The sequence below is a fragment of the Lycium ferocissimum genome, chromosome 5, assembly GCF_029784015.1.
Source record: "Lycium ferocissimum isolate CSIRO_LF1 chromosome 5, AGI_CSIRO_Lferr_CH_V1, whole genome shotgun sequence".
Classification (NCBI taxonomy): Eukaryota; Viridiplantae; Streptophyta; class Magnoliopsida; order Solanales; family Solanaceae; genus Lycium; species Lycium ferocissimum.
The window spans coordinates 73,827,754-73,886,557 of NC_081346.1; the positions used below are offsets into that span (position 1 = coordinate 73,827,754).

At 34.5% G+C, this 58,804-nt stretch overlaps 4 protein-coding genes across 10 annotated transcripts; 2 read left to right on the forward strand and 2 right to left on the reverse strand.

The window, feature by feature from the left end:
* Positions 1–7,547: 7,547 nt before the first annotated feature.
* LOC132057414 (serine/threonine-protein kinase CTR1-like) lies at positions 7,548–29,827 on the forward strand. 5 transcript variants are annotated; one of them, XR_009415141.1, is made up of 17 exons: positions 7,548–8,157; positions 17,626–17,927; positions 18,010–18,154; positions 18,409–18,512; positions 19,901–20,109; positions 21,287–21,694; positions 21,835–21,875; positions 22,231–22,299; positions 22,453–22,553; positions 22,638–22,722; positions 22,796–22,894; positions 23,202–23,270; positions 23,369–23,500; positions 24,473–24,567; positions 24,658–24,859; positions 25,739–25,896; positions 27,045–29,827. XR_009415141.1 is itself a non-coding variant. In XM_059450010.1 (16 exons), exons 1-15 carry the CDS (start codon positions 7,627–7,629, stop codon positions 24,770–24,772), a joined length of 2,505 nt encoding a protein of 834 aa, XP_059305993.1. In that variant the 5' UTR covers positions 7,548–7,626; the 3' UTR covers positions 24,773–24,774; positions 25,169–25,427. The 5 variants fall into 5 exon arrangements, 3 of the variants coding, with proteins under 3 accessions (XP_059305993.1, XP_059305994.1, XP_059305992.1); XR_009415140.1 differs by lacking the exons at positions 25,739–25,896; positions 27,045–29,827 and adding an exon at positions 25,169–25,427; XM_059450010.1 differs by lacking the exons at positions 25,739–25,896; positions 27,045–29,827 and adding an exon at positions 25,169–25,427 and having other exon boundaries at positions 24,658–24,774.
* Positions 29,828–32,808: 2,981 nt separating this feature from the next.
* On the reverse strand, positions 32,809–35,178 carry LOC132057415 (heat stress transcription factor A-3). Of its 2 annotated transcripts, none has more exons than XM_059450012.1 (2): positions 34,559–35,119; positions 32,809–33,839 (listed from the first exon to the last, which is right to left on the reverse strand). In XM_059450012.1, the coding sequence occupies exons 1-2, from the start codon at positions 34,898–34,900 to the stop codon at positions 32,904–32,906; spliced, it is 1,278 nt and encodes a 425-aa protein (XP_059305995.1). In that variant the 5' UTR covers positions 34,901–35,119; the 3' UTR covers positions 32,809–32,903. The 2 variants fall into 2 exon arrangements, 1 of the variants encoding a protein (XP_059305995.1); XR_009415143.1 differs by having other exon boundaries at positions 33,701–33,839; positions 34,082–35,178.
* Positions 35,179–45,794: 10,616 nt separating this feature from the next.
* Positions 45,795–54,025, forward strand: LOC132057416 (polyadenylation and cleavage factor homolog 4). Of its 2 annotated transcripts, none has more exons than XM_059450013.1 (7): positions 45,795–46,570; positions 48,312–48,413; positions 48,795–49,049; positions 49,755–49,874; positions 49,978–50,382; positions 50,796–52,669; positions 53,277–54,025. In XM_059450013.1, the coding sequence occupies exons 1-6, from the start codon at positions 46,223–46,225 to the stop codon at positions 52,656–52,658; spliced, it is 3,093 nt and encodes a 1,030-aa protein (XP_059305996.1). In that variant the 5' UTR covers positions 45,795–46,222; the 3' UTR covers positions 52,659–52,669; positions 53,277–54,025. The 2 variants fall into 2 exon arrangements, with proteins under 2 accessions (XP_059305996.1, XP_059305997.1); XM_059450014.1 differs by having other exon boundaries at positions 45,796–46,570; positions 49,755–49,871.
* Positions 54,026–56,549: 2,524 nt separating this feature from the next.
* Positions 56,550–57,738, reverse strand: LOC132057417 (putative phytosulfokines 6). The gene is made up of 3 exons (XM_059450015.1): positions 57,552–57,738; positions 57,380–57,450; positions 56,550–56,863 (listed from the first exon to the last, which is right to left on the reverse strand). Exons 1-3 carry the CDS (start codon positions 57,646–57,648, stop codon positions 56,753–56,755), a joined length of 279 nt encoding a protein of 92 aa, XP_059305998.1. The 5' UTR covers positions 57,649–57,738; the 3' UTR covers positions 56,550–56,752.
* Between the last annotated feature and the right edge of the window lie 1,066 nt (positions 57,739–58,804).

The following is a 58,804-nucleotide window of genomic DNA, read 5'->3' on the forward strand; positions in this document are numbered from 1 at the left end:
TCCATAGTACAATATCATCCCTCGAGCACACATATGAAGTAACATATCCTTACTCATAACATTGGGCCTTAACCAAATTTGTGATCAACAAACGAGGCTCAAGTTGTGATGCCTCGAATAGTTTTGTCGGTTGTCACTCATATATGCTCGTAGCTTGCGAGACAAAGTCATGGCATATATACCACGACCTTATGAGCTATGCCTCACGGGTGCGAAAGGTCATGATGCCAAAGACACATGTGACATTCAATGTTACTCCTTTCGTTCCAAAATACTTGTAATGTTTCTCGATACTCGGTTTGACTAATCTTCATAGCTAATTGGATTTGATTAATTCAATAATTTAAAATTAAAATCTAAATATTATAAGTTAGAATTCTTCTAATGTCAATATGAGGAAAAACTACATCTTAAAATCTTATTGGTCAAAGTTCATATCGTTTGAACCTCAAAAATAAGAATTGACAAATATTTTGGGCTGGAGGCCGGAGGGACTAGTGCTCGACTATCAAAGAATTCATGGGAATTGCATTGGAAATTTGTACCATCCAAATTAGACCAGTGAGAGTACTCATCATATATAATGCACAAATGGATATTCAAAGTTGATATCAACGATCATATAGACACTTTAACTCTGTCAATGACCAAATAAACACATCTTCTTGGCAATTTTATATCGTCTGACCCTCTTATTCTAACAAATTACATGCGTGAAATGCACTCACCACTAATACGTCAGACATACAAATCAATGAATGACATGAAGGAACTTCATATTGCTACGCAAAACAGTTTCACTTGTAGCAAACAACCACCACGTTTTCCCAAGAATTTGGCTCCGCATCCGACTTTCTTTTGTTCATTTGTTTTCATTTGTCACTATCCATCCAACAACTATCCTACGACCGACCAAACGCCATGCAAGGCTGAGGGCGTATATAACTTTTTCGTGTGAAATACTACTAAAAATAATCGAAAATTGTGATGGGATAGATATGATTCATTCATTTTTAATTGTGATGGGATAGATATGATTCATTCCCTTTTAATCAAAAAGTTCGAGTTCGAAATACGGGAAACGACACTTTTCCTTCATTAGGGGCTACACAACGTGAATCAAATTAGTACACTACCGTAAATTCACTAATTTCCAATGTGAAACCAATTGATGCATGACATGTGTTTGCATATTCACTTCTATCAATTAACCATGGTTACTTAATGTATATTATTAATTCACTAAATCAATTAATCATAGTAAGTTGAATTAGTTTGGTATAAATACTTGGTGCAAGTAAATATTTACTATCTCTACATTACTAATCTTTATATTACAAAATTTTGCACTACAATCCCTGCAAAATACAATACATGAATCATCATAGCAAGTAATTGAACCAACTGAGCCCTAACTAAAAAATAAAAATAGTACTATAACACGTTTCGAAGTGTAAAAAAATATTTTTACCTTTATCACCACATGTCTTTTACCTACCACCGCGTGTCAAAAAACCCAAAATTTCTTCTCACCTCTTGTAACCGTTCCTTTGAATCCAACACAAAAAGCCATCGGTTTTCCAAAATGAGGAAAAAAGCAAAAAACATATAAAAGTCCGTCCAAACTTTCCAACAAACTCCTCTGAATCCTTCATAACAAATCAAAATCCACCGTTTCACCTTAATTATCACCTAAACTATGAAATTCCTCGCAGCAAAGACTGATCCTTCTAATTTTTACATAATTCAAGATGCATATATTTGTTTTTGTAATTACACTCACGTCCATAATCCATATAAATCTACTCAGTCCGTCCCAATTTATATAGCGGTGTTTGATTGGACACGAAATTTAAGAAAAAAAAAAAAGACTTTTAAAGCTCGTGGTCTAAAATAAGTTTTAAAGATTTGTGTCACTGTAAATTGTATCATTGAGGATAAAATTAGAAATTTAAAGTTAAATTGTTCTTAAAGAAGAAAATATAATATTCTTTTTTAGATAGACAAATATGATGCATAAATTGTGAGGGGGAGAGTAACTTTTACTGTAGCATATCAGGAGACTACGTGTGATTAGGCATTAAGTTTAAGACCTTAATTAAATGTTTACTGTATTAAAGGTAAGAGAATAAAATATTGAAGCAGTAGTTGAAAAGCTTGTTTGATTCATACATTAAAATCTTAATAGTTGAATTTATATGAATTTGAAGAGTTGTAAAAATGTACATAGTAATATTGTTAGTAAGGCGACGCCAAATATTTTGAAAATCTTAAAATAGAAAGAATGTCTTATAAATTAAAAGAGAATGAACGTTTCGTTAAATCTCTCTCTTTTTTCTTTTTGAACTACACTAATATCCATCTAATTTGATGTTTTATTATCAAACTCAACGCATTTTAGAGCTCGTTTGGATTGGCTTATAAGTTGCTTGTAAAATTTGTTTTAAGTGTTTGGTAGTAAAACTGTTTTGCGTACGGATATTTTTGGGGTCAAATTTTCAAATTTGTGATCTTTAAATTTTGCCCTCATATTTGTATTTTAAGTTGTGCCGCTTGACTTGAAAAGGTGGGCAAATACATAAAGTTACGGGTTCGAACCCCCGCTCAAGCATAAAATTAAAAAAATAATTTGTGGTGCTATGCTTGGATCCGGCATACAATCTTTGGAAAAGCTAAAGTTATGCGGATCATAACTAAAAATCTCCCCCATAAAATAATTTTTCCTAAGACATAGTTTAGTTATGCCTTATGGGGCGAATTTTAGTTAAGGCATAACAAAATTATGCCCATGAAAGAACTTTTTCCTTAATGCATAGACTTTGCCTTATAAGGCAAAGTTTAAGTTATGCCTTAAGAAAAACTTTCGCATTATGGGCATACTTTTAGTTATGTCTTTAGGGGCATACTTTTTAGTTAAGGCATAACTAAAAGTTTACCTTGAAAAGTAAATATATATATATATATATATATATATATATATATATATATATAAAATAAAGTACGCCTACCCGGACTTTTACTTTAAAAATCTTGCTCTTTTACTTAAACACAACTAAAGTACGCACCTCCTACATTTTTACTTAAACACAACTAAAAGTTCTTTTCAAGGGAAACTTTTTAGTAATGCCTTAGCTAAAAGTGTGTCATCAAAACATAACTAAAAGTATGCCCGTAAGGCGTAAGTTTTCCTTAAGGTATAACAAAGTTTGCCTTATAAGGCAAAATTTAATGGGCAAACTTTTATCTTGGACCGGCATAACTTTGAAAGGAATTATCAAAGTTATGCCGGACCGAATTTATGCTGGTGCCCAGCTTAAGGCATAAGTATGCGGTCGGCATTCTTCTTCACAAGTGTATCTTGGGGGCATAGCGAAATTTAACTAAATTTTTGGCGTGTGGGTTCGAACCTGGAATCTATGGGTTTTTTGCCGAAGGGCAAAATTTAAAGATTTCAAATATGAGGGCAAAATTTAAAGACCACCCCGAACGAAGAGACGGTGCGAATATATTTTGTGCATAAAATAAGCCCAAAAAAATAATTGGGCCCAGCTTTAAATCTAAAATTTAAGCCAAAAAAAAGTTAGCCTACCCAATTTTTTTTCTTATAAACTCGTTTTTAGAACATAAACTTTATTTTAAACCTATCCATTATTTATGATTTCACATTTTGCTTATTGTCCGACTACAGAAAAGATTAAACATATAGGCATTTGCTAATGTATTAATTTCTTTAAAATCTAAAATTTAAATGAGTATTGCATTATAGTTAATACTATTAAGTACAATTTAAGATATCTTTCAAGAAATTAATCATTACAATATAATTCACAAGATGATTAACACATTCATTTTAAAACTTGCGCTCTAGTTTCCTCATGTGAATAGTAGAGGTTTTAATGAGAGATAATGAAGGACATTTGGAGCATTTTAATATTATTTTATCAATATATTAAAGTGCCTCATTTAGTCCTAATTACTCCTACACTTTGTGGCCATAAAGTTGGCAGAAGTGATCTACTTTTCCTCACGTTTTTTGTGCCTTTAATTGGCCATTACTTTTGTTTTTAATTATCTCATTATTCATATGAGTTATGGATGAATGTGGTCTTATTTTCTTTTGTAACCTCCTACTCATAATTCTCCCATATTCTCCATATTTATACCATCTTAATACCCCATTATTCTACTCTTTCATCCAATTCAATTCAAGGATGAATTTTTCAACTATAAATAGTTGTCATCTTTATTTTGTGGAGGTAGAGAAAATATATACTTTGGAGAGTTCTTAAAAAAGTGAGGAAAATAAAGAGAGTTTATTAGTTGAAGGAAGATGTTCTTCTTTTTGGTGGAGTTTTGGACTCAACATCTTGTCCAGAGTTTGTTGAGTTATACGACGTGATCGAGGCTGTTGTATCTGGAGGGACAAGTCGAAAGATTACTACTTTGGACCGGAGATTCTTTGATGGGCTTGAATCTCGCTTAAAGAGAGCGAGATATCCGCCTCGGTAGAAGATATTTTTACTTCTTAATTTTATTTTTCGATTGTAATTGTAATTTCATTGTATTATCACCAACAAATAACAACAACAACAACAACATACCCAGTGAAATCTCACATAATGGGGTCTTGGGAGGGTAGAGTGTACGCGGACTTTACCCCTACCTTGAGAGGTAGAGAAGTTGTTTCCTGTAAACCCTCGGCACAAGAACAGACAATGCAGAACAATATAACATTTATTTTATGGAGTTTTTACCTATAGGCCTGTATTATGTTGTAGGTTCTCTTCATTCATAAGCTTCACAATTGTTGAGCAATGATTTTCAATTCTATTGCTTCATATTTCATTTTGTTTGCGACATTTAATCCTTACTCGATGCTCCACAATTTCGTAATATGATTCGAAGTAGACTTCATCTTACCTGCATAACTTATATTTAAACCAAGCGAACCATAATATTACACAAAAATAAAAGAAAATTAGTACTATAATACATTATGAAAATATTAAAACACTTTTGCCTTTATCATCACATGTCTTTTATCTATTAGCGCGTGTCAAAAAACCCAAAATTTCTTCTCACCTCCTGTAACCGTTCCTTAGAATTCAACACAAAAAGCCATTGTTTTTTCCAAAATTAGGAAAAGGCAAAAGAACAAATAAAAGTCAGTCCAAAATTATCAACAAACTCCTTTGAATTCTTCGCGACAAAACAAATTCCACCGTTTCACCTACAAACAATCATATTAAAGTACTCCTCACAACAAATACCAATCCTCCTAATTTTTACATAATTCAAGACACATCCATTTGTTTTTAAAATTACACTTAGGTCCATCTAATATTTTTTAAAGTTCATTATACTAGGTGTTTACACTAAACTAATTGATGCATAACACGTGTAGAAACATACAAAATTATCACTTAATCATGATTAATTAATATATATTTTCACTTCATTAAAGCATATAACTATGATAAGTTGTATTAGTCTAGTATAAACACACGAAGTTGAGGATCCCTTTTGCTGCAACATTTCACAAAATTGATTTGACTAGATATTAAGTTTAAGACACTAATTTAACATTTTTATTATATTAAAGGTAAGAGAAAAAAATATTGAAGCCCCAAGATGAAAAGCTAGTTTGTTAATAAATTAAAATTGTAATTGTTGATTTAGTGTGAATTTGACCAGATGTGAAACTTGTACATAATGATATTATCAGTAAAACGATATCAAATATTTTGAAACATTCTAATTTGGAAAAGGAGTCTTGTAATTAAAAGGGAACGAGTGTTTCATTAAAGCCATTTTTCAAAACTACACCAGTATTCATCTAATATAATGTTTTATAATGAAACTCAACGAATGCTATTTATTAGAATCGCTCAATAGAAAAAGATCAATTCGTTCGGCTTTTGTTGATGTATCAATTTTCTTAAAATCTACTAAAATTTAATTGGTTATTGCATTAACAAACTATTACAATCTAAGATATCTTCCAAGAAATTAATCATAATATGGTGGTTTTGACGGTAGATAACACTAAACAAGATTAGTATCGAGGCATACTTGACCTTTTTTTTTTTTTTTTCCATTTTCTGATATAACCTATAATTCTTTGAGTTTAAGTTAGCATATAATAACAATAACATACCAGTGTAATCTCACAAGTGGTGTTATTTTTACATATAGCAGGTTATATTTACTTAGTATAGTAAATAACGATGTTATTCTTAAGATTATAGATTCTAGTTTTATGGAGTCTTACCAATAAGGCTATAAATATACTTCTTGTGACCTGAAAAGAATTATTTATTCTGACGATGTCTATCAGACCAAAAATGGAAAAGAAAGAAAGGCTAACACGGGAACTAAGTGACCGTTTGGCCATGAATACTTTTTTACTTCTTTTCCAGAGTTGAATTCAGGAAGTCAAGTTGAATTCTAGAATTTCTTGGAATTTCGAAAAACACCTTTTTTTTTTTTTTTAACTCCAAATCATTTAGATTGCCGATGATGTCTCGACATTAGATAATGATGGCATGTAATAATCACCGGAGGAGATCGAACTCTCGCCAAAGCTACTTCCACTTGATTGTCTTTGCCACTCAGTCGAACCGAGAAATGTCAGTCTATCGATCCGATTAATTAGCAGCTGTTGCATCATAGTACGTTGATCAATCAATTCCCAATCACCTCGAGGAAGTAAATCAGCATTAGGAACTTGACTTAACAAGGTATAATTTGATCTTCTGCTAGTCATTTCCATTTTTATCAATTCAACAAAACCCTAGAATGAAGAGTTTCGTGTTGTGAAAATTACATATAAATGACAGTTTCTACATTTTTGTGAATTGGTAAAAAAATGGGAATTACAAAGGGGATCATTTGAAATAAGATAAAGTAGAGGGGGGGTTAATATAATTAAATCAAACTTATGACTTAAAGCCCAAAATTCCAATAATATAAAAACATCCCCTTCTTATTTCTCTCTCTGCTCATTTACACACAAGTACTAAGAGCCCGCTTGGATTGGCTTATAAGTTGGTCAAGAGCATTTAGACTTATAAATTCATTTTTAATTTATTTTGAGTGTCCTTATAAAAATAAAAAATAATTTAAATTAAGTTAAAAAGTAAAGGTTAAAATAAGTCAAATCAAGATCCAGTTACTCATAAGCCATTTTTAACTTACTTTTTTTGTAAAAATAAAAAGCTTAAATTTTGATTTGATCAACAACTTTTTTTTGGCTGACTTTTTTATCCCTTATATTTTCTATTAATTTCAATATTACCCTTATTTCTAAAAATCCTTTAAGCACTTTTATTCAAACACAAAATTACTTATTTATAAAATAACTTTCAGTATTTAAAAAATACTTTAAACACCCATACTTAAAAGTCACTTTTTTTCTGTTAATCCAAACTGGCTCTAAGAACAAGAAGAAAAGAAGAAAAACAGGGGGGAAAAAAAAACGCTGGTGAGAGAAAAAACAAAAAAGTCTTTACACACACATATATATAGAGTGAGAGAGAGTTGAAGAAAATGAACCCCCATAGTTTTTATTTTTATTCTATATATATAAACAACTGTGTATGAACATTTTTCTAGGGTTTTGTTGAAATGGAAATGACAAGTAGACGATCAAATTATACTTTATTGAGTCAAGTACCCGATGATAATTTCGTTCCTAGAGGTGGTGATTGGGAATTAAATGATCAACGTAATTTGATTCAACAACAACAACAACAACCAATTAATCGGATCGGTGGTGGGTCGGCATTTCAAGGTTTGCAAAGACAATCAAGTGGTAGTAGTTTCGCTGAGAGTTCAATATCCGGTGATTATTACGTACCATCATTATCTAATGCTAATGAAACGGCGTCGTTTGGGTGTTTAAATAAGCCATTGGAAGGAGGAGCTAATGATAATAATAATAGTAATTTGTGTGGTGGTTTGGGTTTGGGTTCGAGTTCGAAGAGTTGGGCACAACAAACTGAAGAGAGTTATCAGTTGCAATTAGCGTTGGCTTTAAGGCTTTCTTCTGAAGCTACTTGTGCTGATGATCCTAATTTCTTGGATCCCGTGCCGGACGTGGCGTCCCGGGGTTCCGTTTCAGCTGCTTCAGTCGAGACTCTTTCGCATCGATTTTGGGTATGTTTCTTCTCTCATCTTTGTAATTTTTGTTTTTTTTACGTTTGGTACATTTCTTTTTAGCTAAGGGTCTATCGGAAACAGACTAGGTAGGGTTAAGGTTTGCGGGCATCCTACCCTCCCACAGACCCCACTCGGGGGACTACACTGCGTATGGTTGTTTGGGTTATTATTGCTTTTTGTGTTTGGTGTTTTTTTTATTTTTTTATTTTTTATCTCTCATGTCTATATTTTTGTTTGTAATTTTTGTTTTTTTTTTTACGTTTGCTAAGGGTCTATCGGAAACAGACTAGGTAGGGGTAAGGTTTGCGGGCATTCTACTCTCCCCCAGACCTCACGCGGGGGACTACACTGCGTATGGTTGTTTGGGTTATTATTGCATTTTTGTGTTTGGTTTTTTTTTTTTTTTTTTTTCTCTCATGTCTATATTTTTGTTTGTGTGACGCTTCTTGTGTAATATTCTTTCCTTTTTAGTTTGTACCCAGAAAAAAAAAAATGATACATTCTGTTTTTAGAAATAATTTAACTGAAAACTTCTCCTTTTTACCCTTAATGAAATGATGAAATGAGTTACAGCCATACGAATATTTATGGCTTGTTTTAGACCAAAAGTTTCAAAAGTCTTCCTTTCTTTCATAAACTTCGTTTCTAGTCAAGCTTTATCACATAATTTGGGACGGAGGGAGTATTATTTTGTTGTAGTTACTGTTTAGAATGCTTTGTTATGCTTTCTGTAGTATTTTGTCATGGCTGGCTTCTTCATTTACGTTACTTCCTTTTTCGAACTGCTTTGAACTGTTTTTCCTTGAGCCGAGGGTCTATGGAAAACAGCCTCTCTACCTTTAAGGTAGGGGTAAGGTCTTGGTACATCCTACCCTCCCCAGAGCTCACTTGGTGAGACTACTGGGTATGTGGTTGTCTATATTTTTGTTTGTATGTCACTTGCATTAATCCCTTTATGAATTTAGCTGCAACGAATTTAGTAATTGCGGAGTTTCTTATTCTTCGATGTGCATTACTATCTGTTGCATATTTGCTTTGTATCTTGCTATTTTGCTGTCATATTTTCTGTAATGGCTTCAACTTCATTCTTTTGTTTTCCTTTCGTTTCTTTTGGGCCGAGGGTCTTTTGGAAACAACCTCTTTGCCCAACAAAGGTAGGGGTAAGGTCCGCGTACATCCTACCCTCCCCAGACCCTGGGATTGCACTGGCTTTGATGGTGTTGTTGTTGAGGGAAATGTGTGCCTATTATGCTTTAGGAATGTGTTGAACAATTGGCATTGTACACAGAAAAATCAAATAATTAGTTTAGATTACAAATGTTTCCGGCTTTCCGAGCATTGAAATAGGCGATAATTTGGTATGGAGGAAAATGCTTTCCATGGATCAACTAGGAGTGTTTGGTTGGTATAAATGACATCTATTAATTATAAAAAGTGGACTATAGGGTATTTTGGTGATTTTTGAGTGTTGAAGGTCGACAATAATGTTTAAGTGTGGAGTAAGAGGGAAAATGACTTCTGTCTAAAAGAAAGGGAAGTCGATTTCCTGTTCTGCGAGAAAGTACTTATAGGGTAAAGCATTTTTAAGATGATATTTCTTGGAAAGCGTTTTTCGTCACACCAAACACAGAATCGGCAAATGAATGTGTTTCTTCAAATGTAAGTGCATTTAAGTAGTTGTCATATATTCAAACTAGTAGATCCTTTCACAACTCCAAGAATTATGAGTATCTTCTATATTAGTGCTGAGTCCTGACATTTCTAGAATATGTCGAGACAAATGCGTCAAGTAATGTGGAGTTCAAGAATGAAATTAATGCCTAACATCTTAAGTGCGTCATGGATGTGAAAGTGTTTCATTCAGAATCTAGTTGACCGTTTGTCTGATTCTTCATTGAAAAGGAACACAAAGGTTGTCGTCCATTTTAAGGTATTGTATACCCCTTAGATCCTTCTATGGCTGTCTCTGCCCACTTGATGCATATGCAGGTTAAGTATGATTTTATATGGAGATATGCTTACCTGTACTGACATGAATTCCTTACTTCAGACACATGACCTTACTGGAAACCATGACGCCTATGAATTTTTGAGGAGAATTTGTAAACTTTTGTATAGTATATTCAAAACAAATTATGAAAACCATACTCTTTCTACATATAGTCTGTGCATATTGATGAAAATGACTCTAAGATCCAGTGTATCTAATCAACACTGTATATCCAAAAACAATATTGCGATATGGGAATTAATTCAAAATTTATGATCGCTCCATAAAATTAGTTAAAAAGAGTATTGAAGCGATAGTTGTGATTGTATATCAGTAAAGGAGGTCCACAAGTAGAATTTTAATTTTTTGAGTTTGAATTTTTGTTTAGTATGAAGAAGATAGTTTTGATCTATAGTCTATTGTCCTTTGCTACTATATGTTGTTTCTTGTACTTTGATTATCTTATTTATTTGTGGTAGCTATTGCTTCCTTTTCTCAGACTGCTCTATCATGACTTTGTCGCTTTCTTTAGTTTCATTTTCATTTTGCTTTGAATTGCTTGTGCTTATTTGACCTTTTCTTGTCGTGTTTGCTTTTGAGCCGAGGGTCTTTCGGAAACAGCCTCCCTATCTTCCGAGATAGGGGTAAGGTCTGCGCACACTTTACCCTCCCCAGATGCCACATTGTGGGATTTCACTGGGTATGTTGTTATTGTTGTTTAGTATGAAGAAGATTCATCATTAAAACTCAAAAGTTTACTATGAAGTAGATTCATCGTCAAAAAATTTAGTATGAAATAGATCACACTATACTCACCAAAAAAGATAAAAGGACTTCTACATTACACGCTTTTCACAAGGTGTTAATGACAATCTTTTGCTTATTCATCAAAAAACATGTTTTTCATGATGTGTTAATGAAATCTTTTGCTTACTGATTAAAACAAAATAAATTTGTCGAAATGGAGAATAGAAAGTGTAGATAAAAGCTTCTCTTCTGGAGAAGTGGATGAAGTTCTGGATAAGGGAAAAAGAAAGGGCTTTTATTTTGGGATCAGAATAGTAGAAGATATCTACAGAATATTATAGTGCATGAGATTGTTATTGCATCTAATACATAAATATTCATTTCTTTTTTTGGGTGTTGATTGCCTAGGTTGCATAGTGGGGAATTATCTTATACTGTGGATTAGTTCGATTCTAATGACATACTTTTCAAGATTACCATTCTTATCGCTTTTTTTTCCCCTAAACCTAGAAGGTGCATGCTCCAAATCTTATTTTATATTGATAGGTTGGCCTAATATAAATGTGTGGGAATGTCAGGGTAAAAAGAAGTATAATCTAGAAAAAAAATAAGAGTATACAAGAAAATGGCAAGAAAGACGTCTCACTGTTCGGTGCCCTAGATAACTATGCAAAGGATCTTGAGGTACTGTTTAAAACAATGTACTTTGTTTATTGGAAACCAAACTGGAAGAACATAGTAGAAATGGAACCCAATGGATCACAAAATCCAGTTCAAAAGTGTGCTCTTTTCATTTTATTCTTGGTTTAGTTCCTACTTCAAGTTCTGAACAGTCTAAATCAGAAGATCGGCACAATGTTTTTAAATTTGTTCCTAGAATTTTTTGTATTAGAAGTAAAATGATATTCCCTTGAATGGAAGTAAAAGTAAGTATTCTTCTTTATTAATAAATTGGATTACATTACCTAATATGCATGATCATTTCGACTCATGAAACAAGAATGAGAATCACCGTCCTACTTAAAACATGGGGCAAAGCTTAAAGAACTGAGCGCCCGACGAATAAAGAAAATCTAGAACAAAAATGGAAGCTTAAGCCTTCACACCCGAAGCGTAAAAAATCATCAGTTGGAAACAGAAAATAACTAAATGACTTAGTCTTGCCTTTTTCTTCCTTTATGGCGAGAGGCCTCCTTAGCTTCAGGGGGGAATTCCTATATCTTTCTTTCATCCTCTCCGTCTATGGCCTATACTGAACTTGGATAATCAGTAGAAGAATAACTGGCTAGATCATTTGCTTCACTGCGGAAGAATCCCTTCTACTTTACGTTCCAAATAAAAAGCCGTCATCCTTTTGTCGCCTGTCAGCCACATTAGATCAAGGCAAACTAATCAAGCAATAATCAGTCACGACCTCATGATTGCGAAGTAACTGAGTTCCAGATATTATTAGCCTTATTGCATAGACAAGTCAATCAAGCTGCCTTATAAAAAAATATAGACAAGTCAATCAAGCTGATAACCCCGATGTTTGGTGGTGATGCTTGGGAAATTTTGGAGTGTTCTCTGTGAAGTCTTTTATGTGAAGCTTTGGTTAGAGAGGAGTATGTTTTTCCATATACTGCCATATGGATTCTAAAGGTGCGAATCAAGGTGTGCTTTCTCGCTTGGTTAGCCACTAGAAGGGTGACTTTGACAATGGAAAATCTTAGAAAGCAGAAGGTTATTGGTGCCGCATGTGAAAGGAGGAGGCGAGGACGTTGATCATCTTCTTCTACATTGCGGCTGGCTATGATGTTATGGAGGAATATTCTTAGGTAGTTTGACACTTCGTGGCAATGCCAAACGCTGTGAGAGAGTTGATGTTCAGTTGGAAGAGTGTGAGAAGAAGGAGAAGACGAAGGTCATGGAATATTGTTCCACTTGCGCTAATATGGGTAGTTTGATGAGAGAGATATAGGAGAGCTTTGAAGGTGTAGAGTTGAGTTTCTCTCCGTTGAGGAGTAATCTCAGTTTTCTTATTTTCTTTTGGCGCGCACAGAAAGGTCCTTGTTGTATAGACAGTTGGGTGGAGTTTGTAAAGAATCATATCTTTTTGTAAAATTCTCATTTTCCGGTGTATCTTTTGTATATGGCCGTTGTGGCCATGTTTATGAATGAAACTACATTTACTTGATTAAAAAAAAAAAATAACTTCAATGTTTAACATAATAAATATATATATAAGAAAAAGATTCTGAGAATCTTCTTAATCAAGTCAGAGTCATTGTTTTTGAGTAATAGACAAGTCATTTCAAAATTGGAATTGTTGCGGAGTCTATTGAAGCGAGGTGAATTATTTGAAATGCAAGATCGAGTATTCAATTTCAAAGATTTCGAAACACTATGTGTATCCTAATGATTACATCAATAAGGAACTAGTGGGTTTAACGTCTCCACGACCACTTTAATTAGTTGTGTTCCTGACACTAGCTTACTATTTGAATGTCTAGTTTTAATTTGGCATGAACTGAAATGGAGGAGAACTTGTGAATCATTACATATCAGCTGAGAGCATGTGAGTTAGTAGCCGCCTTTTACTGTGTGAAATTAGGACGGAAGAAAAAGTGGAATATAACAATTTGTCAACTTACCTTTTAAGGAAAGTTGAATGTTTAGTTTTGACAAAATATTGAAGTGAGTAAAAATTTGAATTTTCACATATCAAGTAAGAGCATGGTGAAGTTTTAGCTCTCTTTTACCTTTTGAGACTTAAGATGGATGAAGTGGAATTATAATAAATGTTTAACTTCCTTTTTAGGACATTATAAGTTCAAAACTAAAAACGAACGCTCCAAGGGTGTGGCCTAGTGGTCGATGAAGTGGATTGAGAACCATGAGGTCTCAGGTTCAAATTCTAGCAGAGACAAAAAACACTAGGTGATTTCTTTCCATCTGTCCTAGCTTTGGTGATTGACTATCCGTACCTATCAGTCGCGGAGGTGATAGGTATCCTACAATTAGTCAAGGTGCGTGCAAGCTGGCCCGGACACCACGGTTATAAAAAAACTGGATCACATTACCTAATATGACCGTGGTGTTCGGGCCAGCTTGCACACACCTCAACTAATTTCACAGGGTACCTCCTACCTCTCACCAAGATAGGTACCGCGTAATTCTATACTTGAGCATCCTCTAGGCCCGTAAGAGGATAGGTGAGGAATCACACTCTGGATCTTTTTTGAGCTACAACTTCGCCGAGCCGACCAACATCCCTTTCCCCCGTGCATTTTTCGAACAAAGAAGACGACTATAGGATCAAATTCGCTCTTTAAGAAATTGCTCGTCCCATACCTTCTTCTTGTCTCCTGTGTGTGGAACTTGGTCTTTTTCGGTTCCAGCCTCTCTAGATATGGCTTGGACAGATGGGAAGTTTATCACTAATGTTTTTTCCTTTGCTAGGGAGTTGAACCTGAGAGCTCATGATTCTAAACCCGCTTCATTGACCACTAGGCCACCCTTGGGTGCAAAGGGTGAGTTACTTTTAAATTAAAATTGTTGCGGAATCTCTTGAAATGAGGTTAATTATTTGGAATGCAAGATCGAGCGTTCGATTTTAGCATTCCAAAACACTTCGTGTATCCTAATGATTACATCAATAAGGAGTTAGTGGGTTTGTCAGATGTCCCTATGGTTGTGTTTCCCAGCACTAGCTTACTATTTGAATAGCTAGTTTTAATTTGGCATGAACTGAATTGAGAGTAGAACTTATGATTATTGCATATCAATTGAGAGCATGTTGAGTTAATAAACGCCTTTTACTGTGTGAAATTAGCTTGGAAGAATAAGTGGGATATAACAATTTGTTAACTTACCTTTAAGGAAAGTAGAATGTCTAGTTTTGACAAAATATTGAAGTGAGTCAAAATGTTAATTTTCACATATGAAGTAAGAGCATGTTGAGTTTGTAGCTTCCTTTACCATTTGAAACTCGAGATGAATGAAAATGGAATTATAATAAATAGTTAACTTCCCTTTTTGGACACTATAAGTTAAATTGAATGCTCAGATTAGTGGTTTTATCAGAAAGATTAGAATATTCAATCTCTTTCTTCAATTCTGCATTAATAGAATACTAGACAAAATCCAGAACAATGAAGAACCATCACATATTGAAAATATAAATGTTGTTGCTATCCTACAGATGTCAAGAATCTACTAATCATAGACTTAATATCTAACCATGAATCTAGACAAAAATGTTGGTAGCTTATAATAGAAGTAGTTGGTAGCTGATTCACAGGTGTCATTGCAACAAACAAATGTAAATAATGAGGTGGAAGTTGGGACATTGAGACTTCACATCGTACATGATAAGGTAGGGGAGGACCTTCTCTACTTTATCAAAGGAAAAAGACGCGGGAGATGGTTGTATGATAGAGAAGAATGTCTCTACCCTTAATTAGAGGTCTCAGTTTTGAGTCCTTGAATAGGGAAACTTTTCGTAGGAGCACTTCTACTTTAAGTGAGCAATATGCGAGGCGAGTGCTATTAATCAGGCCAATGGGTTTTGAATACCGAATGGTTAAGCAAAAGAAAACATAAAGACACACGTGTCCTACTTTTTGATAGCGTTGGTATACGAGCTAACTTCTGTGTACCAGACTATTCCACTGAGTACATGTTATCTTCGCTTAGCACGCGTATCAAGTAATTTTGCCTTCAAGGCTTAAGGCTTAGGCATATGAGAAGAAATTACGTAGATTTTGTGTCTGCTAGGATTTGAACCCTGACCTCCCATGGTTTTCACCCTGATTATGTACTACAATTCGGTGGAGGAACTTTTTGACATCCTTACGGTAATGTGGAAAACCCTTTTGGAAATATTTCCTGAATGCTTTTCTTCCTGTATTTCAAATACTTTGTATAGTGGCCGAGACAGTTGTCGTTACTGGACGGCGAAATGGATTTTGGAATAGATTAACAACTTTATGACGGCTAGGCCTCACTTGGGTTAGAGAAGAATGTGTCATTTTGAGTGGAATAATAAATCAACGAGCAATCGGTAGCTGATACATTGCTTATGTCTTGTTTGCTAAGTTCATTAATAGTATCTCATAAGCCGATTCTCGTACATCTTCCTGATACAGATCTATTTGCCAATACTAGGCTTCTTTTTACGGAAGAAGTAGGAGAGACAGAGGGGGTAATGACCCGGGTATTGATTTAGAAGCCTCACAAAGGAGCTCTTGATGAGTTTAGCCGGTGAAAAAATTACTCGGTTGTCTCATTTTGCTCCTTTTGATACAATTTTCCTTTTCTCGGAAGTGTGTTGAACATTCCCACTGCCACTATATAAATATCTTCATTGATTATTTTGAATCTTGTCATTGTCATTAGTCAAGCAAGAACATTCATAATTTTTTTTTTTTTTTGGTCATTTCTTTTATGGTATTATGATTTTTTGGACTGTGATACGGTCTTATGATCTCTTTTATTTGTGGTTCCTTTGGAGGGAACAAGAGTAGAAGAGCGTTTGAAGGGGTGGAATATGACTGAACAAATTAGGACGTATCTTTTGTTTTTGGTTGGTTTTTAGAAGTGGACATCTTACAAATCATGTTTTGATCAAGGCAACATATCGGGTTGTTGCCGGGAAGGGTGGCCGAGTTGGTTAAGCAGGGGATCCCAAATGGGGGGTCTCAGGTTTGAAACTCACTGCATGCTTTCTTGGTACGAGCACGTCACACGGGGCTTGCCCAAAGGCGATTTGTCTCTCCTTTGTCTCTCCTGTGTGGTTTGGGGGCTATTATACTAGAGGGGTTTACCCCGTGCGCACTCGAAGGGTCGCAGCTGGGGATTCCCTTGTCATAAATAAACAATATCAGTTGTTCCTTTATACTTTCATTGGATCTGTTTATATGCGTGAACAAAATAGGGTATTTAAGCACATTTTTTATTGAAACTTTTGCATTGAAGATCATCCCAGAATGGTAGGCCTCCTGAGTGTATTGGAATTGAGATGAAGCAGTATATGAGGTTGACGCACCGTACAGACCAAAAGAAAAAAAAATCCTTCTGAGGCGTGATTCAGGGACATTGTTAAGTAGTCCAGTTTTTTCTGCCATGTTGAGTGACAATGGTCGTGTTATGATAGTCACTTGATTAGCTCTATTTGCTTCTTCAAATCATTACATGCTTCAGCTTCAATGAGCCCTTTCTAAAATATGTTTTTTCAAAATTAGCAGAAAAGCTTTTATATGAAAAAGAGAGATTCCCCAGAAAGAGAAGTTTGTGCTGGATGTAGTATTCTAGTATTGTAGGTTTAGTAACGGTTTTGGCGAGTCACTCGAATTAACCAGTGAGGCTGAGCTTTTTGGACTGCTTCTGAAATCTGAGAGATTCTACTTCTGAGGAGAGTTCTAGTGTTCCTATGCGTAAAATCTGATCTCAAAATTGAAACCCCTCCTTCTACTCTGCAAGTCCCTAAAATGGCCGAAGTGGCTGGATCACCTTTTCTTCCTACAGTGCCAATAGAAATGACTTGATAACTATTTTTATTGGTGATTTTGAATCTTTTCATTCTCACCAGTCAAGCAGAATTTACTCTGCTTATGGATCCTATTTTTCATGTTATTTGTTTTATCTTATGATCTCTTCTTTCTTTGATCGGCACAATCATGCTTTCCAGACTTCCCAGGTTTTTTGCTGAAAGCCGTTTTCTGCTTTGAATCTTTGTTCTGTATCAGGTAAATGGATGCTTGTCCTACTTTGACAAAGTGCCTGATGGATTTTACTTGATTCATGGGATGGATCCATATGTCTGGATTGTCTGCTCAGATCTACAAGAAAATGCCCGCGTTCCATCCATTGAATCATTGAGAGCTGTTGATCCCTCTGTAGTACCATCAGTTGAAGTGATTTTGGTTGATCGGCGCACCGATCCTAGCTTGAAAGAACTGCAGAATCGGATCCAAAATCTCTCTCCTAGTTGCATAACAACAAAAGAAGTAGTTGATCAGCTTGCTAATGTGGTCTGCAATCATATGGGGTGAGTGCCAGAATCGTCTTATTAGGAACTCAGATCAATCAGTTTTTTCCTTGTTGTAATTAAGTTTTATTTGCTTTATAAGGGGCGCAGCTTCTGCTGGAGAAGATGAGTTAGTTCCTTTGTGGAAGGAGTGCAGTGATGACCTGAAGGATTGTCTAGGATCCATCGTGCTTCCCATTGGTAGCCTGTCTATTGGCCTTTGTAGGCATCGAGCTTTGCTATTTAAAGTATGTTCTATATGTAATACACTTGTTAAGTTTGCTGTTTTAGAGTCTCAAGATCTACTTATGAAGGAATTCACGGATCAGCATCTGACTAATGGTGTTCTTTTAAATAAAAACAAAGGGAAAGCATGGTTTTTGCTAATCACTGTCTATTGTCTGTCCTCAGAGTAATGTACATTCAATCAGGAGTTTCTTAGTTTTGGTGGAACTAGATGGAAGGTTGATGTGTTATCATGAATTTCACATGATTGTTGCAGGTGCTTGCTGACATAATTGATTTACCATGTCGAATTACCAAAGGATGTAAATATTGTAATAGAGCTGATGCTTCCTCGTGTCTAGTTCGATTTGGACTTGACAGGTATACTCCAAATTATAAATGATCTGTGTGGAGTATATTTTTTTTTTTTTTTTAGTTCATCTTGACTTATTCGCTTTCTTTAGTGTCATTTGCATTTTGCTTTGCTCCCTGGACCCCACATTGTGGGATTTCACTGGGTATGTTGTTGTTGTTGTTACTAACAAAATCCAAAACTTGCATCTTTGGGGAAAAGGGTAATGAGAAGTCCACTTTCACCGACGGACACCTTTGTGCTAAATATGTAGTGTTTTGGAAGACATGTTTGCTTAAAAATTTATAGCAATGATAGATGGAAATTGTTGTTGCAACTTTACTTTTGTTTAATAATCGATTTTCACTTCCCTACTCTAATATTCATGTGCAATTGATATGGATTTGATTATGTTGCCTAAATCTTTTACCTCAACTTCTACATTTCTTAACATTCCTGGTTTATGCTTTCTTTGAATATTTGTGTAGAAACGTAACTAAAAATATTCAGATCTGGAAAAATGACAATGATAATGTTTCTTATATTTTTGTGTGGTCCCTCTGCGGTCATGCTGCAAGACATGTCTGTAAAGTTCAATCACTGTATCTAGTTCATGACCTATGTTAGTACCAACTGAAGTTTCTCTTTTGTCGTGATAGCTGCTACTCCTAGGTTTTTTTTTTTTTTTTTGTGGGGGGGGGGGGGGGACCATATTTCTTTTCGGGTTTTACAATATAAACTACTGCAATCTCAGTGCCAAAAAGAATGGCATTGCTGGGAGTATGTGGATCACCGCATTCAATATGAATTCAGATATGGATTTTTAATGGTTTTTAAAGAAAAATTACACTTCTAGAGACTGCATAAGCGTACTATAGATAAAATATTTTAATAGGTAAAATTGTTTTTAAAAAAGATTAAATGAATCGAGTCAAAGAATATGTTGTTTACCCCTCCAAATAGTAATGATGCCATTCTTTTTGGATGAAAGGAGTATATTGGAGTGGTGATGGCGGTTGATAGTTGGTCTGACGAGATGGGAATCTTAATATTTGAAAGAACAGATCCCATTATTAATGGAATACCTTATACACTGGTAATATAATAGATTCTAAAGTTCGTGATTTGATTGCAAAGAGGTGTCCTCCTTTCTTCTGCTCAGCCCTAAAATGCGGAGGAGAAGAAATTAAATGGAAATAAGTAGAAGCAAGCAAAATTAGATATTCAAGGCATATCATGTAGCGAACAGCAGGATGTTAAATTTTCTGTGCTACTTTTAACTGGGATTTAGCATGGAAAAATGGTAGTCTTTGTCAAAAATGTAGGTGTTAGTTTTTCTGTGCACAGTTAGATATATGCTATTGCTATTGATTGTTAAGGAGGACATATTCTTGACATTTCACTCTTCTCCATACAGGGAATACCTGGTTGATTTGATTGGGAGCCCTGGATGTTTATGCGAACCAGATTCCTCGCTCAATGGCCCATCTTCTATATCAATTTCTTCACCATTGCGATTTCCGAGATTCAGAGAAGTTGAACCAAAAACTGATTTCAGGTCACTTGCCAAACAGTATTTCTCGGATTGTCAATCGCTTAATATTGTGTTTGAGGATTCTTCAGCAGGTGATCCTCTAAATCCTACCTGTTTGCATGAATAAATACATCTTCGATCCTTATTTTGGTTGTTTCGCCGATGTTAAGCTTGGCCTCTGCGATGATGTGATGAGAGATGTTCAGTTTACGCACAATTTTATATTGGCTTCAGTCTGATGTTGCTCAGTCCCTAGCCAGAAATACTCTATTTTCTTATGTTAAATTACCCTTCTTTGCCATTTTTCATAAAAAAGTTAACCCTTTTAACTTTGGATCTGAAGGATTATCCTTTGGTTTCTCTATTGTACGCAGCCTTACCTTGCATTTCTGCAAGAGGCTGTTTCCACGGCTCGAACCCGTGACCTCCTGGTCACATGGCAGCAACTTTACCAGTTACGCCAAGGCTCCCCTTCAAGCTTATTAGTATTTAAGATATTAGAATTTCCTTAAAGATTTTGATTGTACTTATTTGTCTATTTTTTAAGGGAATTCTTACAACTACTAGCATGGCTTCCCATTACATAGTTGTATGTAAACAAACCTACTAGCATCGTTGTTTTTTTTTTTGAAAATGGTAACAGTACTAGCATCGTTGCTTTCTCACAGCTTTCTCGCTATTGCCCCTGCTACATGATGTCACTACTATCTGACTTTAATGAAGCGGGAACCTCACTAACCATAAAACTACTTGCCTACCCACTAACACAAATAAGTCATATTATAATGGAGATTACGATACTTTGTTGCTTTTCTTCCCCTTCATCTTATAGTTATAGGTATTGATTTATCTGAAACCCTAAGTTTATTTTTCAGCAAAGTGGAAACCAAGAATCTATGGTTTTAAAAATTTATAAATATCAAATATGCCTCAAATCCGAGGTAGTTGGGGTAGGCTATGTGATACTCACTGTCCATGTCGCTCCCTTACAGACCAGTCTTAATCCGATATTCAATAATCTAGTTTTTTAGAAGCTTTGTACTGGCAAACAAATCCAGTCCAAGGTATTCCTGATTAGCAGTAGTCTCTCTGTCCTGAAGATGGGAGCTTTTCTGATCTTAGTTACTTTTAGCATCTCTATCTAGTCTTTCCTCTTCCCGTGCAAATAAAATATTGTTATCTAGACAGACTAATTCCCTTGATTTGTTCGAGAATTTTATACCCAACATGTTCTGTTTCAAGGCTCTTAATTAATATGATTTGTCACAGGAGGTGCTGTTGATGGAGATGCAGGCCAAACTGACAGAAGTAACATTGAGAGAAACAGTGCAGTCCCTAGTTCAAGTAACCGTGATGACATTTCTCGATTACCTGTGCCTCCAATTAATGCATGGAAAAAGGGTCATGACAAAGACAGTCAACTTCCTGGTATATATAATCCTCAAAATATCTTAAGCTCAATGAACATGGTCAAGGAGATGGCTCCTATTAAGCATGTACCTTCAGCTGGGCATGGAGATGCGCGACCGCTAATGTCATTATCAGACCCAAGACAGAGGTTTCTTGAGGGAGGTAGTCAACTTGTTCCCGCTAAAACAAGTAGAGACCTTACCCTTGAAGTAGAAGATTTTGATATTCCCTGGGAAGATCTTATTCTGAAGGAGAGGATTGGGGCAGGTAATCCCTGCCTGCTATTTTTTGTATCCTCCTTTTTAGTATCGTGCTATGACCGTCTCATTACATGTTAGTGTTATTGGGATTCTATGGTATTATACCATCCTCTTTTCATGTACCTAACACCGTTTGTTGTATTTCAGGATCTTTTGGTACTGTTCACCGTGCTGATTGGAATGGCTCGGTAAGATATTTTCCTTTTAGTTCTGTATCCTTGATTCATCTGGTATATCTGTTAACTTATTTAGCACTTCAGAGAGACATTTATTTTTTTAATTTTTTTTTTTTTTTTTTAAAATTAGAAGAGAGACATTTATTCAGTGTGACTTTTGTAAATTATATTGGGTATTTACTATTTCTACTTTATTTTTGGTCTGATCCGCATCTCGAATAAATGTTGTCGGATTTTCTGTTTATCTCTCTCTTTTGCTTCTCTTTTTGGTTAGTAATTGTCAAAATTTGAGATCTAAATCACTTGGTTTGGTTTGGTTTGGTTTTATTCCTTCATAATTGCATGCTGATGGAAGTTTGCACTTTAGGATGTTGCGGTGAAGATTCTCATGGAACAAGAATTTCATCCAGTGCGATTCCAGGAATTTTTGCAGGAGGTAACTCTAGGGATCTCCCTATCTCCTTAAAAAAAAAATAATAAATAAAAAAAAAAATTAAAAAAAACAACAACAAAGGGTGTATGGCAGTTTTATAATCCGTTTTCCCTAAGATCAACTCCCCTAATTTAGCTTTCCTTTTGTTTTGTTTAGGTTGCAATTATGAAGCGGTTGCGACATCCAAATATTGTGCTTTTTATGGGTGCTGTTACTCAGCGACCAAACTTGTCGATAGTCACAGAATATTTATCAAGGTTTTATCCTGGTAAACCCTACGAATAATCAGACTTTTGATTTTTCAGTTCAGCTGACGGTGCCCATGTTGCAATGTATTTCAGAGGTAGCTTATATAGACTTCTTCATAAATCTGGTGCTAGGGAGGGTTTGGATGAAAGGCGTCGGTTGGCTATGGCATACGATGTGGTATGAATGCTGCCCTACTCTTCCTCATTTTATTTTTGATCTTGGGATAATTTTGTCATATTATCTTGTGCAGGCAAAGGGGATGAATTATCTACATAAACGCAATCCTCCCATTGTTCATAGAGATTTAAAATCTCCAAATCTTTTAGTGGACAAAAAATACACAGTGAAGGTGAGAGTAATAAACCTCTAGTTGCGTCTATAATGCTTTTTGATGAAAAGACAGCGTATGATCTGCATCAGATCTGACTCTACTGCATTCTGGAACAAGTCTATCTGCATCAGATCTGACTCTACTGCATTCTGGACAAGTCTTACTCAAATACTGCATTCTGGAACAAGTCTTACTCAAAGTTGTTTATGATAAATTATTGAGTTTTGTTTTGGTGTTTATTTTTGCATATTCTGTACTCTTATATTTATTAAAGCTATCTCGTGGAAAAGATGTTGCATCCTCACCTATCTGATGTCTTCGTCAGGTCTGTGATTTTGGTCTTTCTCGTTTAAAAGCAAACACATTTCTCTCATCAAAGTCGGCTGCTGGGACTGTAAGTGCTTGATTCAACATATGATTTGTTTAACCTTTATTCATCTTTGTCACTTTACTTCATCAACGAAAAAAATTATCTGCTTCTTCTTATGATAGCCGGAGTGGATGGCACCTGAAGTTCTTCGTGATGAACCATCAAATGAGAAATCTGATGTATACAGCTTTGGTGTCATTTTGTGGGAGCTGGCAACCTTGCAACCACCTTGGGGTAATTTGAACGCAGCGCAGGTTTGTTTTTCTAATCTTATGCTCTTTTCTAAGGGGATTTATTAAGGTAGAAATCCTGCGTACAGGTGAAATGACCTGAACCTATCTATTGGAATGTGCAAATAAATTGTTGCTGGAAAGCTCTTACTGGGGATAGAAACACTCCAATTTGACATCAGTTGCAGAAGGAGTCATTTTATTCCTCTTATGTCTAAAGTGGCTCATCCACAGAACACCAAACACTCTGTTTACTGGAATAGCAAAACCAGGACCTTAAGTAGCAGTACTTTAGTGTAAAGCCTGAATACTGGGCTATGTCAGGAGCCATTCAATTTTGTGTTAGGAGTTGACTGGAGTCATTTCTGTTCCTTTTATGTCTGGTATGACTCATACTAGGGGATGGAGAACAATCCAATTTTTGCTTCATCAATTGTCGAAGAGTCATTTATTCCTCATTTTATATAACTCTCTTCTCCATTTGGTTTAGGTAGAGAGCTAGTCGTTCACTGGGCATTAAATTAAATAAAAATGTTATGGGGATTCTTTATGTTTTATTAATCAGTATTCTGTAATCAGTTTCTTGATAGCTACATGTTGTCAAAGATCTTTCTACGACGAAGTTACAGTTGAGTAAGAAATGTGGATAGAACAATATCCATTGCACAGAAGATACTTTCTATATGTCCTGAATTTCTGATACTTCACTTTTGTTACAAATCAGAAAGGGTACTCAATCTTGTGTCTTGGAATCGAGGTGGCAACAACCTTCTGATACCTCTGTTTGCAAGCATTAATTTTATTTTACAAAGAAAACTTGGATCTGCTGATTATTTGCTACACTACTTGGCACTTGTATTGCATCTTGGTTATATTTTAAAATGGAACATGTGCAATGCTTTTTTTTTGGACGTTCATTGTCAAGAGATGAGATAAGAGGGGCTGTATATTGATTCTTGTGATTGCTATATTGATTAAATGCATCTGAACCTGTAGGTTGTAGCAGCTGTCGGCTTTAAGGGGCAAAGACTCGAAATTCCACATGACTTGAATCCTCAAGTGGCAAGCATTATTAAGGCTTGCTGGGTCAGGTATGTTGCTTATGTTCTTCCATAGATCAATCACATTGACTTTTGGTTTGCTTTGATGTGCTCTTGAAGTTACTTTTGATAATGTTGCAGAGAACCATGGAAACGTCCCTCCTTTTCTGCAATCATGGAAATGCTGAAACCGCTAATTAAACCTCCTGCAGTACCTCCTCAACCAGGCCGTACAGACATGCAGTTGCTTACGTGAATGTGTGTGATAGATATATGATTTCTGCACATATTTGTATTCTTTGTCAATCATCTTCTGGGAGGGACAAGTCTTCGTTTACTTCAGGTTCCTGTATCTTGAAATCTGTCTCTTCATTCTGCGAGATTATACTTTTGCCTTGGGTGCCCACATATTAGTCCCATTTTAAGTCAGTGCAACACTGCAATTAGAAGTTAAAGTGTTGGTGATCGTATCAACTATCTGACTTCAACTTGGGAGATGTGAGAGGGTTCACCTCTTAGCTTTCTTTGCTGTTTCTTTTGATTACCATATGATCTTGTAACAACTTCTAGGGGTGAAATTTACATGATATACAACTTTCTGCTGTTTAGAGTGCTGAAGTTTGATCTCTGCTTTCAATGTGCTTTTTTGCAGGCTTTTGTTCTGTACATAATAGTTCAGAATGCCCGTGTAGAGCTGTAATTTTTTATTTTTTTCCCACGAATTCAAGCTGCCATTTCTCCTAGAAGACCATTTGCAATTGGCTTGTACACTTCCTCCTGGACATATTGTTTAGCCATGTGATTTTGTTAATGCCAGAAACTGTTCTTTAATTTTCCTTTCCAGAAATGATTTTGTATGTATAAGAATTTATAATGGGAAGTTGTCTTATAGAAATGCACAGTTTGAATCACTTAGATTTTTTCATATGCGCTTTAAGATTACATGCAACTTTTGTCTGAGATGTTGGGTCCTTCCCCTAGCGCTCCTTTATTTACCCCTCACAACACATGTATGACTTTGGCCTAATGGTGATTGCATCTTGTGATGTGTAGATTAGGTGTACGTTACAGGTTTGATCCATGCTACAGGAAGAAGCCTGGCTTAATATCATACCGAGTTTGCCCTATTGGCCCTCGGGAATTTAGCAGTTATCAAAAAAGATACTTCTTTTTCCTTTTGCATTAATGTGTTTGGTTAACAACCTCACTATCTCCATGGTAGGATAAGGTTTGCGTATAGTCTAATCTTTCCCAGACTCCACTAAATGAAATGGAATTTGTCTGCTCGGCCCATACTAACCTTGAAGGAGGGATATAACTACAAGCACAAAATCCAGTTGGGGTGGATTCTTCCCCCAAGAAATCCTAGCGTCTTTAGAGGTATATCGAATCAACGTAGCTCTCCTCTTTAACAACGATGCACTTTAAATTAGTATCCGAGGTAAGTACCGAATATTTTTTCTCTCTTTACTTTTGATGTAAAAATTATCTTCCAATGGATTTTTTATTTTATTTTAGTCAAGCATCAATAACAAATATTTCTAGAGGAAAATTAGCATCAGCTTAAATGAGCTTATGGAAATAGTGGTCTGCATCTCTAGATCTGTTATTCCTCACGCTTAGAGTACAACCCTCCGTCCCAAAATAAGTGTCCTCTTAGCAAAATTCAAACATATTAAGAAATAAATAAATACAAACTGGAATTTACTAAAACTACCCTGATTTATTAGATTTTTTTTTTTAGAATTGAGCAATATTAAAGAGAATCACTTCTTTAATACTAAGAGCATAGTTGGAAACACTTATTAATTTTTGTGTTGAATTCCTAACTTATTTTGGGACAATTTTTTTCCCCTAAGATAACACTTATTTTAGGATAGAAGGAGCATCAATGAGAAATAGCCGCTTAACAATCACTTAGATCTAGTTGTGGATACTATTGAAAAACCAAAAACAGGTTTTCCGCATGTAAATTCATTTACAGGATGTTCGCTCCTCAAAAAATTACGTTGCAATAGTTATGTACGTTGTCCAACTGCGCGGTTCACAATTTGTGCATCTTAAGAATAGTTGAATCACAACATTGTAAACCATTACCAATATGTGAATTGCATACTCATATACAACAGAAATAATCACATGGTAATTTGTAAAAAAAAAAAAAAAAAAAAAAAAAAATCTCTAAAGAGATGGAGTGTCATTCCTTTTAGTAAAAATAAATGTCCCAAAACAAAATCCTTATTTTATCCGTTGACGGCTTGAGTGACAAACTTGACCAACTAACCTTTTTGGGATGATAATATTATTGTGAAAGCACCTTGGAAATACCCTTTTGGGGTATTATATTATTCTGATAGCATCTTTTAAATACCATATTATATTTATTCTGAAAGCACCTTTAAAATACCATATGAGATGATAATATTGCTCAGAATGTGCTTGCGTTTTACCTACTTTTTGTATTTTCTAATAAGTATCACAAGATTCTTGCAAGAACATTCAATTTAGTTTTCCTGCTACTCGTACAGGTTGAAACCCCATCTATAGCACAAAATACATGCCAGGGGATACTTCTGAAATGGTTTGCTGGGATCGTCTGTTCATTATTTACATGAAACAAAATATTTATCAGATTGCTCTTGAAGAACATCCTACACAATTACAAACAAGATGAGGGTAATCAAATCATTGAGCAGGATTGTTTCTTTTATGACCGAGAAATTGGTCTGGGGCCAACCCTTAGAACCAAAGCGCAACCTTCAAAACTATAGAATAATGGGTCCACCACTCTACCTTTCTCCACTCAAATATGAGGCTTAGTTTGATGGAAGGCTCGAACTTCCCTCATCCTTTGCCCCGTGAACGAAGCCCTGAGCTGGATTTGCTTGTTTTTTGCTACATCACTGCTTACCTACATAAACTCCAACAACAACAACAACGAAAAAAAAAAGAGACTGGTTGATTGAGGGTAGAATAACCAAGCAGATCGGCTGCCCTGAAAGATGTAAACACAATTTAAAAAAGCAAAAATGTGAAAACTGGCTGTGTAAGGTTCTTTTTTTTTTTTTTTTTTTTTTTTTTTTTTTTGAGACTGAAGTTGTGTAAGCTATTTTAGGCATGAAACACTTAACAGGTCAACAAACTTTACATAGCACTGAGAGGATTGTTTGACGTGAGTCTCACTGTACTAGCATGTTCCCAATTATTCATTTGTCAATGCAAAACATGTTTGTCGTTAACATGTCCCTCAAAGGCATCCACGTCGTGAATCATAACACAGCCTCTGGTTTTTGGACTTATCATTTGAACAACGAAAAGCAGATGATATATGAATAGATACATGTAATGCACAGCTGATTTCATTAGCTCGAAAATCATTTACTCGAACCAACTTGGTTTAAGAGTCATGACTTCATCTTCCTCCTCCACCACTCGACTCATTTCCTCTTTTTTTGTTTTTTTTTTTTGGAAACCGGTAATGTTGTATTCCCCAGCATTTAGGATATACTGGCCACCATCAAAAGAACAAAAAGCAGTAACAAGAAAGAAAATACTTACAGAGAGCCTAAGAAATCTACAAGGTCTATTTCCTCCTCTTTACACCAAAAGTGAAAAGATAAAATACAATTCCATTCAACTAAGTGGATGGAATTGGACCTATCTTCAAAGCTTCTGCTATTCCTTTCCTTCCACACTGTCCACCAAATGCAAAGTGGAAGTATTCTCCACCGTTTCTTCTGACTCTTGCTTCCTCCTCTTCTAATCCAACGGCTCAACAAATCTGCAGTATGCTCAGGCATGGTCCATATTGTATTTGTAAGACTAAAGAATATTGACCATAGTTGTGATGTGAAACTGCACTGCAAAAAAAGATGATTGTTGGTCTCTTCAGTTTCGCCACATAATTGACATCTTGAAACAATGATCTGGCCCTTTTTCTCCAAAACTTCTTGTGTCAAACAGGCCCTTCTGACCACCAACCATGTGAAGCATTTTACCTTAGTTGGTGTTATGTTTTTCCACACATTTCTCCACAATATTTGCTGGTTTCTGTTTGGTTGCATATTAGTTAACCTGTGGGCCTTGTTGACCCAGAATACCCCATCCTTGCTATGCATCCACCTCAAAGCATCTGGCTCTGAGGTGGTGCCTTTGAACTCCTTCAGGCTATGTAACAAATTGGCCACCCTATCCACTTCCCAATCATTCAGCAATCTTCTAAAAGAGAGATTCCATCCCTGATCTGACCAGCATTCATTGACAGTGCCCTCTGGATTATTGCATATGCTATACAAGTCAGGAAATGAGTCCTTTAAAGGCCTCTGATTGTTCCAGCTATCTCCCCAAAACTTTTCTTAGTCCCATCTCCCACTTTTATGTTCAAATTGCTTTCCAGACTTGGCCACAGATTTCTAATTGTTCTCCAGACTCCTGCCCCATAAGGGTTTGAACTAACATTACTGCACCATGGATTTAATTCCCCATATTAGCTTTTGATCACCTCCTTCCATAGGGCTTGTCCGTCCTTCATTGTATCTCCACAACCACTTCATTAGGAGGCTGTCGTTCTGCTTTCACTCGACTCATTTCCTCTTAGTCTCCCCTTATAATTAATCTCCAAAAGTTGAACTCCACTGCCTATTTTCAAGCACCTCATACAAGCAATTATTGTTTAAATGGAGGCAACTTATCAAACTGATAGTGCCACAAAGCACGAATTCATCTTCCAGATGATTAGAAAGTCATCAGAACCTATGTTGCTCGGACTCTTCAAAAATGGACAGGGGTGCGTGTCGGATCCTCCAAAAGTAATGCATTTTCGAAGGATCCGACATAGTTGCGACATCATTTTTGGAGAGTCCGAGCAACATAGATCAGATCAGCCTGCTGAATCTGATAAACAGCATAGACGGTGTTAGATTTTTTGTTTTTTATATACTCCAAACGACGGCTCGAAGTTATGCCGGGCCATGTCAAAGAAATTCACACCCACCCACAATTCCTGTAGCAACACCTTAGGGAAAATAAACTTATTGACTCGACCACTTCATCATTTTCCTTGAAGAATCAACCACTTAATATCTTTACAAGGTACCAAAGAAGACCGAAAACTACTAAGAAAAATCTTTCTTCTAATGTTATTTACAACACAAAAAAAAAAAAAAAAAAAAAAAAAAAAAAAAGTATTTACATCCCTAACAACATTGTCACCATTACAAATCATTACAACAGAAACAATAACTACCCCCAATCTCGAACATGTTGGAGTCTGTTAAACTATTACAACATCAATCATAAAACAAAAACAAAATTAAAGAAAACTAAGAAAAAACAAAAATACATCAAAATCTCCAAACAACAATTACATACAAGTAAAAAAAAATCACAAAATAAGAGGGAGAGATAAACACAATAGCCACATTTTTTTTTGGGGGGCTATGTGTTAAAAGTGATATGATACCCACATAAGTATTAAGCTGTCTGACAAAGCTGGAAAAATTGCTATGCTTGAAATTCCTTGGAAGAACCAATCTTGAAAACTCCACTGAATCCCGTACAACAAAGCTTTCTCCATTATTACCCCAATATATAATAGAATCCAATAAAGGGTCATCAACTAAATCATAAGTCTTTGATAAAAATGGTGGAATTTGTGTTCCATGTAACAATTCCATAGGCTGTGGTACACCCAATCCTTCCCCACCTGAAAAAGGTTCAAAATTGATAAAAGGTGAAGATGAAATTGGTGAAAAAACAGCAAATTCAGGGTCCATTTCAGTAGTATTATGAGATTCTTGATTTTTCATATGATTTTTTGTTTTTTGAAGTAAAACACCAAGATTTGTAGTTTTATGTATCAAAGATGGAAATTTTCGAAAAGGGTGTGATATAAAATGGTGATTTTTCTAATTGTTCTCCAGACTCCCGCCCCATAAGGGTTTGAACTAACATTACTGCACCATGGATTTAATTCCCCATATTCGCTTTTGATCACCTCCTTCCATAGGGCTCGTCCTTCTTCATTGTATCTCCACAACCACTTCATTAGGAGGCTGTTGTTCTGCTTTCACTCGACTCATTTCCTGTGAGTCTCCCCTTATAATTAATCTCCAAGAGTTGCACTCCATTGCCTATTTTCAAGCACCTCATATAAGCATTATTGTTTAAATGGAGGTAACTTATCAAACTGATAGTGCCACAAAGCACGAATTCATCTTCCAGATGATTAGAAAGTCATCAGATCAGCCTGCTGAATCTGACAATTGAGGGTGTTGGATTTTTTTCTTTCTTATATACTCCAAACGACGGCTCGAAGTTATACCGGGCCATGTCAAAGAAATTCACACCCACCCACAATTCCTGTAGCAGCACCTTAGGGAAAACAAACTTATTGACTCGACCAACACCGCTAGAGTCCCCCATCCCTCCACCTCGTCTTTCTTATAATCCTTTATTAAACTACCTAGGACAGTATGAACACAGTCCCTAAAGAGTTTTTCGGTAGGTTATGGTTGGAAAATGGGGAGGAAGCCTGAAGGAGAGATGCTAATTCACGTCCCCATTCTCTCATTTCACTCAGAGAAAGAGAAATTTCAGCAACCAGCGGAGCTTGATGAGACAAAATACATAAAGCTAGTGCACTAACGTAAGTGTGAAATAATCTGAACATCCAATTCAGAACCTCAAGGGGTCGTTTGGTAGATGGTTAGGAGCTAAGTTATTCATGTACTAAATCCTGCGTAAAGTAATACCATGTTTGGTAGCATTCTTTTGCTATGGATAAAATTTACACCTAATACGGTGTTTAATTTGCAATTTAGAAACCCACATAACAAACACATGTATAAGTTATGAGGAAATGTATGTATTATTTTATGTAGGATAGAATATGGAAATACTAATACATGAATAATTAAACCCTGCATAAATAATACAATAGATTCCCTCATAACTGATCTCTGTATTACTAATACCTGCACAACTCTAACTAAGGGGTCATTTGGTGGCTGGTTAGAGTTATGCAGGTATTAGTAATACAGGGATTAGTTATGAGGGAATCTATGTATTGGGTTTAGTTAATCATGACGCCTGAAGGAGATACGCTCATTCACCTCCCCATTTTCCCTCATTTCACTCAGAGAGAGAGAAACTTCAGCAACCAACGGAGCTTGGTGAGACAAAATACAGAAAGCTAATGCACTAATCCAAGAGTGAAATAATCTGAGCATCCAATTCAGAACCTTAAGGTAATGGTAGCAGTGTACCAGACATTACATTACATAACCTTCTGGAAATTCTTACACAACCGACAAGAGATGAGCGCTCTAACACCCTCCTGCACGTGTAACCGAGTTCTGGTGTTTACATGTGGACTGATCATCTTTTTTAACTTTCCTTCAGGAGATTGAAGAGTAGACATGATATTGGGAGACAACAATCAAGCTCAACTGGCTGAAGAGTGGGCCTGGAACTGAGGAGAGTAGGCTCAACTGGCTAAGGAGTGGGCCTAGAGCAAATTTTATGGCTGATTAAGCTGAACTGAGAGAGAAGAGCCTCATAGCGGTTCAATGGACTGAGTTGAGAGAAAGACAGCATTACAGTAGGTAGAGAGAAGATGATCGTACAAACGGGCTTGCCAAAGTTCGAGTTTGATACCATATTAAGAAAATGGACCTTGGGTATGACTCAACCCCAAAAGCTATTAGCTCATGAGATGAGAATTCCCCAAATACAAGGAGATCAATTAAGAATCACTACTGGCGTGGGACTTTTAACACCTCTCGCCCCTCCTGGCATGCCCGTGACTGGACATTTAAAGCGTGGACAATATAACATGGGGTCGAACATAGGATAAACCAAGAATTGAAATAGGTCCGACTCTAATACTATCTCCACATTGGTTGAAGAAATGGGTTGTGATCTTGGAAAATCCTCCCCCCGAGCTAGCTTTTGAGATTAAATAAGGCCCAAGATAAGAATAAAAAATTGTACACCATGTACGCTTGTTATTCAGCTTCATGTCAAAGAATTATGGTGAAGTAACAATTCATCAAGTAATCATATCATAAGTCACCACAAGGTCTCCTTACCCGGAAAAACTTGAGTGAGCAATGTCATACCAGTTCCGAATTCTCAGAAGAAGTCACATACTTCCCTCCAGCGCAGCAAACCTGCACATTTCACAACTTAAAAGAGTATATGTTAGCAGGAAATATCTGCAAATTATGCCATCAAATCTTCACAGTCAACACAATTAGCAGAGAAAATTGCAGACCAAGGACGAGGGGAAAATAGAAGAAAAGAATCAGTCGAAAGTAATTATCAACAAAAAATTTATAATTAATCATTCAATATTATGTCCCATCAACTAAACTATGGCTAGTATCCTAAAAACTATCATTCTTGGGCTGGTTGGCTTGGTTCTCAGACTGACCAAAAGGAGACTCATCATCTGGCCACTTATCAACACCAGAACTTCCAGCTGCCTGCAAGGGATCTATATCCCACAAATCTGACAAACCAGAACTAACTCCGAAGTCCGGGACATAGTTACTATAACTACCCCATAACTCAGTGCCAGTATTTTCCATGCTCCATAATTCCTCTTCTTTCACCATACTTTCAATACCTGAAATGTTCTTCTCCTTCCCCAACTCCTCTGGGAAAGCGACAAAGTACTCAGGCATTTCTTCTAATTGAGGACTAGCTACATTCTTCCCTTCAAAATGAGAGACATCAGGGTTAACGTTTGAAGCTCCTTCTATAACCCGATCTGGACTTTTGAGAAGTTCAAGTTCCATCATCAGTCCCTCAGCTTCCATTCCTACACCAGTTTCTGGAAGGTCTTGAAATTCAGGCCTGTACTTGACTATCTGCCCTTCCATGGAAGACCCGACTCTATCGGGATCATGTGGCTGATGTTTGACGAATTTCCTCGTTGTTCTTGGAGAAGTAATTTTTCCTTGCTCCTTCATTTGTTGAATGCGAGCCAAGAACGTGGGATTCTGAAACACCTTGGCCAAGAATGAAACCATCTGTTTCTGTCTTTGTTCTGCAGCCTGAAGCTTATCATTAACGGCTTCCATTTGTTGAACCGTCCCACGCTGCTGCTGCTGCAATTCAACTACTTCTTGCATCATCAAACTCTTCTCCTTCCTGAGTTTCTCAATCTCATCTACTGCAGCGGATGATCCAGAAGAACTCGAACTCCCAGCCTGATGTGTTGACTTTCGCCTCTGTATGTTCTTCAACAAATGTCTTTTTCCTCTCAAGAACCCTTCATTCGCAAACTCCCACCTGTCAGCTTCGATTTTGCGAAATCCCTGAACAACGTTAACCAAAAGTGATTCAAAATGAATTCGGAGATACCATGAATACGTCATATTTCATATAAAAATGAAACTTTTTACATAAAAACCAGATGCTAGCTGACAATTTTTCATGAGTTCCAGGAGCTGCATTTTACACCAGAAGTACACAATCAGCAGATCATTTGCAGTAAAACCATATATGCATTACAGAAAAGCTTAAACAAGTTATTTAATTTGGAACCTTAAAATTCTACCTGCAGAATTAGATGAACCTCCTGCAGAGAGATGCTTTATCTACAAGCCCAAATCACGAACAGCGCACCTCTTTATCATTTTCCTTAAGAATCAACCACTTAATATCTTTACAAGGTACCAAAGAAAACCGAAAACTACTAAGAAAAATCGTTCCTCTAATGTTATTTACAACGCAAAAAAAAAAAACACTATTTACATTTACATCCCTAACAACATTGTGACCATTACAAATCATTACAACAGAAACAATAACTACCCCTCAGTCTCAAACAAGTTGGAATCGCCTACACGAACACTGACCATGTTATTCTATTACAACATCAAACATAAACTAAAAACAAAAATACATGAAAATCTCCAAAACAACAATTACATACAAGTAAAAAAAAATCACAATAAAAAAAAAAAAGAGGGAGAGATAAACACAATATCCACTTTTTTTTTGTGGCTATGTGTTAAAGTGATATGATACCCACATAAGTATTAAGCTGTCTGACAAAGCTGGAAAAATTGCTATGCTTGAAATTCCTTGGAAGAACCAATCTTGAAAACTCCAGTGGATCCCATACAACAAAGCTTTCACCATTCTTACCCCAAGAAACAATAGAATCCAATAAAGGGTCATCAACTAAATCATAAGTCTTTGATAAAAATGGTGGAATTTGTGTCCCATGTAAACATTCCATAGGCTGTGGCACACTTAACTGTTCAAAAGATTCAAAATTGATCAAAGGAGAAGTAATTGGTGACATAACTGCAAATTCAGGGTCCATTTCAGTAGTATTATGACATTCTTGGTTTTCATCTGATGGTTTCATGTTTTTTTTTTTTTTTTCAGTAGAATTTGCAAGGATGTGTAATGGTCAGTTAAGGGGGTTAAGGGAGATATATATAGGTAACGCCGACATAGAAACAGAAAAATATCTACTGAAAACAACTGTGTTAAGTCGGTTGAGTTTTTTACGTGAAGCTCCATTTTTTTGTTTATTTTATTGTATGGTTGTCTGAAAATGACAAAGATAGCTGAGGAACCGACCAGGTTGTTTCTGAGAGATTTATGTTGTGGAGGAGGAAGCAGAACAGGTGGGGTCCATTTACTTTTTTTTAGTAAAGAAAATTTTTGTGAAGAAATTGAACTTTTTTGTGACAGTTTGAAACTTTGAATTACTATGACATAATACATAAACGAGTCGTCAAATTTGACCCTCAATCACAAGATGCCTCTTTTGAGGCCGTACACCTATAGTGTGCTTCAACTTATCTTCACTTTGATAGTTGAAGACTCCAACTTACAAATTAATCATCTACACACCTCTAAACTTATGCGCTACGTCAGCATTTGTGTTTACGTGTTCAACTTTATACAAGTTAAGATGCCTATTTATACACACTCAAAATTAGAAGCATACTAGGACAGTATTATGCCAATTACTATTAAATTCAACTATGGTGATGAGTTGGTTCAATGGAAATGGAGATTGCTACTGTACAGATGAATCATAGCATGGAAGACCAAGGGCAATTTTGTAATTTGACAGGAATGGCAGGCTGGTAAATTTAACCTCTTAACCTGAATCCACATGTCTAGAAACATCGACACAGTTCTTCATTCTCTCTTTTTCCTTTGTCAAGATTACAATAGCAGTGACTTCTCATCTGGTTATACAATTTCAGGTCATATTGTTTTGTCAAGAATACACCTCTTAGCTATTCTTCCAATTTTTTTAAAATCTGTTTTCTTTAATTGGTATTAACTTTTCAAGTGCTATACTTTAATCGAGGATTAAGTGGATTAGCCAAAAGAAAGTGTTGTTGAGTTGAGAATGAAGAACATATATATATATCCTACCAGTCATTAGAAAGACAACGGAAAGATGATAATGATCAAGATAATCTAAAATGACAAAAGAGTTGGTCAGAAATCAAACTTGACTTTTAAGTACAAAAGAAAAGCATCCTAAAAGAAAAAAATGAACATTATAAAGTTCAATTTGGAAAGCATTTTCTATTTGGTTCTTTGAAACAGCAATGAGACAAGAGTTCTATCCTAAAGATTGAAAGAGCAGAGAGAAGAGATTTTATTAATTTAAGGGGTACTAGTTATTTGTGTATTAATTATTTCATTTTTCTACTATGTATAAATAAAATAAAATAATAGGCAAATTGACTCATAATTTATTTTGTTTTAGTTATGCGAGATTATAAACTGATAATACTTAGTGTACTATAAATTTTATACATAACAACTAAAATACTACCAAACAACCATGTTTGGTAGTACTAGTTATGCTGATTCTAATACCTGAATAATTTACTTTCGAACTTACAACCAAACGACCCCTAAAGGTGTTTGTGGAGTGCCACTATTTGTTCTTTTTCCAACCCACTGTCTGGTGCTCGTATTAGGACAATATGAATTTGCACCGAAAAATCTCATGGAATAAAATGCTCCTTACAAAGACGATTTCATAATGAGCTCGAGCTCTATTTTTTTTATTAAGGATGAAAAAAGATACTTATTGTTACACTATAATCTGATTGGTGCCAATATTTGTCTTCTGCATTAAGTAACATTTGTTTTTGGAGGATTAATAATAGGACCAAGTTGGTTCTTAATGTTGTGGAGGAGGAAGAACAGGTAGGGTCCATTTATGCAAGAAAAGAACTAAAGAGCAGATATTTTTGTGAAGAGTTTGAACCTATTTTTAGCAAGTGAATGATTACTGTTGAATTCAACAATGGTGGTGAGTTGGTCCAATGGAAATGGAGATACTGAAGGCAAGAGATTTATTAATGGAGTTTGTGTGGTGCAGTACTTGTCTTCTGCATTAAGTAACATTTGTTGAGGATCTTATCTTATTATAAAGAAAATGACTAAAATAGTTATTTATGTTTGGGAGCAAGTTTAAAGTATTTCTTTAAATATATATTTTGAGCAATTTTAGTTTTTTAAATTTGTCAAGAATGAATATTTTTTGTATTCGTTAGATATTTCATTTGTTAGATTTGACGGATATTATGAAAAAAGAAGATTTAGTGGGAACTTGCTTTTTGAAGTATAGTTTGTCATTTTTATCTATTTTTAGAGTGTAATGCAGGTTTTTTGAGATTCTATTTTTTATAACTTTATTTTTATTTATTTTTCGTGTCTAGTGTAATTTTTAGTATTGTAATTTTTAGAATTTGATGAGACTTTCTTATAAAGCTCATTAAGTATTTAATATTTGATGGACAGTTTTACTCATTAAATATTCACTTTTGACAAATTTAAACAACCAAAACTGCTCAAAATATATTTAAGACCATATTAAAGGACCATTTTTATCATTTTCTCGGTTCTTACATTGCCGACATAAGATGGTTCAGTGGCCAATGAAAATAAAGAGGAGTCCATTAACTTTTATGCAAGTGCACTTTATAACATCACCTGTAAGCTGTGGCTTCATTTCATTGGTTGAACCACATTCTTTCTTATTTTGCCTGCTTTAGGATGCAAATTCTCTATTTACGTGTTTCAATTTCTTTATATTTTCTTTTAGAAAAATACTTGTTGGAAATATTAACAATATCAATCAGAAATTGAATAAAATGATAGAATCAACTATCGTATAATCTCAAGCCACTTCCTTGAAAGCGATTTTCTCTTGACGCCGTCCAAATTGTTCACGTTAGCCGCTCCTGCGGTTTCGAGGCTCTTCCAAACACGTGCACTCGAATCGAAAAGTTGGAAGTTGCCCAAAACAATTGCCCAAGCTAACTTGAGAAGAAGAGAGGAATAAGATATTTTTGGTGTTCTTTGTTGGTGTATTGATATGTTCTCAAAGGTTTTCAATTTATAGGGAAATACTGTTGTGTAGCATTTACGGACAATACGCTATTAAAAAAATCGATACATCCATTATTGATGTTTAACAACATAAGTTATCATGAATGAGTTTATTCATTCATTCAAAGAAAACGCATTGAAAGATGAGGAGTTTGTCATGAATGAATAGAATTCATTCATTCAAAGAAGTTACATTACTCCAACAATTTAAAGACCTTGCATTAACTCCACAATACATACATGTTTTGCCCATTAAACTAATCTTTTTTACATCTGAACTTTACGAGGAACCTCTTATTTTTTTCTATTTTTATGCATATTGAAAGTAATATCTCGTTAAATAACGACGTAGCAAATCAGTAGCTTGTTTGACAAAGTTTTTAAAATCAGCTTATTTTAAAAAATAAGCTTTTGTCGAAAAACAGTTTGTGTTTGGCCAATTAATTTGAAATGCACTTTTTAGCAACAATTAGTGTTTTGTCTTTAAATAGTCTAGTGTATTTTTTTCAATTTTTTCAAAGTACTTTTCAAAAAAGCTAGCTATTTTTAGCTTAAAAAATTATTTTTACTACTCCTCGTTTTTCTAAAAAATTTGATCAAACACCTCATAAAAATTATTCATCCGTATAAAGTGTGTGGAAAGCAAAACCCCACAACAAAGGTGAAACAAAAAAGAGAAATTAAATCGGTACTAGCTTCCAACCACTTCAACATAAGATATCGAACATTTGATGTATTCTTTGAACGGTCTATGCAAATCATCTTCAATATTCTTTACCTTTTCATTGCAAGTCAAAAGACCAAGTTTTGAAAAGCAAAATCTTACAAAATTAATTTGAACCTGGGATAAAGACGAATGCCGCAAAAGCTATCGAACAGATTATTATTGGGGAAATAATCCACATATAGAGTCCATGCTTCTAGTTTGCAGTATGTAGCTCACTTTATCATCGATGTATAGATATTGTATTTATTTTGTATAGCTATATATAAACATTCATATACTCTTTCTATATATATATATAATGTTGAGGATCTTCTTATAAAGAAAATGACTAAAATAGTTCTTTGTTTTTGGGAGTAAGTTTAAAGTTTTTTTCCTAAATATATTTTGAGCAATTTTAGTTTTTTTCTAATTTGTCAAGAATGAATATTTTTTGTATTCGTCAGATATTTCGTTTGTTAGACTTGACGGATATTATGAAAAAAGAAGATTTAGTGGGAACTTACATTTTGAAGTATAATTTGTCATTTTTGTCTATTTTTGGAGTGTAATGCAGTTTTTTTGAGATGCTATTTTTTATAACTTTATTTTTATTTATTTTTTCTGTCTAGTGTAATTTTTAATATTGTAATTTCTAGAATTTGATGAGACTTTCTTGTAAAGCTCATTAAGTATTTAATATTTGATCGACAAATATTCACTTTTGACAAATTTAAACAAGCAAAACTGCTCAAAATATATTTTTAAGACTATATTAAAGGACCATTTTTATCATTTTCTCGGATCTTACTTTGCCAACATAAGATTGTTCAGTGGCCAGTGAAAATAGAGAGGAGTCCATTAACTTTGATGCACGTGCACTTTATAACATCACCTGCAAGCTGTGGCTTCATTTCATTGGTTGAACAACATTCTTTCTTATTTTGCCTGCTTTAGGATGCAAATTCTCTATTTACGTGTTCAATTTCTTTCTATTTTCTTTTAGAAAAATATATACTCCCTCCGTCCACTTTAGATTTTTCACGCTATTTAAGAAATAATAAATAAAGTGTATAATTTATCAATATATTCATATTAATTGGTGTATATTTTTTATAATAAGATTTAAAATGAGTAATTAATACTTTGAATAAAATAGAAAAAAAATTATCTTCTTTTAATATGCTAAAAGTAATAAGTAAAAATGAAAATCTATTTTTAAACAGAAAAAAGTGAACGAGGAAGTACATGTTTTGCCCAGTAAACTTATTTTTCCATTTCTATTTCTAGTCTATTCTAGTGCTTTATGCTCTTTTTACTCAGTCATAAAGTGCTTTACAGGTTGCTATATTGTAGCTGCTTAATAAAGTTACACTTGATTTAACTATTATATCCTTCTACCCTGAGAGTTAATTGTAGGGCTGAAAAACGTCGAAAAGCACATGTGCTGTCCATTTTGTCAGCTTTGACAACTAGAAGTATCTGGATTTTTTCTTTGCTACACAATTGGATCTTTTTACTCAGTCATAAAGTGCTAACTGGTCGTTTGGTTTGCGAAATAACATGGGATATTCAAGATTAAGTCTGTAATTAAATTTATAGGGTATTTGATTGATGGTATTTTGAGATTAATTTATACCGTCAATTAAACATAAAATAAAATTAATTTCAATCTTAATTTTGAATATCCCACCTTATTTCATCAAATTTGGGATTAAGTTATCTCACCGCCTAGGTAAGATAATGTAATCCAAGGATCATAATTTCTAGATTATAATTTAGGGATTATTTAGTCCATAAATCAAACGACCTGTAATATTATTCAATTTATCATTTCCTAATCTCCATAGAAAATTGAACAATCTGGATGCAGATGCACAAACAACTTGCATCCAACAACGAATAGAAAAATTGTATATTCCAGTTGGTTTCTATTCTAGATTTTTTTATTTTGGATACTTATATGCGTTTCCTTTTGAAAAATATGGATATCAGGGAACATGAAAGAAAGTACTGACTTAATAAATGTCAGAAAATAATTGTACAATAGACAAGTAACTATTATTTGGAACTTTGAGCGCTAAAAAGAACTCCCGCTGGTCCATATTTTAGTATTTTTAGCTTGAGCATACCTTTTAAGAAACTCAATCATCCTTAGCAAGTGATATGCGTTCTTACGACATTTTTTATAATTAAATAATACATATTTAATATGATTTCTTGGTTACATAAAAACACACTAAATAGGGAATTTTGAAAGAAAAAAATCAATATTTCATTCATTTATTATGTAAAACACTATTTATTTTGGATTAAAGTATAAAAGCTACAAGCTTTGTAATGTTTATGCTGGTAATTAATGGAAATGATTAGTTACCAAAAAAGAAAGTATAAAAGCAAAAATTATCGTATAATATGAATTGGACAAGTATGAGAATGATCATATAAATTTAAAATAGAGTAAATTTAGCATTGTTTTAGCTAAAAAAAATTAAACAAATTTTACTATGATAAATGATTACAAAATTTAATAAAGAGTGCTTGAAAGATATTTAATGATTAAAAATGAAATTTTACTTCAAATGGCACTATATTACATCACCACTTTGAATGCTAAACGGTTGGTAAAATGGCCAAAAATGCCTCTCAACCGTAGGAAATAAAATTACTTAATTGGCCCTCCGTTTAAATTTCATCCTAAATATACCCTTTTTATTGCTGGACAGAATTAGATTTGTCCCTCAACTATGAGAAATAGAATACATTTACCCTCAATTTAAAATTGGTCCTAAATATGCGCTTATCGTTGAAGAACTTGCTCAAATTTGCCTCTCAAGACTAACAAAATTTACCCCTTTTTTTTTTCAATCATCCCTTTTATTTTAGGGTTAAAGGTTTATTTGACTTATATTCTGTAAAACAATGAGAGGAAGAAAAAGGGATAGAATTTTTTTCCCAAAGCATTCAATCCAACATATCACTACTTAGACTTTTCTCTTTCAGTTCCTTAAAGATCAATGTTTCTTTGTCCATGTAACTGTCATTTTATGCATAAATTTACTTTAACATAAATAAAGTTAATATTCTTCTTTTTTATGACGACAATCACAATATCTTCGATCAATATTCCTTTTTTAAGTTTACATACTAACTCCTTCCAATTTCTTCATTTACTTTCAATTATTTTCACATATTTGATAATTTCACTTTGGTATTACGTTCTCAAATATTATTTATTTTCTCTTGAAAAATAATTTTCTGAAATATGTGTTCTTTATATTTGTTACTAAACTTGAAAAGAGTAAAATTTCCTTTAATGGAGAAAAAACATAAATATGATGAGAAATTAGATGTAACCTAATTCTTTTAACCATCTTGGATCTATATAATTTCTTTTTAACATTTTTTACAAGAATATGATTGGGTTTAGATAATTGTCTTTCAAAGTGAAACTCCGATCAGTAATAAAATATATTTTAAATAGGTAAACCTAAAACATTACTATGAATGACTCTAATTTCAACCACATCAATTTTCGTTACTACATTCTCTCTTTTACATTAACTTTACTTGTTAATAAATATACTAACAAATCATTTCCAGATGTGTCAATCCTTAACAAATACAATCCAATATAAGAGAGAGCAAGATGCCACGCGTAAGTACGAAAACAGACGAAAATATTCTTCATTCTCATATTTAAAGTTGAACTTTAAGAAAGAAATTCTATTTTGTAAAATTTACTTGGCATAGGTTCCATTATTACCTATTTATGGAACATAACTAAACTTTTCAATAATTATATTTAGTAGCTAAAATATAACATATTTACTTCACATAGCTACCATATTTTTACCACTCATCTAATAACTTCTCACTCCCCTAAATTTAAGCCAAAAAAACGTGTCTCTCTCCTACCTCCTAAATACACGCCATTATTCACCATATTCATTACTTTCCTCCAATTTCAAATAAGTTTTACAACTCTTCAACTTCCTTTTTTATCTCTAATTAACTACTCATTAATTTCACTCACGTTCAAATCTAATTCCCAAAATAAAGTAAGATTCTATACTGATTTTTAATTTTTTACCGTGTATTTAACCTATATTTTGGGTTTTTGATTTTCATGTTGAATAGTAGCATAGTTGGTTGCGACTTTTGTTGCTGTTTTTTCATTTTGGACATATTGTTTCATGTGCAGTAATGTTTTTTAGGATGGTTAATATTGAACACCACCTTATGGTTTTTATATTGTTGTTTCTTTCAAGTATGTTATTTTTTCAATGCATAAATTCCATTTTCATTATCTGTGATGTATTCATTTAACAAAGTAGTATATATATAACCATTTAAATACAGTGAATATATACGTAAAAAATATAACTCAGATAGATTCCATAAGTCCATTTTTTAAATTACAGTGTGTTACAAAATTTAAAATTTCATTTAAATACACTTCAAATATATGTAAAATATATATCAAATATAGTTAACAGTAAACCAGAATAAGTATTATATACCAGATCAGACAAAATGCAACTAAAATATGGCCAAAATATATACGAAATACAACTATTAAAGCATAAACCAGAATGACGGATAACACATATTGTACTTTTTGAATTCAATTTTTTTTGAATTTATTACCTTTTTGAATGAGATATGGAATCAGATATGGAATGGGAAGATATTTGCGTGAATCAGGGAACAATAGAACCGATTTTAATTTAAATTGGAACAGATTTTGTTTCCATAAATATAATAGTGTCAGTTAGCCTCGCGTCTGTATTTTCGCTATATTTACGCTATATTTTGGTATACCCGACTACTAGCTAAATATATAGTCATCTAGTTACGAATTGTAAATATAGAATATGTAGTTATAGATTGTTAGAAGGTGCTAAAAGGTAGCTATTTGTGAAAATTTTACTTCTATTTTCCCCACTTTGTAAATACCAAAACAAAAATAAAAGTTAATTGTTGAGCCCGTTATAGGGCCTTACATTATTAGGGAAAAAGGTCAAATATATCCTTCTACTTTAGTTTATTGGTTAACTTTGCCTCAGTTAGTCAAAATAGTCAAATATACCCCTCCCGTTAAAAGTTGGGACCAAATAAACTAGTTTGCCACTTACAGAGTCCATGCATCTAGTATCATCTAGTTTGCCGTCGATGTAGTCCACTGTATCATCAATGTATAAATATTGTATTTGTTTTATATAGCTATATATAAACAACTGTTTTGTATAGCTATATATATATATATATATATATATATATATATATATATATGCTTTGTATAATCATGCATAAACTCACAAACCAATTCAAATTACAACGTATAGATATTGTATATGTTCTATATAACCATGTATAAATAATGTATCCACACTGCTATACGAATTGAAACGTCTTCTTTTTCCCCTATCAAGATCTATAACCCAAAACCTTGAAAACTCATTCCATCTCCATGAATTTCACAATATCCTAGACCCCTAAGTTCTTCCTTCTCAATCCCAAAACCATTTTCTACCTGATTTCCTAAATATTTTCACGTTAAAGAACTTTACTTTGTAGGAAAAAATGGGCATAGGATATAGAAATCAAGCAAATCATCAAAGAAGTTTAAAAAATGGTAAACTTCAACTTTCGAATTTGACATCAATGAAGCGTATTAGAACACAGAGAGAGACCAAGGAGATAAAGAGGGCAGAGACGGAGAGAAAGAGGACAGAGACGAGTTAATAAGCTACCTAAGTAATAACTAAGGAATTGGGTTAAATTTGGTAAACTTAATCACTTATGGGTATTGAGCCGTAATTATCTTATTATTATTGCCAAGAACCAACAAGCAGCCCAACTTAACTCTTTATTGACGCCACAAAAAAGCCCATCAAGGCCCATTTCTCACAAATCAGCAAATGACGTGTGGCGTTCCCAAAAGAGTCCGGACTTGAACTTTTATCGCCACTTAATAAAATCTTTAAAAATGGCCTTAACTTAAAAAACTTTCTGGGAGGAACTTTTGTTGCCTATGACTATGAGGCATAAGTTCTAGCTTTTACCTATAAGACAAAACTTGTGGTTAACTAAGCAGGTTCACTCTCTTGAAATACCTTGAACTATTGCTTTTTCTGAAAACTAATTTATGTTCGCAACTTATGTTCGATGGGCAATAATTTCTTTTGCCTCTGTTGTCCATCAGGCATAAATTCTAGCTTTTGCTAGGCAGAACTTGTGATCAATTGAAAGACGTTCACTGTCTTGAAATATCCTGAATATTTGTCTTATATGAAAAATTAATTAAGTCCATAACTTATGCTCGATGGACAACAAAAACTTTGCCTAGTGAATTTTCTGAAGCAAAGTCTATTTTCTAAAATTTTTGTTAAGTGAGACAAAAAAATAAATTAAAACTACACCTTATGAAGGTCATTTGTGAACTTAACCCCATTAAACAGCCAAACTCAACTCTTTATGGGCTCCAGAAAAAACATCAAGTCCCATATCTCAGCTCAACTTAAGTCTTTATCAGCTCGGGTCATTTGCACGATTGGGCCTTCAAAGGCAATGGTCTTTAATTTTTGTCCCTCAAATTGGTGGTCTTTTCTTCGCTAAAAATTTCTTGGTTTCGGGTTTGAAACCCGGCTTAGTCAAAAATTTTAAAAAAATCGCAGGGTAGAGTTTGGATTCGCCCTTAGGCAAAGTTTCAAACTTTCCCTTAAGGCAGAGTTTTGCCTTCACGCAATTTTTCTTTTTCTTTTTTAACTTAGTTGGAATTTTACAAACTTCTGCCTCAAGGCGGAACTTTTGCCAGAATAGGCCTAATTTTGGGCCAAGCTTTTGTCTTGCAATTTTTTTTTTTTTAAATATTTGACTAGGCGGGGGTTGAAACTCAGAATTCATGAGTTTTAGATGAAGGACGAAAATTAAAGATTTAGGCACATAAATTAGCACCAAAAAAGGTATCATCCGCTCCATATAAAACCCATGAAAGCCCAACAAAGGCCCATATCTCACCCCCTTTTCTCTTCCATCTTCATCCACCAGTCTTCTCTAATCCTCCCTAACCAATTTCTCAACACACCTCAATATATATATATATATATATATTGGAGCTACACTCCTCCCCAAATCAATCAAAAACCCTCAAAAAAAAAAAAATCACCCAATTAAAAGCTCACAACTCTCAAATTTGCTCTTCAATTTTATCTGTACAATTTTTTTTTTTTTTTTACTTCTCTGTATTACTAATTCGATTCACCTGTGTATGTAAAGATCAGATTTAGTCCTTTTAATTCTCGTTATTGTTCAAAATAAGTAGTACTTTTTTTTTTTTTTTTTTTTTGATTTGTTACCAATTTTGAATGTAACCCATGTTAAATTGTTTTAATTTAGGATTAGGGTTAGGTTTTTTTCTTTTATAAAGTGATGGATTGTCCTTGTTCTTGAAAATTACATGGGATTAGTAGTAATAAGTAGTAGTATTACTTTTTGTTGTTTTGATTTGCATTTTATTGCCTATTTTGAATGTAACCCATGTAAAATAGCTCAAATTTAGGGTTAGGGTTAGGGTTAGGGTTAGTGTGTTTCTTGGTTGATAAAGTAATGGAAATGGAGGGTTCAAGAAGGCCGTTCGATAGATCAAGATTGGAACCAGGACCTAAAAAACCAAGATTAATCGAACCCCCAATTGGAAACTCGAATGGGCGAAGCTTCGTTACTCAACGAGGGGCTGCGAATTCGAGGATTCGAGACACGGAAACCAATGATTCGATTCGTGGGACTTACCAACAACAGGTGCAGCATCAGGAGCTAGTGAGTCAGTATAAGACAGCGTTAGCTGAATTGAAGTTTAATTCGAAGCCGATAATAACGAATTTGACTATTATTGCTGGTGAGAATTTGCAAGCTGCTAAGGCGATTGCTGCTACTATATGCAACAACATTATTGAGGTGATATTCCGGTTTTAAATGCCTGTTGTGTTGTCAATGTTGTTGATTTCGTTTCAATTTAGTGTTTTAATTACTACTTGATTGTTGTACAGAAGAGAAGTATTATGGTAAAGAAGGTAAAGTTAGATTTTTGATTCATTAGATTAGTGAAGCGCGTTACCGCTGAAAATAGAGTATAAGATTCTGTAAAAGATTTATTGGTTAGTAAGAAAGTTGGTGGATTTGGAAGAAATTTGGCCTCTTTATGAAATTACGTATATAGTTGTATTGCTATGGCGATGGAGATGTCATGATTATAACTTTAAATGTTAGAATTGTCCATTGAAAGTTCTCCAAAAAGCATTGTGGAACACTTCCAACGTGCAGTCACATTTTCCGCAGCATTAATGAGAATGATTATGTGAGCCATTTGGGGAAAAATAAATACTTGTCTATTCAATTTATAGCTTTTCTTCTGGATGTATCTCATAAGCATCATATTGCTTCAATAAAGAAATGACTCGTGCAGTTGCTATTTTTGACTGGTTAATGTCTGGCCAATACAGACTCATTTCACATTTCCTTTTAGGTTTTGGAACAGCTAACTCCAATTTTGCTATATTTTGAATGGCTAAGGGATGGTCCAATTCCTTTATTGCTAGGCAGTTTATTAACATGCATCTAACATATACTTGTGGTGATTGAATATGTCGGGCACACGTCTATGGCATAATTCAGATACTCAGCATCGTCGAGGTTCACTATTATCCATTTGTTGTCAGATGAAGGATGTATCCTGTTATCTTATTTTATTCTCTGCAAAAATATTCTAGTCTTCAAGACATGTCAAGTTCAAGACGTGCTGTTACACTGAATCTTGCTTTCACAGTTACACAATTTTTGAATGTTAGGATATACATCTTGAGCCTTTGCTTCTGGAATAATCAGACATCGAAGGTCTGGCAATCCCTAGATTATTCTTATCAAATAGCTTATCCGTATTCTGCATTTTTAACTAGTGGATGCCTGTGATTCACTTAAACAAATTGCAATTAATTCCAAAGTGATAGAGAAAGAATCACATACACACTATGTTATGTGAATCGTGATATTCATATCGGAAACCATTTAACTTATTTATGTCCAAATGAAAATCTGAACCAAGTTGCAGATGCTTTTGTTTAAATGGATAAAGGAAAGACCTCTCTTCAACTCTCTTTGATAGTTTTCCGTCCTTATATCTGAGTGTTTTTGTTATTTGTACAATATATAATTTTGCTGTGGTAAAGTGAAGGTTGTCAACGACATACTTGTTTTAGGATATCAGTTCATGCGATTCAGGTATAATTGATGTTTATTTTGTCAAATAATTTGCTTGTATAGAGAGAAGTTAATGAATGAGTGCAGTGCAAATAATTAACTGAACTGGTTTATTCTACATTTTGACATTGTTTACTAGCTTTGCCAAAGATGATTCTATGTTGATACTTCTACGACCCAGTTTACTATTCAGTTTGTCTGCTGAATATTTAAGTAAGTATTCCGAAGCTGCATTGCATGTGCTATCATGGTTTGCAAAGATGTCAGATATAATGGTGCATATAGTCTTTGCTTTGCTGCTTTGAGTAATGTTTCTATCTCTATTTTCTTGCCATTTAGATATTTTTTTTTTTGGCTTTGTTCCAGTGGCATACAGTTTGCATCAAACAGTGTCTATGGCTCTAGCAAACACATTCTAATCTAGCCTGGAAATCATTTGCAGGTTCCTACTGAGCAAAAGCTTCCGTCTCTATATCTTTTGGACAGTATTGTGAAGAACATCGGGCGGGATTATATTAAGTATTTTGCCACCAGGCTACCTGAGGTCAGATTTGGATTTATATCAAGTTTGTTGTGATCATGATTCTTTGCATCCTTTGCATTTTCTCATGTGTTTCCTTTTCCTCAAAGAAAAAAGAAACTCTGTAACATACTTTGCTCAGGTGTTGTTACCATTGGCATCCTCCGGGTTCATTTGGAAGAGATCTTCACATTTTACTTAAAAAAAACTCTATAACAAAAACTCTGTTTTTTCTGTCCCGTGAATGTGACATCCATTTGGGTGGATGATGATGTGGAACACTGAAATCCTATCTTACCTTGAGTAATCAATTTTAGTTGGGTTTACGTTTCTAGTTGATGGAGATAGCTGCATCATTGCAAGCTACAACAAACTTGATTGTTATTGGTCTTTTTTCCATGTTAGGTTTTCTGCAAAGCTTATAGACAGGTTGAACCTTCTACTCATCCTGGGATGTGGCATCTTTTTGGAACTTGGAAAGGAGTATTCCCCCCTCAACAACTCCAATTAATTGAGAGGGAGCTCGGATTTACAACTGGTGTCAATGGCTCTTCATCAGGGACATCTAGGCCTGATCCACAGGCTCAAAGACCTGGACATAGCATTCATGTAAATCCCAAATATCTGGAGGCACGGCAACGCCTACAGCAATCAACCAGGGTAAGTGAGAGTCGCCATTTTGGTGCTGTCTTTTGAATCTATTTTCTTGAGCACCTTATATGGTGCTGCTACTAAGTCACATTTCCCCTTTTTTCATCATCTCAAATGCAGAGTTTATCCCAGTTCTTGCTCAGCTATTAGAGATTTTTCTAGCTGGAAAATTAAAGCATTATTGTTCTCTTAATACAAACACATATAGTACTGCCCTTTGTTTTAAGCTTAGCCGGGGTTCGGGGATACTGCACATCTGGAATGGTCTCACTATTGGAGACTTCTCAGTAATGGGTGCATCTTCAATGTAATGGTTTATGACACAACCCGCCACGTCGTCTTATTCTCAGGGGTTAGTGTTTGTGCCTTGGCCTTTGTTTTTTTTGTGGTGATGTTCTTGGTCCTTGTGATGTTCTTGGTCCTTCTCTTGAGCTGGCGTGAACTAATTCATCTAAAATCATTCTTCAGAGAAGGGATACTTGAATTTTCTTAGTTATAGTGAAACACGCCCCCTCATATTTCGGCTTGAATTTTGTTTTCTTGGGTCAATTGCGTGGAAATATTTTGTTGATGGGTGATGGTGAGACTTGAACCTTGAACTTAGACCTTTATTGAATTATGTGATAGAGAAGGAACACTTATCTTTAGTCATTGTCAATCATATCTTTCCTGCAAATGCTCTTATCTTTATCAATGTTCTTTGTTGTGATGAAGGCAAAAGGAGCAGTTAGTGACATCAGCAGCACTCTTAATGTAAATGAGGACATAGAGAGACCAGAGAGAACGACCAGTATTAGTTCTGGAAGATCATGGATTGATCCCTCCACTAAGGTAGTAGTATGCGATATGTTTTTAACTATTATACATCTGCAGTTATGCATGCTTGATTTTTTATCAGGTTAAGGAATCTAAGCCATTTAATATTGCAATATTGCAGCGTGCTCAGAAAGAAAAGTTGAATGAGCATGTTCCTGAGAAAACTATCAGTGCAGCATATGGAGATTCGGATTACGGTTCTGATCTCTCGAGACGTTCTGCCTTTGGAGTAGGAAGAGGAGGTGAAAGACTTAAAGAACAGGGGTTTGATAAACCTTGGTATGATTCTGGGACTGGTAAAATATTGAGCCAAAGAAGCGGCTTGGACATTAAACATGGTTTCCAAAGTATATCCCAGAAATCTGCAACCTCTGATGCACATCCACAACTGATACAGTCCTTGCCAAATAGAACCAGTACTTTAACGGATAGGAGCTGGAAGAATTCTGAGGAAGAGGAGTACATGTGGGATGATGTAAATAGTGCAGCCAAAGACCGGTGGGCATCTGAGGATTCAGACAAATCTGTAAGAGAAAATGCTCAACCAATATTTATTCAAAGTATTCATACTGGATTTTCATTTCTGAAAGAATTTCCTTGCGCTTTGCCCACTGTAGTTCTAGCTCCGGACAGATAATTCACCTTAGTATGAAAATGCTGTAATAATCTTCTTGAAGTTAATAATGTCTAACCCATTAGCTTTCGTCCAATCTGTTTCTTTATGATAAGTTTAGAAAGAATAGGTTACTTACTAATATGCTTAAACTAGTTGAAGGCAATTCTTTGTTAAATTGATGATTGGCCAATGCTTTTGGCTCTTGTTGATTGAGCTAGTTCCTTATTTTCCTGTGGAAGCTAATTTCCGGTTGTTTTTGTGGATGTAAAGTGTCCCTATGCTGTTTTTAACAGACTAACCTTGTTAGTTTCCTGAATCTGCAGGACTTAGAAAATCAAGTAAGGAGACCACAAAGCGTAAGAGAGGTCGGGTTAAGGGCTGATAGTGAAGCCTCAGCTGATTCTCTTTCTGCCGAAGAGAGAGGCCAAGGTTCTTTTGGGAATCAAATGTCAGCAATGTGGTCTAGGGAATCACATGCTTTAGATGGAGCTAGGCATTCAGCTTCTGTTCTAGGTGCTCCAGTTCATCCAGAAGGCTATCAGACTTCTTTCAGTGGGTTGTCAAAAGCTTCAAATCCAATAGGTAGGGCATCTTACAAGTTACAGACAGGTTCTGTCCCTGTTGGAACGCCAAATTTTGTGCCGATGAATGCAACTCTGGAATCCAGGGGATCCATAGTGCAACAGAGAGAGACTTTCAGAGCTGCCTCTCCCTCTGCTCAGTCACCAATGCATCAGCGTCCTCCATCCCCATCACTCATTGCAAGCAACACCAATCAAATAATGAACAGTCTCGGTGAGCAGTACCAGACGCAGACCACTTCTCGTTCTGATCCAAGAATATCCCAATTCCCAAGGAGGCCAAATCTAGATCCCCGTAACCAGTTTGCCCAGGAATCTCTGGCAATGCCATCTCGGAATACTGTTTCAGTTAATTCACCAAGACAACAGCCTCCAAGTTTGCAGAATTCGTCTGCCTTGGCCTGTTCTCATCAGTTGAGACATAATGTTCAGCGGGAAGGCCTGGAATCTGAATATTCTGGTCAAACCAAGAATTCAACAGTTCCTGTGATTCCAGGTTTTCCTGATCCCTCTAGCACTAGCAGTTTGTTGGCTGCTGTTTGTGGAGTTATTGGTAGTAAATCAAGTTCAGATACTACACCGGGTTCTCTTGATAAGGGTGCTCTGTCATCCCAAGCCAGTGCACAGCCTCCTCCTGCCCAATTTTCCCCATCTGGGCCCAGGATCCCTTCAGCCTCGGTCTCTAGTCTATCGTTGGACAGAAATGCTTCAAACCCTCCTAGTTATTCCCAGAAAAATGTAGAACAGCCACCATTGCCACCTGGGCCACCTCCAACTCTTGTAGGGACTGCATCATTGCAGCCTCTGAATGCACCAAATACTGCTGCTAATCCTTTATCAAGTATTTTGAGTACATTGGTGGCGAAGGGGTTAATATCTGCAGCAAAGAAGGAGTCCCCTACTTGTACTCCTTCAGATACACCTCCTCAAACACAGAACCTTATTCTACGTGCGAGCACCATTTCAACTCCTGCTTTATCTGCTCCAACATCCTCATCCGTTCCTTCATCAGCTCCCATGGATAAGCTCTCTCTCTCAAAACCTTCTGCTAAAACTACTGAGGCCGTACTTCAGTCCACGAAAGAAGAGGCAAAAAGTCTAATTGGACTTGCATTTAAGCCAGATGTGATTCGGAAGTCCCATCCTGCTGTGATCAGTGAACTTCTTGATGACGTTCCACATCAGTGTGGCATATGCGGTTTTGGACTTAAACTCCAAGAGAAACTTGATAGACACTTGGAGTGGCATGCATCCAGAAATCCAGATGTCAAACTGTTGAATAATTCAAGAATGTGGTATTTGAATTCTGGGGAATGGGCTGCTAGATTTGGTGGCCTCCCTTGTGGTGATAAATCCAAAGGGACAGCTGGAGGTTCTAGTGAAACATCAGAATGTACTGAGGCCATGGTTCCTGCAGATGAAAGTCAATGTGTGTGTGTTTTGTGTGGTGAGCTTTTTGAAGACTTTTACAGTGAAGAAAGTGACGAATGGATGTTCAAAGATGCCGTTTACATGAGTATTCCAAGTGAAAGTGGTAGTCAGGGTCCGATAGTCCACAAGAATTGTATTTCAGAAAGTTCTTGTCAAGAGTTGGGGCTTGCCTAGGATATAAATTGGTAAGTGATATGACGTTAAACTTGATTTTAGATGTTTTAATTACTTCACTAGATACTAATGATTGAAGAAAGTTTTTCATGTGCCCATGCTGGTGCTACTGTTAAATGGGTGTCATCTGTTTTTCATAGATAAGAATCTGCCATAGCTTCTTATTGAAAAACAAATATGTGGTATGTTCCATTTAAATTATTCCCCAAAATCTGTGTTTACCTGAATTTGATTCTTCAAATGTCTGAAAACTGAATACGAGTTACTTTGCTTCTTCTTTTTTCTTCCCATTTCCTTGTTGGCACCTGTTGTTAAAATATGGATTCAATTGTCTGACAGTGCGTTGCACTTGAGAATTAAATGGTTTTCGTGAGAGAGAGCACTTTCTAAAGTTTTTGAAGTGCTTTTTGGAGGAAGCTTAGGTTTTGAAATGAGATCTAGAGATGCATTATTCTTTTTGATCTTCCTTGGGACTTGCCTCCTTGCTCGAATATTTCAGTCTTGCCATCCTTGATGGTTTGTACATTGGTATTTATACATTCCTTTCAGTTCCTTTATTTCATTAGTAGCCACTACTGACTTGTATTGTATCGTATTGTCCATGGTTTCATTTGTCAGGTGTTGGATGCTTGATGTTTGTTCTTGTTAAATCGAAGATAACCAGGTTCATTTTGAATTACTTGTAATGGTTGGTTATACATCTTCTTGTTAAGCCTCTTCTATGCTTTCGTTTGAAATGAATGATGAAATGAAAATTCTAGATGCTAGAACAGTTTGCGCATCACATATTCCATAATATTGGTTCACATTTTCTGTTCTCGTACATTGTCCTCAGTGACATTTTCAGCTTCTGTTACTGATGCTAATGATCAAAAATCATCCAGCTGCATTTCTGTACAAGATCCAATTCAAACTTGCCAAAGCAAGCTACTGAGTGTGTGTGCATCAATTTGTTATCGTGAGGCTTTGTTTAGGTTTTGGCTAAAAAGCATTAGAAGTTGTTACAGATTATCTAGCCTCAGTAGCTTTGTCCCTTTTCAGTTCTCGGACACTTGGCTATTATAGCAATCATATTGTTGGTCTTAGATGAGGGATATTTCCAGATTTTGATACTACTTGGTTTATTGGGATGTAATTTCATTGCCTATATGTTTCTTGCAAGTCCTTAGTTTTTCCATCTAGTAGAAAGTACGTGGTTCTTAAAGCTGTGGACCGACCGTTCACTGTTTGTTGCTGCTCAATCTGATGAGGATCTTTACAGACACCAACTTATGTAGAATTGTTCATTGTGAACTTTTTTGTGTTTAGCACCATAATCCTCATTGTACTTTCTCATACTGCATATTAAATGTTGCAAATTTGGTGAATGTTTTTAGTGAGTGTTCTCTATAACCGGGCATAGGGATGCAAATATGCTTGCTGTAACAGTTTTTTCTTCTTTCCCATCAGATGTTCTTGAGGTTTGATTTTGCTATATGTTGAGTTTTCCGAGGTAATATCGAGTGTATTTGGTACTGTAACGTAATCCCAAACATTCAAATGCAAAATCCATCAAAGTGCAAATTATTGGATTAATAAGTTTCCTGCTTGGAGACTTGAGAACCAAAACATTTCATTGCAGTTTTGTATTTTGTTACCAATTTTTTAGATTTATTAATAATTACATAACCCACATAACTCAGTGCGTATTATCCACTTGTGCATTTCTCCAATGAGGAAAGTTCTTGGGTACTACACTATCTGTTTCCAAGTGATTGTAAAGGAATGACACACGAAAAATGACACTAAATTGAGCATTTAATTTGAATTTTTCATTTTATCCTTAAGTGATGCTTAAAGTTACACAAATATTCAAAATGTTGATGTCCATCACAGAGTAAACTGGTAACACAATACTGACATCCCCCCTAAGATAAATCATCGATTTGCAGGTCCCCTCGTCTAAATCTACAGTAGAAGCCAACAAATTCATCCAACATTGTTCCTCCAATGATTGTAGTACCAAGTATTTCGTAGTGAGCTTTAATATGATTTGATTATCAGTAAACATCTCTCGTAAAATATGAGCAACTCTTATAGACTCAGTTACTACGTAATGCTATGATATATTTAATTAAAATAAATTTTTGTGATAAAGTTTAATATTATGTATTGTCAAAATAACAAATATCTTTATATGAATATTTGTAGGATTTTATAATAATTATTTTCTCTATAATAGCTAAGTTCTTTTTTAAATAGATTTTTAATATTATGTTAAACGATGTGTTTTCTTAACTAAGTCAAAAAATATTTAAACATACGACGTAGAAAGATTCGATTATTTGTCACGTAATTGAGACATATGGATACAAAAATCTGCAAATAATGTGTGGAATGGATGGGAAAAACATGAAAAACATAATCAATAGGCATCATTCAATCATACAGCTGTTTAAAAGACAAGACACTAATACCAATGGCCACATACATATACTCTATCACTTGGGTTAGTACATTTGGACTTAAAGTGTGAAAAGAGACGAAGTGCAATAATTGAAGGAATCAGCCAAAGGTCAACTGTGGGTCTATCAATTTTCTCTTAATTGGAATTTGAAATTGACCACTTTTCTGATGCTCCTGTCCCCTTGTGAAGAATTGTGTTCTTTCTTTACATTTTTCAATAAGGTCTTTTGGTCATAATAGTTCAATTGAGTTTTATATGTTATTTATTCTTTTAATAATTTGGTGTCCCACATGATTAATTTTACGAGACATCTGCAACTCTTCATTAACGCTATACATAAACACTTTAATAGTTGGGCAGAATAGTTAAAATATCAAAATTTCTCTAATTTAAAATTAAATCTAATAAGGGCCTAGAACTTGTTAGTCGAAATTTTTATAATTGTGATGTCCCAACTGATTACTATTATTCTTGTTTATATAAGTTCAACTCTATCATTTTTTATTAAAATTAAATCTAATAAGGGCCTTGGGAATTGAGCCTTGTTGTTAGTTAAAATATTAAATTTTAAAAAATTTATTTTTATAGATGTCCCAACTGAAATTTATGTGATTATTAATTTTACGAGAATAGAAGAAATCATTTAATGTTATGGTTAGTTAAAATATTACAAGGTCTCTCTGTAAATTTCACAACCTTTATATCGTATTGGAGATGATTTATTTTAGTGTATACTGTTATTCTTGTTTATATCCAGTTGGAAGCTTAATAGTATCTGTTCTTTGTTCTAGGGGTGATTATTGTAAATGCTATTTTATCCGTTTTAATTTATACGATACAGTTTGATCGGACGCAAAATTTTAAAATGATAGAAAATATTTAAAATTTATATTCGTAAACATGCCATGAGATTTCTGTGATTGTAAAAGCACGTTATTAAGATAATTAAATTTAATTATTTTCATCTATAGAAAAATGCAATTCTTTTTTAGACGAACCATCATATAAAATGAAATAAAGGAGTAGAATTTACTGGTTGACCTGAGAAATATATTGTCATAGTAACCTAAAGGTAATAAATATTGATAAGTGATAATAAAAATATACTCCAAATTATCTGTGATGTTCATATTTTATTCTGAAGACAGAAATTCCCATTATCCAAAGCTACATTAGCAAAGCTACCGATTTTTTTTTTATTCTGAAGCCAGAAGCTATTACTATCAGTTTTCCAGAAGTTGAACCATTATATATCTTGAATAAAATAACTAAGACGACAAATATATCCGAAATACAATTTCCAACGGTGTAATTTAAAGGTACATTTAATTAAAGACCTTAGTTTAATTTATCATAAGTTCAAAGTACTGCTCCTAGGGAGTATAATTAACTGAGAAATTTAATAAGCTCTAGGCTGTAGTAATAAATATCAAGACTTGCAAGAGTAATTAAACTTTTGACTATCTTTATAGCTCACAAAAACATAGTACTACTACTACTACTACAATCTTATGATACATTGAAATACAAGTTTAACAAATTAAAGTTCTTTTAGTAGTACTAATTAATCTTCCTGAAGAAGAAAGAAGAAAAAAAACAAGCTTATTAATTCTTCTGCTTGTAGAATTACAAATTAAATCAAACTCCTTCAAGGCTTTGGCTTGTGTTGAGTATAAATATAATCCAAATGAGCCTCTGCAATCATTCTTCTCTTGAAACAAACTTCATCTTTTTCTTCACATTCTTCTATTCCCATGAGCTGTTCCAAATATAAACAAAAAATAAGAATTAAAAAAATCAAAAAAGAAGAATAGAATTCAATACAAACTAGAATTCATGTGAACTTATATGAAATAATAATTATGTCTCAATTCCAAGTAAGTTGGAATCACGATATATGAAATAACAGAGCCAGAAATTATAAGAAAGTTATTTAAAAAGGGCAAAAATGTTTATGATTGATTTCCAACTAATATTCATTGAAAAAGCTTCCGACGAGCCAAATTCTGACGGTCTTCTTTGGACATTTCCATAATAAAATCGCATTCTTTTTGTAATTTATACTTAGAAGTTTTTAATATATTAAAGGTATTCAATAGCTTATATATAAATAAATAAATAATATTTTTACCACAGTTCCACGATATATATAGCTATTGGTCGAAAGGGATTCAATTATATTCCCTTCTTTACCTTTAAATTCTGCCACATATGAATTCTCAGTGACCATATCATATTTATGAAAGGAAAGAAAGAAAGAAAGAAAAGAACTTACATCATTCAAGTCTTTTACTTGTGATGAGGAAATTGGATTGACTATACCATTAGATTCAATCTTCTTATTATCTGTGAAAAATAAATTAATTACTAATGAACAATTTTATCTCTGGAAGCTCTATAGAAATTAAAGGACAACAAAGAGGAAAGAAAAAAAGAACACTCAATACCTTGAAAATTAGTTGTAGGCATAAGACGTGCTGAAGTTGTGTAGGAAATTAGTAAAACAATAAGAGAAAAAAGAAATATAATATTTTTTTGCTCCATTTTGTCTTTGGTTAATTGGCTTTTCTTTTTATTGTGTGTCTGTGTGAGGGGGAGAAAAAAGAGAGAGAGAGAGAGAGAGAGAGAGAGTTGAGGGATAGAAGAATAGAGCAGTTGAGAGTTGTATATATAGCAAGAATTTGGAGAGAATGCCAGCAAAATGGCAAGTCAAAAAACAAGTCACAAGTCACAATTAAGTGTACAAGCCCACTAATTAGAATTCACGTTGAATATATGTGTGTTCGGCAAAAAATACTGTTCCTCCCGTTTATAAAAGTGTCCACTTAGTTAATTGCACACTGCTTAAGTAAATACTAATTCCCAAGTAAAAATAGGTAATTTGACTAAACTATCCCTAATTAAATAGGTATTGAGATTTGGTCATTAAAACTTAATAAGAGCGGATATGAAAAAATAAGGTTACTCCTTCCGTCCCATATTGACTAAAAACCAAACTAATTAAATAGGTATTTTAGATTTGATATGTTAACATATAAAACTTAATATCATGTTTTATGGATATTTAAAAAATTATTATGACTTATAATATTTTTATATGTAATTTCTAAAACATGTAAATTGTATTTCAAAAACTTAAAGATTGTATGTCCAATTTACAAATAATAAAATTTAAAATTCAAATTGTCACAAACTAAACAATTTTCTAAAAAAAAAAAAAAGAAGAATTTTTTTTAGTGACGTGATTGATTAGCTATATTTTGAGATATTTTTTAGAATAAATTGATTTGAAAAAATTGTTAACAACTTTGTATTGTTATTGACGATTATAAAATATTAATTAATGACTTCGCATCTAAAAACTTAAAAAATAGACTTTAAATAAACATATATATCACAATTTTTTCTTTTAATAAAAATAGTGTAGTTTTTGAATATCTAAATTTTAATTTTAAAATATTGAATTTATCTAATCAAAGCTCCAAAAATTAGTCTACTTGACCCTTGAGAAACGAAACAGGACAAGTAATACGGGACAGAGGGAGTAATTCTCTCTTGATTTGGTAAATGAACACTCTTTTTGAACTAATGGGAGTAATAACTTTGGTTCAAACTCTATATATACACACATGTAAGAGATTCATTAAATATGTACACAACTTGAATTCAAATCTAGTTAATAGCAATTGAGGTCATCGTC

Coding starts and splice junctions, on each gene's coding strand:
- LOC132057414 (XM_059450010.1), top strand. CDS start 7,627: ATGGAAATGACAAGTAGACGATCAAATTATACTTTATTGAGTCAAGTA. Junction 18,155..18,408: donor ATCGAGCTTTGCTATTTAAA/GTATGTTCTATA, acceptor TGATTGTTGCAG/GTGCTTGCTGACATAATTGA. Junction 22,554..22,637: donor GTCACAGAATATTTATCAAG/GTTTTATCCTGG, acceptor AATGTATTTCAG/AGGTAGCTTATATAGACTTC.
- LOC132057415 (XM_059450012.1), bottom strand. CDS start 34,900: ATGAAACCATCAGATGAAAACCAAGAATGTCATAATACTACTGAAATG. Junction 33,840..34,558: donor TCAGACAGCTTAATACTTAT/GTGGGTATCATA, acceptor AACGTTGTTCAG/GGATTTCGCAAAATCGAAGC.
- LOC132057416 (XM_059450013.1), top strand. CDS start 46,223: ATGGAAATGGAGGGTTCAAGAAGGCCGTTCGATAGATCAAGATTGGAA. Junction 46,571..48,311: donor TATGCAACAACATTATTGAG/GTGATATTCCGG, acceptor AATCATTTGCAG/GTTCCTACTGAGCAAAAGCT. Junction 49,875..49,977: donor TTGATCCCTCCACTAAGGTA/GTAGTATGCGAT, acceptor GCAATATTGCAG/CGTGCTCAGAAAGAAAAGTT.
- LOC132057417 (XM_059450015.1), bottom strand. CDS start 57,648: ATGGAGCAAAAAAATATTATATTTCTTTTTTCTCTTATTGTTTTACTA. Junction 57,451..57,551: donor GCCTACAACTAATTTTCAAG/GTATTGAGTGTT, acceptor TATTTTTCACAG/ATAATAAGAAGATTGAATCT. Junction 56,864..57,379: donor AAGTAAAAGACTTGAATGAT/GTAAGTTCTTTT, acceptor TATTTGGAACAG/CTCATGGGAATAGAAGAATG.